We start from the raw sequence: 72,089 nt of genomic DNA, 5'->3' as shown, positions 1-72,089 counted from the left end.
TGGCAGTGTCATATTGGTTGCATCGTGCATTGATTTCTATGTTGTAATGCTTCTAATTCTTTTAAATGCCACTTATGACAAGACACTTTTAACTTGACAGAGTGATATTGGTTGCATCTTTCATATGGTGTCTAGCTAGCATTGCTTCTAATTTCTTGAAAATCCTTTTTCTTAGTTTACACATCGTAGGTGTGAATATGTCATGCCTTCCTATTGTGCTTACATATTCCATCCCCCTCATACGGTTGTCTTACATCAAAGTATTGCTTGTCTGTATCATGCATCAATGAGTTCTGAAGAGTGAATTTTATTCTTTTATGTTGTAGGTATGGCTTGACATGGCAAAGTCAAAAAAGAGCAAGGAAAAGAATATAGTAGGGAATGGTGTTACTCATCGGGTGCAATGGAAAAGGATCTTCCGTTGAGATTCTGCTAGAACTTATATTACAGTATAAGGTCCAAGTACACCGGCTAAATGTACAGACACAATATCCCCTGCTCCACTAGTTGTAGCACCCGCCTTCAATTGTACCGACATCTCAACGAGTTACTCGTTCGTTTGCTCCGCAAGTGGCATGTTCCCAAGCTGCCTTCACACCTAACACAACTTCTGGAGCACTACTGGCACTACAGGACTTGGCAAGATCAGATGAACCTCATGGGCACCAACACCAAGACGGTACCTGACCGAGTCAGTTTGGAGTTCCATGGTCCTTTATATGTACTCTCACAGCTTGATGTGCACTAACACTTTCCATATTTGTTGATGAACTAGCACCACGGCACAAGAGGAAACAGACATTAGGATAATGCTTGACAAATTGAAAAAATCTAGAGGGAGGATGGAGATCTATTTTGAGGAAATTTTAAAAATGCCATGTGATGCTACACAGTCAGCCAAGTTAGTATCAGAGGCAGCCGTTGCTGTTAGGTGTCATGCACGTATCCTCCCAACTTGGATCCAGTACAGGAATGGGAAACACGATACCGACTTTAACACCTTCCTTGACCATGTATCTGTAATTAATGTTATTTATCTCAATTTGTAATATTGTCTTGCAATGCCCCATACTTTCTAGCTTCCTGCTAATGAAACTCCCATTCTTCTTTCAACAGATGAGGTTCGAGTTGGATCCAAAAGATGCTCCAGCTAAACAAGCATGCACTCATGTTTTTCAGTCTGCTCTACAACAATATCATTATCACCTTAGAAAAACTCACTTTTAAGGCAAGGCTAACAATCAAATTGCCCAAACATCTCAAGTGGAATATATTATGGATGAAGACTGGACAACCCTTGTTAAACACTAGTCTGATCCAAAGTATCAGGTAGGGTATATGTATGTGATTAGATCACATATTGAACTCATATTTACGTATGTGCTATATAAGTATATCTTCTAGTCTAACTATTTGAAGAACAAGAACAACTGTTCTAAAGTCAAATTCCAACAAACAACAGGTTCTCGTAGCTATATTGTACAATGCGAGGCTCTTGTAAATAGCTTTTGGTTCCGTCTTTTTGCTGTGCCATATTATCGTATCTGTATTGACTTGTTCCAAATACAGAGGGAAGGCCGTGGGGACCAAAAGGAACCTGAACCAAATGCAGTGCAAACTTTCAAGGATTGTCACACCAGCAAGATGAAGGGCATGAGCACATTAGTTCAAGCCGCTGTTGTAGGTCCTTAGTGCTCATGCCTTTGAATTGCTTGTTATTGTGACGTGTTCATTTAACTACTTGGTTTGCAGCCAATCTTAGTTACTCTGTTCAGTTTTATACATAGTTGACTTAACATATCATTTCACCTTACATGGTTTAAAAGAGAGGAAGGATATTCTTTTGCTCTTGATGTGTAATCTAGTTGTTATGTTCACGTTCCCACACAATGATACAATAGCTTGTTTGTTTGATATCTGTTCGCCCATGATATGAATGATGTCATACTATGTTCATACTACTTTAAAATATGTGTCTTTATCCTTATATGTCGATGCGTGTGAGGAAATAGAGAAGACAATTGGCATGTTTCATAGACATATGTTACAGAAGTGATTTTATTATGTAGTTAGGACTAAATACATGCTAATGTATTACAATAGTTCACCAAAATAAGTTATGTATAAATGTGAAACCTATTTTGTTATTTTGTCTCACTAGTAACTTATCTGGTACACTAATCTACAAATTCTAACTTTTAGCAAGCTATGGAATAAATGATTGAACAACCACAACCACCTGAAGGTGATGAGGCTACAAAGGCACGGCGTTGCGAGATTCTCGGGGAGTGAACTACGATAGCAAGCTCCAAAGCATGAGCTGATTCTGCTACATACATGTGAACACGTTGTCCAAGACAAGCATGACCACATAGTAGTCTTACAACGAAACACTACCGAGTTCAGGTGGGGAACCATCATCGAGGATAACAAAGTCCTAACATAAGTCATGATTCTTAAGAAGGAACTTCTTCTCCTTGAACAAATCAATCAGTGGCTTGATGTGTAAGGAATTACACATGGAGTGGAGGTAGCGAGCCTATCAAACCATGGAATACTTCGCACATGCATGACTGACTTGGGATGATTCCAGAGAAAGCAAAAAACAATCTTTCTCAAATTCACGGCGGCAACTTGCACCTAATGCACGTGAACTTGGATAAAGTCACTTCTTACACCAAACATGTATTTCATGAACGGGACATGAAGATAATGCTTACAAAAGTTTTCAACACTAGCTTGATGTTCAACATGAATCATGGGGGAGACAAAATGCTGCTGATGGGCTCAACAGCAACTCATCGGAATTTCCATATCACTGGACTTCCACCATCATGTGAACACGGTGATAGCATTGGTCAGACCAAAAGATGTAATGGTGTATGCTCGAGGGATCAACCACGAGTAAGATAACATTACGAACATCATTGGTTCTGATTTGACTTGACAATAGCCCATACTCAAGTCAAAGTTTGGACAAGGCAATAGATCCAACAACTGATCACGAGGACCAATCGATGGAGATAACATCTTTCTTCAACACACACACACACACACACAAGGATATCCCTTAGTGATGAACTAAGTCGGACAAGATTTCATCTTCCAACCCACCAAGTTGTTGTTTAGCTTAACCAACTAGCTCGGGGTATCCAACACAGATTCTTGGAGAATGGATGGTTTAGAGAAAAACCAACATGATCACGAACTCAACATAGCGATCAGGGAACAACCTGGTAATACTTCCGAGAAGATATTCGGGAAATCACGAACCACCTATATGCTATTAAGCTCGAGAACAATCTTGCTTTTCAGGGCAAGACGATATGATCAAGGAGCGAGGGATTGTCACAATCCTAACTCGTTGGTCGATGAGTGCACCCGGAAATATGGACTAGGTAGCACGATCAATCTTAGGATGATGATTCAATAACCAACACGCTAAGAATGAGAGTATTGTCCATTAATTACCAAGCAACGGAGTTGCTAGGAGTATTGATTTCACACATCATAGTTCACTTGTCAGCATTCCGGTTGCAACAACACAGAGACCAAGGAATGAAGAACGATGGCGAGAAGTATCACTGCATCAAGAGTTCATAAGAGGTTGTGCAATTCCCATGACATACTTTGATATGAAAGAGAGTAACACTCCAAGGTAGAACAGAACAAAAGCTGGTTTAGCATTTGATCTGCGGATTACAACTACTTTGACCCAATCCTAGATATGGATGAGGTGCTAGAGTTTGCTTCTCCTAGTCATTCCGGAATAGAATGGCTTGACGGACCACAAGAATAATAGGCATCGATGAGCACGAATGCACACATACTCCTAACTATCAATTGATAGACGATGGTCGGAATACAAATGAAGAGGGACAACTCAAGGGGACATATATCTTTCTGAGTTGTGTATGCATAGATTAGTATGTCGAGCAAAGCTCGACATTTCTTCCGGATAACCCATGCGGAAATGTAGAACTGGCAGATTCACAATGTCGAATGGAGAACTCACCAAGAGCACTCTAGTTGTGATCTTTTGGTTCAAAAGAACTTCTACCATAAGAAGTTCATGGTATTTGGAAGAAGGAAATGCCATGGACCTCGAAGACTATCACAAGGTCACTGATATCCTAAAGGAACGAGCAACACTATCTACACAAATTAAGTAGAGTGAGTCTTGGGTTCAAGAACCCAGAAATAGAATGCCTACTAACTAAATGTCATCATGGGATGCTTTCGAGAATAATGGTTAGAATCATCACACTGGGAATACAAAGCATTGCTAGATTACTAGGTGACTCCCTAAGACACCTAGGGTCATAATAATAGCTCCAACATATATGTCGAGGCAATAGAGTACCTCAACTCACCGATTAGTGTGGTTGAATTGGCCCAAAGGGACATCGGGAATGGAAAGAAGGGATTTGCAAATGCATCAGACTATTTAGAAACCTGGGAAGACTCGGACAACATAACGGCTGTAAATGCTCAAAATGATTTGAGACATCCACAAGGATTTGCATAGTCACTTAACAACAACATATCAAGGTTCTGGTTCAACTGACAACATACTAAAAGTAGTAGAAACTGAACTGAGGCCTGGAACCAACAATCCTAAGATTCTACGGATTAGTAACACGTGATCCTGATAGAAAGGCGAGAAAGCCTAGTTCTTAATCCCCACAGAAAAGAAGAGGGTGACTCAGATCAGAAGGGCATAGGGTATAAGAAGTAAAAAGAGCCTTACGTTCCATCCCACAATCAATTCCCCTACATATAACTAAAGCATTTCTAGACTCAACTTCGACCAGTTTGGCTTGGTAATCCTACAGGCAGTCAGGCTCTGATACCAAAGCTGTCAGGACCCCGATTCCAAGTCACATCAATCTAGCCGGTAACACCTCACATCAGTTTGAGGCCTCACGCACGGTATTCCCACGGGTGTTGCCTTACCATGGCCCGGGACCGTTTGCCCCTTTTGGCTCACGTATATGATAGTGTCGCTAGCACCCATATGACAGAGAACCCGGGCCGACATGACTAGTCGTAAACCCAAAGTGGCACTAACTTACGGGGACAGGCATACATGAATCAACATCGAGCATGTCGGTCAGCAGCGTGCGAATCCGGGCTGTAGCACTGGGCTAATAGGACTCCGGTGAACCGGGCTGTAGCAGACTAGGCAGGACTCCGGATGTCACCGCGTGACATTTCCCCGAAGGGACAGACACAGGAACGAATTGAATCACATGCCGGCCAGTCAAGTGTTCCAGAGCAGCAGTGCTGGGCTAGCAGGACTCCGGTGAACCGGGCTGTAGCGGACTACTATGGCTCATGGAAGCACAAGACTACATTTCCCCATAAGAGAGGCTACCAAGGATAAACAACTAGGTTGTCGGATCCCACACATACCAAGCATTTCAATCATACACACAATATGCTCGATATGTGTAAATACAACATGGCATCACAACATAACTCTACGACTCAGGTACTTATTCATTAGGCTTCGAGGAGCCAAGTATTACAAACATGGGTCTCATGACCCCAACATACAGAGCATACAAGCAACAAGCACATGCGGAAGCTTGTCTGAGTACAGACAACTACAAATGAAGAAGGCTGAGAAGCCTGACTATCTACAAGACCCTGCCGAGGGCACAAGATCGTAGCTGAGGTAACAAGCTAAACGTCGAAGTCCACGCGGAACTACTAGTGAGACTGAAGTCTCTCTGCAAAACATAAATTAAGCAAACGTGAGTACAAATGTACCCAGCAAGACTTACATCAGAACTAACTACATATGCATCATTATCAACAAAGGGGATGGTGGGGTTTAACTGCAGCAAGCCAGCTTTGACTCGGTGGCTAACCTGAACTACAATTGCAAGTAACTCTTTTGAGGTGGCGCACACGAGTCCGCATATTCACCAAATCAATACACCACTATGGATCAGCTCCCATCTCCCTACGAGAACGCCATCCATAGCACTCACGCTTATCTTGCGCATTTTAGAGTATCCACTTTCACTTGTCTATGAACTGTTATAGGCAACCCAGAGGACCTTTACCGCGGACACGACTATTCGAATAGATCATTTATAACCCTGCAGGGGTGTACTTCTTCACACATGTTTCCACCACTTAGCGTCTGCACACGACATGTGCTCGGCAGACTTCAAGCGAAAGCCGACGTGGTGTAGACCATGACCTGACTAACCACACAAGTCTCTAGTCCAGGTTTATTGCCTATTCGGGTTCCATCCGCGAGGAGATCCGGCCGGGGTTTCGCTCACAGCCCCAAACAATGTGTGCAGGGTTCCCGAGACACCAAACGGGCGCCCGGTACACCGTGCCACGGTGTATCTACCGCATCATAGCCCACCCCTAGGGTCAGCGCTACGCACGGCCTCCAACACATATCCTACAAGCTCCCTCTTGAGTAACCGAAGAGCAGTTAAACAATCTTGTTAAAATGGGCGCTTTAGTAAAAAAAGATGTCATACACTGGATAGTCCCTGGCCCGGAAAATCTTCCTACACCCAAGGACGTTGAGGTAGTCGTGTTTGCTGATCATCTCAGACAAGGTTTTAGCCCTCCCGGTTCAAAAAATTTCCGGGATGTACTGGCCAGTTTTCAACTGCGCCCTCAAGACATCGGTCCCAATTCTATGACCAACATCTGCCACTTCCAAGTCTTTTGTGAGGTTTATCTGCAAGAGGAACCTATCGTCCAACTGTTTAGGGATTTCTTTCACTTAAACCGTCGCACAAAGTTCTCGGATGGACCCAATACGGAACTAGGCAGGATGGCGGTTCAGAAAAGGAAGGAAGTCACCTTCCCTTATCCCAAACTCCACAGCCATCCCAAAGAGTGGAACCAGACTTGGTTTTATTGCATGGATACATCTCCACCTGATGAAAACCCCCTGCCAGGTTACCGCCCTGAACGCCTGAGCAACACACATCCTTTTCCTTAGAGGTTGACTGCAAGAGAAAGGGCCAGCTATGCTCCTCAATTATGAAAACATAGAGCCTTCATGGCGAACGGTTTGACAGGAGTTGATCTCGCTCATTGTTGGATAAGCTCGAGTATTCTGCCCTTAAGCCAGCGCTCCGGTTTGATGTGTGAGTATACGGGGAGTTTGAAGGATGCTCAGCGGCACATTGACATTCAGCTTACAGATGCAGAAGTCACTGAGGCTGTAAAAAAGATACTGAACGAACCGGAGGCTGTGTGTGCCCAAACCGGACTACTCCCTTTCTGCACCTTCAACAAACCACCAGCTGTAAGAATCATATAATCTTTTTATCTCAAGTTGCCACTGTCCAAATATTCTCTGAAAGTGTGATTATTTTCTGACAGGGTGATGATCCGTTCTGGAACAAGAAACCATCACAAGACAAACCGGCGAAGCCGCAAGACAAACCGGTCAAGCCAGTTCGTCCAAAGACCAAGGTTGTTAAAAAACCTGCCAAGAGAAGGACCACTGCATCCTCCGATCTACCAGCTGATGACGATGTGGGTAATCCGGAACCAGAGGTAGAACTTGACTCTCTTGGTTCATTTTTCGTACACCTCATTGACAATGATTATTATCAGGACGACGCTGAAGGCAGCCATACTGATGACGTAGAGATAACCATTCTTTCCTCCTATTCAGATCCTCTGCCAACATCAAAAATCCATCAAGCAAACCGGAAAGTAAAATTTTCTCAACCCCTTGCTTACTTGGACCCAAACTTTCTTTTGAAGACGCAGCAGCACGAGGCTCGCCGCACAACCCGACACAGCGGCCAGGTAGTTACCTCCGCCGGTTTACCGAACAGTCTGGTTTGGAAACGCCTATCAGAGGTCTCTTATCCCATTGATACTTCATACCCCAAAGCAGGTTGTTTCCGCCAGCCTCTTAACCCGTCTGATTCAAATTATCAGGGTACTTCTCACTCATCTTCTAGCGAGTCATCGGCCACACAGCTTCCACCCCTCAAAACAGTTCCTGGGTGAGCTATGCACGTGTCTTTATTCTTGATGTTTTATCTTTACATACTATACTGATCCTCATGTCTATCTTTTCTCAGTGCCAAGCCAAGACCCAGCAAGAGGGCTCGGTTAAGCAAACCGGTCGATGATAATGTGGCTGTTGAACCGGAAAAAACTGCAGATCCAGAAGACATCGATGCTGACGCCATACTTAATGATCCGCCGCCTCAAGACCATGACTTCCTGTCAGGACCCCGATTCCAAGTCACATCGATCTAGCCGGTAACACCTCATATCACTTTGCGGCCTCACGCACGGTATTCCCATGGGTGTTGCCTTACCATGGCCCGGGACCGTTTGTGCCTTTTCGCTCACGTATATGATAGTGTCTCTAGCACCCATATAACAGAGAACCCCGGCCGACATGACTAGTCGTGAACCCAAAGTGGCACTAACTTACGGGGATAGGCATACATGAATCAACATCGAGCATGTCGGTCAGTAGCGTGCGAATCCGGGCTGTAGCACTGGGCTAACAGGACTCCGGTGAACCGGGCTGTAGCAGGCTAGGCAGGACTCCGGATGTCACCGTGTGACATTTCCTCGAAGGGACAGACACAGGAACGAAGTGAATCACATGCCGGCCAGTCAAGTGTTTCGGAGCAGCAGTTCTGGGCTAGCAGGACTCTGGTGAACCGGGCCGTAGCGGACTACTATGGCTCATGGAAGCACAAGACTACATTTCCCCATAAGAGAGGCTACCAAGGATAAACAACAAGGTTGTCGGATCCCACACATACAAAGCATTTCAATCATACACACAATATGCTCGATATGTGTAAACACAACAGGGCATCACAACATAACTCTACGACTCAAGTATTTATTCCTTAGGCTCCGAGGAGCCAAGTATTACAAAAATGGGTCTCATGACCCCAACATACAGAGCATACAAGCAACAAGCACATGCGGAAGCTTAACTTGTATGAGTACAGACAACTACAAATGAAGAAGGCTAACAAGCCTGACTATCTACAAGACCCTGCCGAGGGCACAAGATCGTAGCTGAGGTAACAAGCTAAACGTCGAAGTCCATGCGGAACTCCTAGTGAGACTGAAGTCTCTCTGCAAAACATAAATTAAGCAAAAGTGAGTACAAATGTACCCAGCAAGACTTACATCGGAACTAACTACATATGCATCATTATCAACAAAGGGGATGGTGGGGTTTAACTGCAGCAAGCCAGCTTTGACTCGGTGGCTAACCTGAACTACAATTGCAAGTAACTCTTTTGAGGTGGCGCACACGAGTCCACATATTCACCAAATCAATACACCACTATGGATCAGCTCCCGTCTCCCTACGAGAACGCCAGCCATAGCACTCACGCTTATCTTGCGCATTTTAAAGTATCCACTTTCACTTGTCTATGAACTGTTATAGGCAACCCAGAGGTCCTTTACCACGGACACGGCTATTCGAATAGATCATTTATAACCCTGCAGGGGTGTACTTCTTCACACATGTTTCCACCACTTAGCGTCTGCACACGACATGTGCTCGGCAGACTTCAAGCGAAAGGCGACGTGGGTGTAGACCACGACCTGACTAACCACACAAGTCTCTAGTCCAGGTTTATCGCCTATTCGGGTTCCATCCGCGAGGAGATCCGGCTGGGGTTTCGCTCACAGCCCCAAATGATGTGTGCAGGGTTCCCAAGACACCAAACGGGCGCCGGTACACCGTACCACGGTGTATCTAACGCATCATAGCCCACCCCTAGGGTCAGCGCTACGCACGGCCTCCAACACATATCCTACAAACACCAGAAACTAGTTGCAACTTCTGGACAGAGGACAGGGGCAGTTAATAAGTCGAGCGGGGTCATATTTCAGGGCCCAACGTGTGGTAGTAGCTGTTCATGGATCACAAACACAGAACTCAGTTCCTGAGGACGGTTTCAATGAGACAACTCACCATGTACTCCTACATGGCCTCTCACCGCTACCTTTACCAAATCGTGTTCACACACTTAGCTCTCAATAGTAGAACATGTTCACACACCTCCGATTCATCCCCGATGAATCAGACCTGACTCAACTCTAAGCAGTAGCAGGCATGACAAACAAGCATGAATGAGTAGGCACATCAGGGCTCAAACAACTCCTACGCATGCTAGTGGGTTTCATCTATTTACTGTGGCAATGACATGTCATGCAGAGAAAAGGGGTTCAACTACCGCATCATGTAAAAGTTGAATAGTTGTTGTCCTCATGCAGTAAAAGAGAGCAGGAGCGAGAGAGTGGGATTGTATCGGAATGAACAAGGGGGTTTTGCTTGCTTGGCACTTCTGAAGATAGTATAGTTCTTCATCGGTGTCATCGATCACGTCGTCGAAAACATCGTCGACTGAGAGGGGCCGGTTACCGGCAAACAGAGAAGGACACAATCAATGCAATCCAACAATATGATGCATGAATGTGACATGGCAATATGAGTGTGTTGGCCTAATGCAACTATAACCAAATGGGTTTGGGTCATTTTGAAGCAAAGGTTCAATCCCAAACTCAATTTATGAATTTAAATAGTGTCTTGTCATGTTTTGCACTGAACAGCAAGGTTAAGTTGCTTTATCATGCATGAAACTAGTACAGATGGATAGATTGGATTTTTCTGATCATTTTTCATATATAACTTATTTCATTCTGAGCTACGGTTGAATTTCTATGATTTTTAGAAGTTTTAACTATTTTCTGGAATTTTCTGAATTATTTAAAAATCCAGAAAATCAGTTACTGCGTCAGCATGACATCGGTGTGACGTCAGCAGGTCAACTGGGTTGGCCAGGTCAAACCTGACCTATGGGACCCATATGTCAGTGTCTCGGGCTTGTTTGGGTGGATGACAAGTGGGACCGGTCAATGTTGACTTGACCAAAGTCAAAGCTGACATGTGGGGTACACAGGATTAGCACTAATCTAACAGGAAATTTAGACTAACCTGATTAGGCTCAGGGACCCACACGTCAGTGGCTCTAGAGGGGTAATTAGCGGGCTCATTAGCAGCTAATGGCGTTGCCACGTCAGCTCGCCGGCGTCGTTCAAACACGGCGGCGCACCGGTGGTGTCGTAAACGACGACGGCGAGCTTCGGGAAAAGGCTATGGGGCTCGGTTTTGAGCGCGGTTTGCGGCTATGGAAAGCTGGCAGTGCGCCGCATCCATTGCGGCAAGCCGCAGCAGCTGGGGTCGGCGATGAGGTTTGGCGGCGGCCGGAGATCACGGCTAGGTCGGGTTCGATGCTAGGGTGCGCGGGAGGGGGAGCTGGTGGGAGCTACTGCCTCCTGGGAACATGCGGAGCACGCAGGCGTTCTCGGACGAGAGCCACTACGGCTGTGGTCACGGCTACACCATGGCCGGCGGCGAGAAGCTTTCGGCCTCGATGGTTAACCCAGCTACATCACGCGAACGGCAAGGATAATAGGAGAAACGGGCATGAGCTCACTGCGGTTCTGGTGGTGCAGCTGGCGAGCTTGGGGACGGGCTATGGACGACGAATCCGCGACGGCAATCGGCGACGCCCGAGGTTGAAGGCGATGGTGTGGAGGCGATGCAGAGCATCCTGGCTCTCGTGGCTCGGAAAGAAGGATGGGGGCATCATGGTGGTTCTTCCAGATGCGTCGAGTGGTCGAGGGGGGCAAGGCGTTGGCTACGCGAATGGCGGCGGCGGTCGGCGGCTGCGCTCGGATGCGAGCGAGGGAGCAGAGGGGGAGCCAGAGAGCGAGGGGAAAGTGACCAGGGATTGCGAGGGGGTCTCCAGGCGCGGATAGGCTCGAAGGGGAGGCCGCGAGCACGAAGCAGGAGGTGGAAACCTCAAGTGCGTGCGCGGGCTACACGGGGTCGTCCTCCTGGCAGGAGCTGGGAGATGACTGGCAACATGGGCTGGGCTGCCTGGCTGCCAGGTAAGTGGCCCAGGTAAGCCTGCTCTCTTTTAATTTTGTTCTGTTTTCTTTTTATTTATTTATTTGCCACTATTTTGAATTTAACAAATTCAAACAATGCCAAATATCCTCTCAATAATTTTATGTTGCTAGATGGACTTTTCCAACAGCACATAAAACATTTCAAAGTTATTTGAAAATATATCCTATATATTATGAATATAATTCCAAATTCAAATACAATAATGATTTAAATTCAGTGCCAAAAATAATTCCTTAAAAATGTTCCAGAATTTTGGTTTGATATATAAATCTTGCCAAAATTCTTAAAACTATTTTTAGGGCATTTTGGATTCACTGAATGCAATTTTTAAGGGTGCTTGCCCTTCTTTTAAGATAATTCTATTGAGGCTTTGGGAATTCCCTCAATTCCAATTTCATTGAAATTTAAACATGATGCATGGATGCTGATGCAACGAATTACAAACAATTCTGGGGCTGTGGCACTTCCTTGCCAAACAAGTGCAAGTTGACACTACAAGCCATACCGACCGGCCAACCAGCCCTGTCCGAACTAATGACAAACCGGTCAGTCCCGTTAAGGATACTGACAATCCGCCAACTCCAGTGACGGCTGCTGATGACAAAGATGATGACGTTATGATTACTGGCACTGGCCACACCACTCCTGGCAATCCTGTCGGTTTGTCAAAGCATATTGCCAAGGATGAGCTCTCTGCTATCGGCAAAGGCAAATGGAATGCCGATTTATCAAGCTACGCTCATCTCAATGCTCAAGACATTCACTCTGGCTTCTTGAACCGTCTGTATACCAACCGTGAATATGAAGCTAGTTTGGTAAATTTGATGAAGGAGCGATATGAGGTAACTACTATTTTTCTCTTTTGTCCGATTGCAATTTATCAACTCCTAGTAGCCCCCAAGTGACGTTTATGATACCAATATAAACCGGGACTTTTGTCATAATTCAACTTTGCATATTTAGCCTCCAGGGACCGGATTACCTCTTCAAGATGAACCGGTTCCTTAAAATTTGCCATACTGCTCTTTCACCAGTATAGCTCCCAAGGGCCGGTTTAACTTTATAAAGATGAACCGGGACTGTAGAAGAATTCCCATACCAACAGTTTTTGAACAAACACACATTAGCCCCCAAGTGCCAAGATTAATACTTGTATTGTGCTTGGGACTTGTAGAAATTTTTGATAAGGAGCAAATATGCATTAGCCCCCAAGTATCAAGGGCATAACTTGTTATGTGCATGGTACTTCGAATATATAATGTCAACTCATTATACATCTGTCCCTTTATAGGCTGACCTGAGCAAGAAGGAAAGCCAAACCGCTGATCTGCAAGAGAACATCAAAACCCAACAAGCTGAAGCCTCCAAAGCGAAGGAAGAATTAACCCGCGATCTAGGCGCTATGGAGAAACTGAAAGAGGGCTTCAACAAAGAGCGGGCGGATTGGGAGACTGAAAAATCCGCTTTGATAAAGTGGGCTGAAAACGCAGAAGCCGCTCTTAAACCGGTGGTTGATGAACTGACCAGCATAAAGCGGCAGATTCATGCCATGACTGCTGCTGTGTTCGGTAAACATCTTTTCCTTAATACTTTCAACATATCTTTCTCATGTGTTGTCGGTTTACTAATGTGTACAATGGTGAAGGAACTCGCATTAGCCATCTGGGCTCTGATGTTCAGAAGAAGCTGAAGGCTGCCTACACTCTGATAGAACAACTGTATACTGGCGCACAACGAATTATCTGCAGCGCTTCTCACAATAAGCCGCCCCCGACGTTAATCAAGGATACCTTAGACATGCTACCTATGCAGCCTGCCCGGGTAGAAGAGCTAAAGAGGTCTGCTGCAAGGGTTGGCGCTCTAACCGCACTAACCCGGGCAAAAGCATGGGTGCCTGACCTTGATCCGACGGACGTGGCTAAAGGCTAGCCAAGCTTAAAAGAAGACGGATCAGAATTTGGCACTGAAGATCTCTGCGCCATAAACCGGGAAGTACGTCCACTGGCTTGTCAACTTGCTGAAGAGGCTGATCTTTCATTTTACCAGGCGAGTTATGAAACTAATAACAAACGGGTTGCTGGACCAACTCCTGAGGCTCAAAACCTGATCCCTCCAATCCGTAAGCACACTTACGCCCCTGATATTGAACCGTCCACTGTTATAAGCGATGAAGCTGTGTTCCAAGCTTGAACTGGGATCGACTGGACAACTGTTGACTTCCAGCCGCTGGGTAGAGACGAAGAAGATGAACTGGTGCATGATGATCCGCAGCCGTCAGGTCAAGCTGATAAGCAATGATAATCCGGGGGCCGGTTTAGTCTTCCACGTGCTGCAATGCTTATTGAGAAACAATTATCCCTTTGGGCACTGAAACGCCTTGTAATAGGCTAGTTAAAACACTTGGTCTGTTATGCCTTCGTGCATATTTATCCGCAACTGATGCATGTTAATCCGCCATGCTTTAAGATATGATGTTCATAATCCATAGCTATTTATTCAAGTTGTTCCTCCAGATAAGAAGCTTAAAGCGCCCTGGCGGTTTACCACCGGTCAGGTCATGATACCCGAATATATATATGACCAAGGTTTATAACCAATGTTTTAAAAGATAACCAAATATGGAAATATATGATACCTGTGACCGTTAGGCATAATGTTGGTTGACCAACTTTGTAATGAGGGTAATAACCCTAATCTGGAGTAGAAGTAACTCCTGTTATATGATACTGGTTTACAATAAAACCGTTCTGGGTTGTGATAAACAACAGCTTGTTCCATACTGGTGACTTTGAGTTAAAACTAGACCGGGCTGATAGTCTCCGGATTATAATTTGATCGTGTACTGACAACTTGTAGTTGACAGCCTAACCGGGTTGACAAACACCGGTTTAAAAACATCACAAATCTTATGAAAACAAAGAAAACTTAGTACAAGGCAAATGAAAACCGTTGTAGTCGAGGCTTTTCTCGGGCAGCCAGGCCCTAAATTCGACAGCAAAGAAATCCCAAGCAACATTGTGAGCTGTGCTCAGTGGGTGCCTATGTTTGAGCTCTTGTTTTACAACACTCTGTTTGGCCCCGTATTGACGTGGCTTTGAGCCGATCAAGAGGTGTGACTGTGGTTCGGATACGACCAAGCCCCCAAGTGATGTTGTGGCATTGCATCGATCAAGGGGTGTAGCTATGGTTCGGGTTCGACCAAGCCCCCAAGTGATGTTGTGGCATTGCGTCGATCAAGAGGTGTAGCTATGTTTCGGATACGACCAAGCCCCCAAGTGATGCTGTGGCATTGCACCGATCAAGAGGTGTAGCTATGGTTCGGATACGACCAAGCCCCCAAGTGATGCTGTGGCATTGCACCGATCAAGAGGTGTAGCTATGGTTCGGATACGACCAAGCCCCCAAGTGATGCTGTGGCATTGCGCCGATCAAGAGGTGTAGCTATGGTTCGGGTTCGACCAAGGCCCCATGTGATGTTGTGGCATTGCACCGATCAAGAGGTGTAGCTATGGTTCGGATACGACCAAGCCCCCAAGTGATGCTGTGGCATTGCACCGATCAAGAGGTGTAGCTATGGTTCGGATACGACCAAGCCCCCAAGTGATGCTGTGGCATTGCGCCGATCAAGAGGTGTAGCTATGGTTCGGGTTCGACCAAGGCCCCATGTGATGTTGTGGCATTGCACCGATCAAGAGGTGTAGCTATGGTTCGGATACGACCAAGCCCCCAAGTGATGCTGTGGCATTGCACCGATCAAGAGGTGTAGCTATGGTTCGGATACGACCATGCCCCCAAGTGATCTAATATGAAGCTTTGAGAAGCTAAATCAAGGGGTAAACCGGACGCCGCTTTGTAAGCTCCATGTAACCACACATGATGTAAGGAAAACAATAGATACCCCGCTTTAGCTGAGATTCCGGTTTATTATATTGATCATAATATGTACATCAGCAGAGCCTGTAGCTCAAGTATAGTAGGGCCGAAGATGAGCAATATTCCATGGCCGGTTGGTCTCCTCCTCCGATTTACGTGAATCTTTGCGCTCTCGATCATCGATTAGGTAGTATGACCCATTGTGCAGATTCTTGCTCACCACAAAGGGTCCTTCCCAAGGAGGGGATAGCTTGTGCATGACCGTCTAATCCTGGATGAGTCGAAGCACCAAATCGCCTTCTTGAAAGGTTCTGGTTCTAACCCGACGGCTATGATAACGATGCAGATCTTGCTGATAAATCGCCGAACGGGCTACCGCCATGTCACGCTCCTCATCTAACAGGTCAAGAGATTCCTGCCGTGCCTTCTCGTTGTTAGCTTCAACATATGCCGCTACACGAGGTGGGTCATGACGGATGTCACTAGGAAGATCCGCTTCCGCTCCATAAACCATGAATAACGGTGTGTATCCCGTTGATCTGTTGGGTGTGGTATTGATGCTCCATAACACAGAAGGTAATTCCTCAACCCAACAACCCGGCGTCCGTTGCAAAGGAACCATAAGCCGGGGTTTGATGAATCTCAAGATCTCTTGATTGGCCCTCTCCGCTTGACCATTAGACTGTGGGTGAGCCACTGATGACACGTCAAGCCGGATGTGCTCACGTTGATAGAACTCCTTCATGGCACCTTTTGACAGATTGGTACCATTGTCTGTTATAATGCTGTGTGGAAAGCCGAACCGGAAGATCACCTTTTTGATGAATTGAACCGCCGTGGCTGCGTCACACTTACTAACTGGCTCTGCCTGCACCCACTTTGTGAACTTATCAACCGCCACCAAAAGGTGGGTATTCTTGTCCTTGGATCTCTTGAAAGGCCCAACCATATCCAGCCCCCAAGTGGCAAACGGCCAGGTGATTGGAATCATCCTCAATTCTTGAGCCGGTACATCACATCTTTTGACCAAGTCCTCGGCATCAGCATGAGCTGTCAACCAATAAAAACCGTGACTAAATGCCTTGGCCACCAAAGATTTTGAACCAGCGTGGTGACCACAATCTCCTTCGTGGATCTCACTCAAAATTTCACGGCCTTCCTCAGGAGACACAGAGCGTTGAAACGCCCCTGTCACACTGCAATGATGTAACACTCCATTGATAATAGTCATGGATTTGGACCGCCGGATTATCTGCCTGGCCAGAGTTTCATCCTCTGGTAACTCGCCCTAGTTCATATACGCCAAATATGGAACCGTCCAATCCGGGATAACATGAAGGGCCGCCACCAACTGAGCCTCCGGATCAGGAACAGCCAAATCCTCTCCACCGGGGAGCTTGACGGACGGATTATGCAAAACATCCAGGAAGACATTAGGTGGAACCGGTTTACGTTGGGAACCCAGGCGGCTTAAAGCGTCTGCCGCTTCATTCTTTCGCCAGTCCACATGATCCACCTGATAACCTTTAAAGTGACCTGCAACAATATCCACCTCACGACGATATGCTGCCATTAGTGGGTCCTTGGAATCCCAAGTGCCGGACACTTGTTGAGCCACCAGATCCGAGTCACCGAAGCACTTAACTCGGCTTAGATTCATCTCCTTAGCCATTCGAAGACCATGGAGTAAAGCCTCATATTCAGCTGCATTGTTAGTGCAAGGGAACATTAAACGGAGAACATAACAAAACTTATCACCTCGTGGGGAAGTTAATACGACTCCAGCCCCCGAGCCCTCCAATTGCCTGGACCCATCAAAATGAATAGTCCAATAAGTATGATCCGGCTTCTCCAATGGCACTTGTAATTCTGTCCAATCATTGATGAAATCCACAAGTGCCTGAGATTTGATCGCCGTTCGAGGTATGTATTTCAACCCGTGAGGCCCGAGCTCGATAGCCCACTTGGCAATCCGGCCAGTAGCTTCCCTGTTCTGGATTATATCCCCCAAAGGAGCAGAGCTGAACACCGTGATGGGATGACCTTGGAAATACTGCTTAAGCTTCCGGCTTGCCATAAAAACCCCATACACCAATTTTTGCCAATGCGGGTACCTCTGCTTGGACTCAATAAGTACCTCACTGATATAGTAAACCGGCTGCTGAACCAGATATTCCTTTCCTGCCTCCTTGTGCTCCACCACAATAGCCACACTAACCGCCCGAGCATTAGCTGCCACATATAGCAACATGGTTCCTTGTCAACCGGAGCAGCGAGAATCGGCGGATTAGCTAGCTGCCGCTTTAAGTCCTCAAATGCTTCATTGGCGGCGTCACTCCAGACGAAGTTATCCGTTTTCTTCAGCATCTGATACAAAGGGATGGCCTTCTCGCCAAGGCGACTGACAAACCGGCTCAACGCGGCAATCTGGCCTGCCAGGCGTTGAACATCATTGATACACTTCGGTTTAGCCAAGGAGGTGATGGCTTTGATCTTTTCTGGATTAGCTTCAATGCCCCTGTTAGACACCAAAAAGCCCAAGAGCTTGCCTGTAGGTACACCAAAGACACACTTGGCCGGATTAAGCATCATTTTATAAACCCGCAGGTTATCAAAGGTTTCCTTCAAGTCATCAACTTTAACACCCCGGATGTGACTTTCCATATTTGTAACTCCAACTCTTGCCATTTTCGGCTAGGTGTTATGATATTCCCTTCGTGGTCGGGTTTTGTCTCTCATTTTGCATTTTGTTCATGTCATGCATTTCATATCATGTCATCATTTGCATCTCATTTTCATACGTGTTCGTCTCATGCATCCGAGCATTTTCCCTGTTGTCCGTTTTGCAATCCGACACTCCCACATGCACCGGCGCACCGCTCTTGTCTCTTTTTGTGAGCGGGTGTTAAACGTTCTCGGAATGGACCGAGGTTTTCCAAGTGGCCTTGGTACACCACCGGTAGACCACCTGTCAAGTTTCGTTCCATTTGGAGGTCGTTTGATGCTCCAACGGTTAACCGGGTAACCGCAAAGGCCGCTTGTGTGTTGCAGCACAACACCCCTCCAAAACAGCCCAATAACCCAACTAAACCCCCTCCATGCTCTCCGCCGTTCGATCACGATCGTGTGGGCGAAAACTACACCCCATTTGGAGTCTTCTAGCTCCCTCTAGCTATAAATATGTGCACCCCTCCGAAATTCCGGGTCCCGAAACCCTAGCCCCGCTCCCTCTCCGCCGCCGGACATGTCTGGTCCGCGCTGGACAGAAGCCGCCGCCGCCGCCCCGAGCCAACCAGAGGGCGACACATGGCGCACCGCCGCTTCCCGCCGCCGCCGGCCCGCAAGCCCGCGCGCGGCCCTCCGGGCCCGGTCGCCGCCGTCCGCCGCCTCCGCCTCAACCCCGCCTCCTCCGCCCGCCGCCGCCCGACGTCTCCCGCGGGTCGCAGCCGCCGCGCGCCACTAGATCCGGGCCGGCGCCGCCCGGATCCGGCGCCCCCTTCCCTCCGGCGACCTTCCCCGTCCCTCCGGCGACCTCCCTCCTCCAGCTCCGGTGAGAGCTCGCACCGGCCAACCTCGGTTCGCGTGCAAACCCTAGATCTGGAGGTCCAATTTTCTCTAAGTCCCGAAATCCCTGATATTATGTTGCCCTGTTCATCACATCATATCTACTTGCATACTGCTCTATTTCATGCGCACGATATATCAAAATGTTCATCACGAGATGCTCTTCATTTTGTTCCATTGTGCCATGCTCGTTTGAGTTCATCTGGGTGATCAAATCTCTGATGCAAGAGTGCTATATGATGTTTACTACTATTACTTATCAGAACTTGATGTTTTGTTATTTTTGTTGCATTTGATGTGTGCATCTTATGAGCATGAGCTCTGCACGTGTTTTGATCTATGCCATGACATCTTTACAGAGGTGCTTGCCATGTATTTTTGTGATCTATGTGGTGACTAGCACAAGCATGCAAACTAGGCTTCGTGATGTTTCTGTTTTCAGGGACTTAGGATTTTGCCAAGTCCTTTACCTGCTGTTATTTTTATGCCATGTAAACTTGATGCTTCAGTGAGATCCATCCTTCTTTTGAGTATGTTCAGTAAAGATGTTTTGGACATATGGATGTGCTCTATCCATACATGCCCCTGCTTGCAATTATGGAGTGTCCTAGCATGTCTCAATCTTGCTCTACTTTTGCTATAAAATGTTCCTGGCAGAATGTTAATATGCTATTCAATTTCGCCATGGATGTTGCTAGTGATCCATGCATGCTATGAACTTGCTCTTGCCATGGTTAGCTTCATGCACCTTTCATCTTGCTGTTGGTATGCTTATTTTGTCATGCTATTCCTTGTGATGAGTGAATCGAGCTCGCAAAGATGCCATCATAATTCTGGTTATGCCATGCTCTGTTTTTCTGCCAAGTCTGAAACTGTTAATAAAACTTGCTATATTTACATGGGTGCCATCATATCTTCTGATCCTTTTTGGCTCATGGTCATTAAGGGACTTTTGTTCTATGCATGTAGTAGATTTATTCCATGCCTTGTTTGCTATTATAAGTTCCTGTAGCATGTTGATTGCTTGCCCTGAACATTGCTACCTGATGCTGTTTAAGCCATGTTCAGTATTTTCACAGAGTCTGTGAAGCTGATATCTTTTGCACTTTTTCCATGCTTGTTTGAACCTGTTATACTGTGATCTAGCCGTAGCTCATTGTTCATCGTTTGTAAAGCATCTCTTGTAGATCACTACCATATGCTTTGTTGATATGGTGGGATGCTGTAGCATGGTTACTTGATGTATTCTAAGTGCTATCATGTTGTTAATCGCAGAATTGTGTCATTCTTGTTTTGCTTGCCATTTGCAAACCGTGCATCCGTTTCCGGTGATCTTTATATCGATTTCGACCGAAATCATCTCATCTTTCCAGTGGCATACTTGGTTTGCCAAGTTGATGCCTTGTTAATATTTTCCCTTCCGGAGAACGCATATGCATTGCATATCACATCTCGCACATCATGCCATGTATTGCATCATGTTGCTTGTGCATTTCCTGTGATTGATTGTTGGTCCTTTGCTTGTGTTCTTGCTTTGGGTAGAGCCGTGAGACGAGTACGCTTACGAGGAACCTGTTGAGAACGCTTACGAGGATCAAGCTTTCGACAACTCTGAGAACCTTGCAGGCAAGATGACCATACCCTCGAAATCACTTCTATCTTTGCTTTGCTAGTTGTTCGCTCTATCGCTATGCTGCGCTACCTACCACTTGCTATATCATGCCTCCCATACTGCCATGTCAAGCCTCTAACCATCTTTTCCTAGCAAACCGTTGTTTGGCTAAGTTACCGCTTTTGCTCAGCCCTTCTTATAGCGTTGCTAGTTGCAGGTGAAGTTGATGTTGGTTACATGTTGGAACATGGGTATTTTGGCATATCACAATATCTCTTGCTTAATTAATGCATCTATATATTTGGTAAAGGGTGGAAGGCTCGGCCTTATGCCTGGTGTTTTCTTCCACTGTTGTCGCCCTAGTTTCCGTCATACCGGTGTTATGTTCCTTGATTTTTGCGTCCCTTACGCGGTTGGGTGATTTATGGGACCCCCTTGGCAGTTCGCCTTGAATAAAACTCCTCCAGCAAGGCCCAACCTTGGTTTTACATTTGCCTACCTAAGCCTTTTTCCCTTGGGTTTTCGCGAGCCCGAGGGTCATCTTTATTTTAACCCCCCCGGGCCAGTGCTCCTCTGAGTGTTGGTCCAAACTAGAGCACCGTGCGGGACCGTCCCTTTGCAACTTGGGTTACGTTGGTACCTGTACGCTTCGCTTATCCGGTGTGCCCTGTGTGATAGCCTGGCTTATTAGGGATGATAGACTACTCATATCAGTAAGGAATTCCTTCTTTTCCGGGAGCCCATTCGGACAGAACTCCAATGTTAAGCGTGCTCAGCTTGGAGTAGTTTCACGATGGGTGACCGACCGGGAAGTTGCTCCCGGGTGCGCACGAGTGAGGACAAAGTGTGCAGAAAAGACTAGTATTGATCTGTGAGGCCAGTCTAGATCCCGACAGGAGTAATGACCACCGGCGGGTGTGTCCGGGGCGTTACAAGTTGGTATCAGAGCCGACCCTCACGGTTACACGGATGTTTGCGGACAGGTGCACGGTCATGTTGTTCATGACGTTTGTGACCCGTCGTGGCACACGGCATGGCACATGTACTGGAATGGATGCACAGACGTATGTGCCAAGAGGGAACGTTCCTGTGGCCCGACGAGGACGTCGGTTCCTCTGAGTGTGGGTGTATGTGATAGCCTGGCTTATTAGGGATGATAGACTACTCATATCAATAAGGAATTCCTTCTTTTCCGGGAGCCCATTCGGACAGAACTCCAAAGTTAAGCGTGCTCAGCTTGGAGTAGTTTCACGATGTGTGACCGACCGGGAAGTTGCTCCCGGGTGCGCACGAGTGAGGACAAAGTGTGCAGAAAAGACTAGTATTGATCTGTGAGGCCAGTCTAGATCCCGACAGGAGTAACGACCACCGGCGGGTCTGTCCGGGGCGTTACACCCTGAGAATGAGATATGTGCAGCTCCTATCGGGATTTGTCGGCACAGTCGGGTGGTCTTGCTGGTCTTGTTTTACCATTGTCGAAATGTCTTGTAAACCGGGATTCCGAGACTGATCGGATCTTCCCGGGAGAAGGTTTATCCTTCGTTTACCGTGAGAGCTTATAATGGGCTAAGTTGGGATACCCCTGTAGGGTATTATCTTTCGAAAGTTGTGCCCGCGGTTACGAGGCAGATGGGAATTTGTTAATGTTCGGTTGTAGAGAACTTGACACTTGACTTAATTAAAATACATCAACCGCGTGTGTGGCCGTGATGGTCTCTTTTCAGCGGAGTCCGGGAAGTGAACACGGTTTGGGTTATGTATGAGCGTAAGCAGTTTCAGGATCACTTCTTGATCATTTCTAGCTTCGCGACCGTTGCGTAGCTCCTCTTCTCGCTCTTATTTGCGTATGTTAGCCACCATATATGCTTAGTGCTTGCTGCAGCTCCACCTCATTACCCCATCCTTCCTATAAGCTTAAATAGTCTTCATCTCGTGGGTGTGAGATTGCTGAGTCCTCGTGACTCATAGATTCTACCAAAACAGTTGCAGGTGCCGAGGATACCAGTGCAGGTGACGCAACCGAGCTCAAGTGGGAGTTCGACGAGGAACTTGGTCGTTACAATGTTTCGTTTCCTGATGATCAGTAGTGGAGCCCAGTTGGGACGATCGGGGAACTAGCATTTGGGGTTATCTTCTTTTCTTTTGGATTTGACCGTAGTCGGTCTATGTATGTGTATTTTGGACGATGTATGAATTTATTTATGTATTGTGTGCAGTGGCGATTGTAAGCCAACTCTCTTTATCCCTTTCTTGTTCATTACATGGGATTGTGTGAAGATGACCCTTCTTGCGACAATACCTATAATGCGGTTATGCCTCTAAGTCGTGCCTCGACACGTGGGAGATATAGCCGCATCATGGGCGTTACATCAATCATGTCTCCTTCTTCCTTGATTTTACCACAATATCATCCACATATGCGTGTACATTGCGGCCGATCTGTTTATGAATACAATTCTTTACACACCGTTGATAAGTCGCCTGGGCACTCTTGAGCCCAAAGGGCATGGACACATAGCAGAAGGCTCCAAAGGGAGTTATGAACGTTGTCTTCTCCTGGTCCTTAACTGCCATTTTGATATGATGATAACCAGAATATGCATCCAAAAAACTTAAACGCTCACAACCCGCCGTAGCATCAATAATTTGATCAATACGAGGGAGGGCAAAAGGATCTGCTGGACAAGCTTTGTTGAGATCTATATAGTCCACACACATACACCTAGTGCCACTCTTCTTGAGGACTAGCACCGGATTAGCCAACCACTCAGGATGGAATACTTCAACGATATATCCAGCTGCCAAGAGCTGGCTACTTCTTCTCCAATAGCTTTGCGTCTTTCTTCATTGAACCGGCAGAGAAACTGCTTGACCGGTTTATACTTAGGATCAACATTGAGAGTGTGCTCAGCGAGTTCTCTCGGTACACCAGGTATGTCAGAAGGCTTCCATGCAAAGATGTCCCGATTCTCATGGATGAACTCGATGAGCGCGCTTTCCTATTTCGGATCCAACTTAGCGCTGATGCTAAACTGCTTGGACGAATCGCCAGGCACGAAGTCAACAAGCTTAGTCTCATCAGCCGATTTAAATTTCAGGGCCGGATCATGCTCTGTAGTTGGTTTATTCAACGAAGTCATATCTGCAGGATCAACATTGTCTTTGTAAAAATTCAACTCTTCTGTTGCACAAACCGACTCAGCATAAGCCGCATCACCTTCTTCACACTCCAGAGCAATCTTGCGGCTCCCATGCATGGTTATAGTTCCCTTGTGACCCGGCATCTTGAGCTGTAGATAGACATAACAAGGCCATGCCATAAACTTAGCATAAGTTGGCCATCCAAATAGGGCATGATACGGGCTTCTGATTTTCACGACTTCAAAGGTCAAGGTTTCTGATCTCGAGTCATGCTCATCTCCAAAAGCCACCTCCAGAGCTATCTTACCAACAAGATACGCCGATTTACCAGGCACCACACCATGGAACACCGTGTTGGACGGTTTAAGATTTTTATCTGTTAACCCCACGCGACGGAAAGTTTCATGATAAAGGATATTGATACTACTCCCTCCATCCATGAGTACCTTAGTGAACTTATAAACTCCCACCTGAGGTGCCACCACCAGAGCCAGATGACCTGGATTGTCAAGCCGGGGTGGATGATCTTCTCTACTCCACACAATCGGCTGCTCGGACCAGCGCAAATAACGGGGCACCGCCGGTTCAATGGCATTCACCACCCTTTTATGAAGCTTCTGATCGCGCTTGTCCAAGCTAGTGGTGAAGACATGATACTGTCCGCCATTCAACTGCTTCGGGTTACTCTGGTAACCCGAGTGCTGCGGCTGCTGCTGATTGCCCTGATTATGATAGCCACCTTGGTTACCCTGATTACTTTGATTGCTATGTCCACCCTGATTGCCGTGGAAGCCTGAACCGGAATTTCCTCGTCCATAACCCGGCCCATGAGACCCGGGGCCCGAACCGCCTCCTGGTCCATGATCATACTGGGAAGAATCAGAACTTTTGAACTCGATGTAACAATCTTTCTAGAGGTGCGTGAATGGGTCCTGCTTCGTCCCATGCTTTGGACAGGGCTAGTTCAATAGATAAGACAAATGGTCCAGATTAGGACTTTGCCTTCCACCGCGCTGGGGCGGTTTACCCTTTTGCCGCTGGCCCTTGTCATGTGTATTAGTGTTAGCCACAAAGTATAAACCATCGTCCGCTTTACGCTTGCCGCCGTTTCCATGACCCGTCGGGTTGTGGAGCTGCCCCTTGGCATTGCTGCTCTTCTTTCCCTTCCCTGTCTTCTCATCGTCATTCTCGGGATCCTTTGTACTATCAGAGTCGGCATACTTCACCAGTGCATCCATGAGGGTTCCCATGTCATTACAATGACGTTTGAGCCGTCCCAACTTCAACTTCAGGGGTTCAAACCGGCAATTGCCTTCCAATGTTAAAACTGCGGTGTCAGCGTTGATGCGATCTGATGAATGCAAAATCTCCGAAACCCGATGCACCCAATGGGTTGTTGACTCTCCTTCCTCCTGGACACAGGCAGCTAAGTCCACAATTGACATGGGCTGCTTGCATGTATCCTTGAAATTCTGAATAAACCGGGCTCTCAACTCGGCCCATGACCTGATAGAATTAGTTGGTAAGCTCTTTAACCAAGTGCGGGCTGTCCCTTCTAACATCATGGTGAAGTATTTCGCACATGCCGCATCATCCACATCCAGCATCTCCATGGCCATCTCATAGCTTTCGACCCATGTTTCAGGGGATAAATCAGCGGTGTAATTCGGCACCTTGCGCGGGCCCTTGAAATCCTTGGGCAGGCGCACATTGCGCAACGCCGGGACAAGACATGGCACTCCCAAAGAACTAGAGGTAACTCCTGGCTCCACCGATGTGGTTGGACGAACCGGTGTAAGCTGACGGGCTTCATGATGTGCCGCTAACTCGGCCTCTCTGCGTGCTCGAGCCCGGTCTACCACCTCCTGAGCATCACCAGCACCACCCGCCGGGTTATTGCCACGGGGCGGATCACGGTTCCGCGCATTGCTTGACACTGCCGGTTCATCCATACGCCTGCTGTAACTCCGGCTTGGACGGGGAGTGGAGTGAATCCGATCGCGACTATATGAATAAGCCTCCTGTTGAACCAAGGCTGTATGAAGAAGCTCCTTAACCCGACGCGCCTCGACCGCCGCCGAAGAATCGCCTTCGATCGGGATGGCCGCCCGCAGTGAAGCGGCAGCGACAATGTTGTCCATTGAGTTAGAATAATGACCCGGCGGCGTGGGGACATGCGGTGCTACAATGTTGTTCTGACGAGGCAGATCCACCAAACGTGGTTGAACCGGCGCTCCTGCTCCAAGTGCCTCCGCCCGGTTTACCACCGGCGGATTACAGGTCCCTGCTCCTGGGGTGTTAAAGAGATTTCTAGCTTCACAAACTGGTGGCAGGCGAGATCGGTGCCTCCGCTTCAGGACTTCGTTCGATGCACTCTGATCCAGCACAATCCGGTAAGCTTGTGCATCCAAAGCGGCCCGCTCCGTGGCTATCCTGGTATCCTCAGCTGCTAAGTCGGCTTTGGCCTGGGTGATCTGATCTTTCACTTTCGCGATTTCCGCATTGTGCGCATCCTGATCCGCCGGGTTAACCTCCGCCATCAGCGTTGCCAACGCGTCAAACAGATCAGATAGAACCTGAGCTGGCGGTCGCATAGGCCTCCTGCCCCGGCCGCCGCCGCCGTTGCCGATCCGGAAATCATCGCCGCTGCGGTCGAAGAGTGGAGCGCCGGTTGCGTGCCGGCCATGAAGATCGCAACCCGGTTTGGCAGATCAAAGGGGTCCGGAATACTGTCGCCATCGGAACAGCCCCCAATCCAGCCACCTTCTAACTGATATAACGACTCGGTCTCTCCGGTCGATGACTCGTCGCCGGAATAAACGACGGTCTCACCACCAGATTCCGATCTATCCTCAGATTCCCCTCCATGGATAACTCCCACGAAGGCACGCTTCATGACAGGCTTGACCCGGGCAGATCTCGCACACTGAGCAGTTTCGACAAGGTCGGTGCAGATGTCCGGCTCAGGGCCTGGTTCACCGATCTTGCCAATGAAAACGTGTATGCCACCAAAGGGGACCCAGTACCCGTACTCGATTGAGCCGGCCTCGGGGCCCCAGCCAGCATCGTCGATGTAGAGCTTGCCGCGATGACTCTTGGTCATCCGGCCCACAGCGTAACCCTTGAGACCTTCGAAGTCGCCCTCCAAGAACTTGAAACCATCGTGCGATAGCCCCAGGGTGGGCACCAACTGTCGTGGTTTTGTCACGGCAGATGTCCTAGAGAAAGGACTTAGTCGTGGAGCCATCGCTACGGGTTAGCTTAAAGGGGTTAAAGCGGACAAGGGACGCAAGAGAGTTTTATACTACTTCGGCCCCTTACGATGAAGGTAAAAGCCTATGTCTAGTTGTGATGGAATTGATGGGGTTTCGATGACCAGGGAGCGAATACGCTTTGCCTGAGTCTCGAGTTGTTGTCTGTTGTCCCTGAACCGCCGCTGGGTCGTCCCCTTATATACATGGGTTGACGCCCGTCGGTTTACAGAATCCCGAGGCCGGCTCATAATCTGCTGCTTCTATCTTACAGGCCTTAAACCGGCTTATGTATCAATGTCGGTTTATGTCTATAGGCCTTAAACCGGCTTTGGGCCCTGGGCCTTCATGAAGCGTCACCGTCTGTCTTCATGGACTTCAGATACAGATGAACTACTTATGGGGTTAACCCGGCCTCTCCTGGCCGGTTTACGCCCAGCGGTAATATCCCCAACAGATGGTCTTCTGCATTGGGATTTCTCCCCCGGCCTTGCGGTCGTGGATTAGGTGCATCGACGCTTTCATTCTACGGTTCATTTCTCCCCTTCTAGTGGTGGCAAGGAATTCTTTCTGGTGGTTAGCTTTTCTTCGGCCTCCTTCACTCTTAATGAAGAATCTGTGGCATTGGCTCTGCAATGCTCCATTGGAGGTCTTCCTTCGGGTTTGCATGTTAAGCATTTGGATGGACGTCATTTCCGCTTCTCGGTGGCCTCAAACCGTGTTGGTCATTTCATCTATGCTCTCAAGGATCGAGTCTGGCTGGACTTTGTATGTCATTTTAGTCTCTTTCGACCAGGAGTGCATTCTCGTTTGCATAATCCTCTCTCTTGGCATTTGGATCAGCCGAACCCTAAGATCAGCGCCAGGTCACCTATTGCATACAAGTCCTCACATCGCTTCACGTCTGACTTGGGTCATGTGGTTGAGGCTTCATCTCTGGAGGTTCTCGCGAAAGCTGGTTTTTCAGTTGAGATTAATGGTGTGGATAGTCATTCATGCTCGCCGCCGGCGTCGTCCCGGCAGCCTCCGGTTAGCCGACAGGATCCTCTTGGTAAGGAAATTGCAATACCTAGTAATGAGACTTTAATGGCCAATTGCTTGATCTTTGGACACATTAATGTGGATTTGTCTGACCGGTCGGTGGACAATGGTGCTATCATTCACCAGCGATTTGCGGGGCATAATTTTCAATCTGAGTCTGGGCACCAAATTCCTGGATTTATCTTGCGTCACATTCTGGATCATTACCGAATGGGAGTCTCGGTGGAAAAAATTGCTTCTTTATGGTAGTTAGCTTCGGTCCCACCCCCGGATTTACTTTACAATAAATTGGGCATTTCTAGTAATTGCAATGGCATTGATCACCGGGTTACAAATTGCCCGAATCTGGGTTGCCAGGTTTGTACCCACAGCCCTTGTCTGTGCTCGACTCATTGCCTAGATTCTAGCCCACATGCTTTAACCTCTCCAGCCTGCATCGTTTGTGCCTCTACGGCCCACGCCTTCTTTGAGTGCCCGACTAAATCCTGCTGTGGGGCGTGTTAGCTTTTGGACCATCTAAAACATCAATGTGGTGCCCCGAGGACTCGATACTTATTTTGGAGACCGGTTTTACGTGCACAAAATTCTCGCAAATTAGTAATTGATACATTTCCTATGTTCAAAGATTCTATTGCTGGGGTTCATGGAAAGTATCGTTGGAATGATAATGATCACATCTTGTCTGGGATTTTACCTTAGTAATTAAATGCTACTTCCTATCAACACCTACCTGCCACCCGGTGTCTCTCAGCCGTGCGATGCTCATCCCGCGGTCTCGCTGGCCACTTGGTAGACGCATGCCAGAAACTTTTGCACAAGTGCCAAGGGGTCTGGGTACCCAAACCGATACCCAAGGCGGACGATACGCATTCTTCCTTGCAGTCTGCGCACGCCTCTGCTCCTGCTCCCCCCACCGCTCCAATGGCGAACTATCCCATCAATGTTGTCCCCTACCTTCCGCCATGCATGACCATCGAGCTTGGTCCGGCTGATCGCAGGGTGCGTGCGGACATGGACGTCGGACCAATCCCTCTTTTGCGCCATGATTTCTTGGCCATTGCCGAGGCCAACCGATTCATCCCCTTTCATCAGAAGGCCGATCTGTGCAACATCATTGAAGGTTTGCTTCATGAATCACATTACTTCCCTTCTGAAGTATCGGATCATCCACTAGGCGTTGGTTTATTTGGGTTTGCTTCTTCTGTCATCCGTGATACAGTCGTGGGTACCACCTTTGAGCTTGACGAAAATGAAGTTGAGGAGCACACTGTTGTTTCATTTGTCCCTCATGATGCTGCCCTCAACATGCGCCTGACCACTTTTGGCCCGGAGGTGTGGATTCTTTATGTGGGTTTTCCTTATGATTATCAGACACAACATTATATGCACAAATCAGTTGATTCCTTTGGTGCTTTGGTTGATTGGAACAATCCTAGAAGAGATAGGAGGCTGGTGCTTGTTAAGGTCAGAGTCATTCATTTGCGCTTAGTGCCCAAAAGCCTGGTTGTTCGTCAGATAGGAGGAGCAAGGCAATGCTGGACTGTTGCTGTCACTATGCTGAGGAGTAACGACTAGAACGCTCACTTGCCTGAAGTTCCACCAGCTAGGGAGGATCCACCACCCCCTGATGTTATTCCTCATCCACTGCATGGGGAAGGTCTGAATGCTGAGCAGCTATATTAGCAGTAACTTCATAACTGGATGGCTCAGAATGTAGTGGCAGATGCTGCAGCCAATGAAGGAGAAAATGTGGTAGTTCATGAAGGTAATGACATTGATATCCACCCTGAGTGGGGTGTGTGGCTGCCTCCTCCTCCACAGGCACCTCCTGTACTCTATTATTTCCAACAATGGTTGGCTGGGGAGGGGTTACAGGTTGATCATGGCATTGTGCCACCACAGAATCTGCATGACAGCCAAGGGCTGCCTGGAATGACTCAATTTTTGTACCATCTAGTTCAGACTCCAGTGCAACCATTTCTGATTCCTATGTGCTAGTGCCTGTTAATCTCATGAACCAGTACTGGCCACAGGATGTTACTGGTGCTCCTTAAGTTAACCATGAGGTTTCTCCTTTGGTCAGTCCTTCAGTCAATGCTACTGGTGCTACTGGTGCTGCTTCAGTTAACCATGAGGTTTCTGCTTTGGTCAGTCCTGGGAACAACCCAATAGTTCAACCACTCAGCTCTGAATCTACTACTCTGCCAAACAATGTACTGGAACTATCCTGAATATATCTGCTGCTGGCCTGCACTTGGATATGTCTGCTCAAGGAGAGTTCATACCTGTTATGGTCATTATGGACTGCATTCCCATGATCAGGTTAAACACTTACCTTGCTGCTGCTATCAAGCCCATTGTGGCTTCTTTTGGACCTTGGAGAGATCACTATGGCTTTCAGCAGGACTCAGTCACTTTTAAGCTTACAATCACTGAAAATGAAGGCCTTCTGTCAGTGGTTTCTGCCTCCAAAACCATTGCACATGCTTCTTCCTCTAATGTTATTATTGAAGAACTCTCTGAAGCTGTCAATTGGGAACTTAATCCACCTCCTACTGATGTTGTGGATGTGGCTGGTCAGGTTCATGTTTCTGAAGATGTTTTACCTGATCCAATGGACATGCAGCAGATGGTTTCAGTGGACCAAGTGCAGCAGCCTCCTACCTCAGTTTCAGACTATGCTGGTTCCTCCACTATCCTCACCCGCAAATGCAAGAGAGTGGTGCCTGAATGTGCTATTGCTCTGCGTCGAAGTGCACGCACCAACAAATACGATGGCTTCAAGGTCCATCAGGTTTCTGATAGTAAGATGAAAATATCTAAAGTTAAACCCAGGGTTGTGCCGACGGCACTCACTATCAGGGAGGTGAATGATGAGCAGATCCCGCCGCCTACACCTATCCGGGTCATCCAGCAGATTGGCACGGTGCTATGCGCGATCCCTACTGAAGAGCTCATTGACGAAGCTCTGCTGGCTTCACAGGAGGAGGAGCCCTCGGCCTCGACTTAATTTCTTCTTTGTAGATCTTTTACTTTATTTCCTCAATGCATCTTTTGGTGAACTGGAATGTCTTATGATGGAACGTACGTGGGTTAAATTCAAGGGACAAACAGTTAGCGCTATCCAACGCGATTACTTCTAGTGGTTGTGCGGTGGTATGTTTGCAAGAAACCAAGAAATCCTTGTTTGCTTTGTCTTTCATTAAATCTTGCTGCCCCCGCCACTTTGATCAATTTGCGTTTGTACCTTCTCGTGGGGCATCTGGGGGCATTACCACCATTTGGAACATCACTATTTTCTCTGCTGATGTGCTCTTCTCCGAAGATTTTGCACTGGTCACACGCTTCAAATCAACTCAATCGGCACAAAGTTGGACATTGGTTAATGTATATGGACCATGTCAAGGCGAGCAGAGGGATCAGTTCATCCATTGGTTGGGCTCTCTTAATATTCCTTCTAATGAAGATTGGCTCTTTGTGGGTGGTTTTAACTTTATACGTGCACCAGACAATCGTAATAAACCTGGAGGAAGCATTAATGACATGAATACATTTAATGATTTCATTCGCTCTCAAAGCCTCATTGAATTGCCTATCAAGGGGTGTTCTTTCACTTGGAGCAATATGCAGCTTAACCCTCTTCTTGAACAACTGGATTGGTTTTTTACGAGCACAAATTGGACCACTTCTTACCCCAAAACTTTGGTTAAACCACTTGGTAAGCCCGTCTCCGATCATATTCCCTGTGTGGTTACTATTGAAACAAATATCCAAAGATTGAAATTGTTCCGCTTTGAATCCTTCTGGGTCCAACACCCGGGCTTTATGCAAATTGTTGAATCTTCTTGGACCAAACAGTGCACTCCACAAATACTGCCACTATTCTGTGCCGCAAATTCAAAACGCTGCAACGTGATCTTAAACATTGGAGCAAAGGCATATCTAAACTCTCTGTGGCCATTGAGAACTCAAACAAAGCCCTTTGTGAGATTGATGAGCTCGAAAATAAACGGACTTTATCTGTACCTGAAGCTAATTTTCGAAGAATTCTCAAGGCGCACATTCTAAGATTACTAAGGTATCAACAAGCTTATTGGAAAAAGCGTTGTACCATTAGATGCGTACAGTTCGGGGATGAACCATCAAAATTATTCCAGGCCTGGGCCTCTGAAAGGTATAGGAGGAACAATATTGCCTCTCTAACAACTTCAGACGACACTTTGGTGGAGGATCATGCGGCAAAAGAATCTATAATCTTTCAACGTTCAAAGAAAGGATGGGATCGTCACGGCCGTGCAATATCAAATTCAACCTCTCTTGAATAATCAAGAAATGTGATGGACTTGATGATCTGACCATTCCCTTTACGCATGAGGAGATCAACAAAGTTGTTAGAGAAATGCCCGCTGACAGAGCCCCAGAGCCCCTGGTCCGGACGGCTTCAATGGTTTATTCTTAAAATGGTGCTGGCCAATCATCAAGGAAGACTTTTATAACTTGTGCAGTCAATTCCAAAATGGGGAGCTTAATTTGGAAAGTATTAATGATGGTTTCATCACGCTTATCCCCAGAGTTGGCTCTCTAGAGTCTATCAATGACTATAGACCGATCAAGCTTCTCAATTGTTGCCTCAAAGTGGTCACAATTTTTTTGGCTAATAGACTCCAAAAAATCATCCTCAAAATCGTGCACAGGAACCAATATGGATTTCTCAAAGGACGGACTATACAAGATTGTCTTGCATGGGCTTATGAGTACATATATCAATGCCAATCATCCAAAAAAGAAATCATGCTTCTAAAATTAGATTTTGCAAAAGCTTTTGACACGATCGAGCATGAGGCAATGATTGAAATTATAAAAAGCATGGGATTCAATGATAAATGGCTAGGCTGGATTCGGTGCATCTTCTCCTTAGGCAAATCTTCGGTCCTTCTTAATGGCACTCCTGGACGTCAATTTCATTGCAAATGCGGGGTGAGACAGGGGGATCCTCTCTCCCCCCTCATTTTTGTTCTAGCGGCCGACCTCTTGCAAGAGGCTATAAATGATGCTTTTGCACGCAATTTGATCCAGCTTCCGTTCCCATCCTCGCGCCAAAATGATTATCCTGTAATTCAATACGCCGACTACACCATCTTGGTAGTGCCTGCATGCAACCAACAGGCTACAACTATCAGGGATATATTAAATGACTATGCAACGCCCATTGGGTTGAGAATAAACTTTCATAAATCAACTCTAATCCCAATGAACTGTGACCCGACAAAGACTCAGGAAATAGCCAATATATTTGGACGCGCCATAGGCAAGTTACCGTTTACCTATCTGGGCCTTCCACTTGGCACTACCCGACCAACGGTCATTGAGCTCATGCCGCTCGTTCGCTCTGTTGAAAGAAGATTAACAGCCACTCTTAATATGACATCCTACGGCGGAAAGCTATCACTGCTCAATTCGGTAATTACCTCTTTGATCATATTTGCTCTATGTACACTCAGATTGCCAACCAAGATCATTGAACTTCTGGATAAGATCAGACGGAAATGCTTGTGGACTAAAAAAACTTAACAAGGAGATAACTGCAATTCCCTACCCTCCTAGAACATGGTATGCCAACCTAAGGAATGTGGAGCGCTAGGTGTGATTGATCTAAGAACACAAGGAGATGCCCTCTTACTCAAATACCTACACAAATTCTATAATGGCTGGGACGTGCCCTAGGTTCTGCTCATTTGGGAAACATATTAGTCAAACCACATACCACATGCTTCGGACACGTGTGACTCCTTTTGGTGGCGGGATGTCGCAAAGTTAATGCCCATTTACAAAGGAATGTTCTGTTCTGGAAAGACTCATGGACCGACAACATAATTGCTGACAAATACCCTCGAGCATTCTCTTACACCATCAATGACGACATCTCTGTCAAAGATTTCTTGTCCATCACGACACACCGCGAGGCATTCCACCTACCACTCTTGGAACAAGCGCACGCTGAAATTCGTCAACTTCAATCTGACTTGGCCACGACTGTCTTATCCGATGAGCAGGATGTTTGGTCATATGCGTGGGGATCAGCACAATTCATGGTGCACAAGTACTACACATTCTACTTCAGAGATATTAGGGCGCATGAGGCCTTTGGATGGATTTGGAAATCAATATCCACCATGAAAATTAAGGTTTTCGGTTGGCTGTTATTGTCAGATTGCCTCAACACTAGGAATATGCTTAAACAGCGACATTACAACATTGGTGAGGATCACAACTGTATTCTTTCTGGGTTACAAATTGAGGAAACCTTGGAGCACTTGTTCTTTGAGTGTCACTTCAGCTCTGATTGCTGGACCAGCCTTGGTCTTTCCTGGCCACAAGGAAATTCACGTCTACAGAATGCTACCTTGGCCAAAAAAAATTGGTATCGACCTCTTTTTATGGAGATGTTCTTACTTGCAGCATGGAGTTTATGGAAGGAACGCAATAATAAACCTTTTAGAGGGATTGTACCAACAAAAAATTCTTGGGTGGACAGATTTAAGAAGGATTTCTCTCTCCTTACCTATAGGGTCAAGGAAAAGCATAAACATCTCATCCCTATCATTCTTTCCTCAGTAGCCTAGCAACCCTCCCACCCCCCCCCCCCGAAAATGGGGGGTTGACATATGTAAAGATACCATGTAATCTGTACATCATCATATTAATACAATCATAATAGTAGGAGGTTCTCCTACTGTTCAAGGTTCAAAAAAACAGGCACGTTGTCCTTTATAACCTGATCATGCTAAAAAATACCAAGCTCATATTAATGTTGAGTGGTGCAATAAAACGCATGTTATTAGGTATCTTTATAAGTATGTTACAAAGAGCCCTGATTTCTCAAAAACTCTGTTTGAAAGCATTAAAAACAAAAATGGTGGTGAGGTCGATGAGATTATGGAATATAGAGGATGCCGCTATATATGTGATAAAGATGGTTGTTGGAGAATATATGTCTTTGATATACACAGTAAAATGCCTTCTGTTGAAAGACTGCCAATTCATCTACTGAATAAACACATTGTGCATTTCAACGTAAAAGCAAATCTAAAGTCGGTTGTTGATAACGCATGGCTGCAGAAAACAATGTTGACAAAGTTTTTTATAGATAACAAATCTCATTCGAGTGCTAGATCTCTTACTTATTGCGACTTGCCAACCAAATGGACTTGGCTACCAGATAGGAAACAGTGGATTCCTAAGACCTCAAGTAATAGGATTAGTAGGATTTATTATGTGCATCCTACAACTAGAGAGCTTTACTATCTTAGAATTCTATTAATGGTTGTTAAAGGTGCAATGTCTTATGCTGATATTAGGACCTACAATGGCATTGTATATGAAACCTTCAAAGAAGCATGTGCTTCTAGAGGTTTACTTGGAGATGATCTTGAATGGTATAGTGCGTTTAATGAGGCCTTACCCTGGGGTATGGGGGATCAGCTGTGTAGGCTTTTTGTTACAATACTTGTCCATTGTGGAGTTAATGATGAAAATGCTTTTTTTGAAAAGTACTCGTTGAGCTTGGCTGAGCATATTGAGTACAATATAAAGCATTCCTATCATGATGATTATCATGTTGTGCCTCCTGATGAGTTGAGAGACATGTTGCGTGATACATTGACTGTTCTGTTTGCTAAAATGGATCTAATATTCTAGACCACAATCTACCATTAAAAATTGTTGTCGGAGTAAATGACCACGGGTAGCCTCATCTGCTCCCCATGGTATTTCAAGACATCGGGGCCGGATGCAACCCTCGAGCCTTAAAGACAAAGAGCCGCCTTCTTAGGGTCGGTTGGTCCGAGCGACCGGCTGCTAGAAGGCGGCAGAGCCCAGAGGGAGGCCATGAGGTGGGCCGACTCCTAGCAGGCGGCCTCTAGGGAGGCCGGCTCCTAGCAGGCAGCCCCTCACTCCCTTGAAGTTAGCACCTCATTACAACGACAAGACGGGCGTGACTACAGTGCAGCCTGCCACCGCTGAATCCAGGGTAGAACGTGGCCACAGCGCAGCGTACTAGCCGGGCATCCCTCGCCTAGTGGAGCACTGTCGTCATGCAGCCCATGACATCATCCATGGCAGAGGAAGCCATGCTCCCACAACGGGCTGTCGGTACGGCCCGCAGGCGGCGGGCCCTACCTGTCCGTGATAAGCCAGAAGGCGGCGAGCCCTGACCAGTCGGCACAGGGGGAGGCCGACTCCCAGCAGGCGGCCCTCCCCCTCCCTCGGAGTCTATGCGCCATTAACAAGAAGAGACGGGGAATGGCTACAGTGAACGCCCACCAGGCGGCGGGACTATAGCCATGCTCTCCCCGACATAGCACACATCATCAGTGGCATGGCCACCGTATTAAGCAGCCGGCAGGACCGGCAAGTGGCGGGCACGGCCTGTCGGCCAAGTACAAGACTGTCGGTGGGACCCACCAGGCGGCGGGCCCCAGCGGCCAGTGGAGAAGCCGGCAACCAGAGACACTGACAGCCGGGTCCTACACTCGGCCGGATTACCATTGTACCCCTAGGGGTAGGCCTATATAAACCCCCCCAGGCCACCCATGCAAAGGGTTCAGGACTTCAGCACACACACAGCCCACATAGAGAGAGTGAAGTAAGGGCTAACCTTGTTCTTCTTCCTCCTCTAGCCAAAACAGCTCAAGGATCAAGTTTGTAGCTACCCTTGTTGATTTAGTGATTATGCGGAGACCCCGCATAGCAGGACTAGGGGTGTTATCTCCTAGGAGAGCCCCAAACCTGGGTAAGATGCGTCGGCGTACATGTTTACGCCTCATCCCGTACCAGCGATGTACTTTTGTCCCCCATCATGATAAGCCATCCCTTGGCATATGTCGCAGGAAACCCACGACATTTGGCGCCCACCTTGGGGCTAAGGGCACCGTCATCCGGAGATCTGTTCTGGACGGGAACCCTTTTCCTTCCTAGCGAGCGCAGCCAGCCCGGCACGCCCGATGGCGTTTGCGCCGACGCACTACATGGCACAGAAGTCGCCTGCGCGGCGAGCACCCTCGCCGATCTCGTCGGCGGGATCCACCTCTCTGACGAGCCCGCGCCCGACGTGGGAGTAGCCAACTCCGAGAGCAGCCTCGTCGACCTCCTTGGCAAGCTCCACATCGCCAACGGAGAACAATGAGGATAATTCTTCTGTGCAGCAATGAGGATAATCCTCAGATCACGGAGCTAGTCCGCATCATTGATACTAACATCTTTCAACTTATTTTTCTCTAGGAACATATCTAAATATAAACGGGGAACTACATCGCGAGCTATTAATCTACAACATAGATATGCAAATACTATCAGGACTAAGTTCATGATAAATTTAAGTTCAGTTAATCATATTACTTAAGAACTCCCACTTAGATAGACATCCCTCTAGTCATCTAAATGACCACGTGATCCATATCAACTAAACCATGTCCGATCATCATGTGAGATGGAGTACTTTTCAATGGTGAATATCACTATGTTTATAATATTTACTATATGATTCACGCTCGACCTTTCGGTCTCAGTGTTCCGAGGCCATATCTGCATATGCTAGGCTCGTCAAGTTTAACCCGAGTATTCTGCGTGTGCAAAACTGGCTTGCACCCATCGTATGTGAACGTAGAGCTTATCACACCCAATCATCACATGGTGTCTCGGCATGACTAACTATCGCAACGATGCATACTCAGGGAGAACACTTATACCTTCAAATTTAGTGAGAGATCATCTTATAATGCTACCGCCATACAAAGCAAAATAAGATGCATAAAAGATAAAAATCACATGCAATCAAAATATGTGACTTGATATGGCCATCATCATCTTGTGCCTTTGATCTCTATCTCCAAAGTACCGTCATGATCTCCATCGTCACCGGCATGACACCATGATCTCCATCATCTTGATCTTTATCAATGTGTCGTCACATGGTCGTCTCGCCAACTATTGCGTTTGCAACTATTGCTATCGCATAGCGATAAAGTAAAGCAATTATATGGCACTTGCATCTTTTGCAATAAAGAGACAACCATAAGGCTCCTGCCAGTTGCCGATAACTTTAACAAAACATGATCATCTCATACAACAATTTATATATCATCATGTCTTGACCATATCACATCACACCAAGCCCTACAAAAACAAGTTAGACATCCTCTACTTTGTTATTGCAAATTTTATGTGGCTGCTACGGGCTTAGCAAGAATTGTTCTTACCTACGCATCAAAACCACAACGATTTTTTGTCAAGTGTGCTGTTTTAATCTTCAACAAGGACCGGGTGTAGTCACACTCGATTCAACTATAGTTGGAGAAACAGACACCCACTAGCCACCTATGTGTGAAGCACATCGGTAGAACCAGTCTCATGAACGCGGTCATGTAATGTCGGTCTGGGCCGCTTCAACCAATAACACCGAATCAAAGTATGACATGCTTGTAAGAAGTATGACTATTATCGCCCACAACTCTTTGTGTTCTACTCGTGCATATAACATCTACGCATAGACCTAGCACGGATGCCACTGTTGGGGAACGTAGTATTTCAATTTTTTTGCCTACGATCACGCAAGATCTATCTACGAGAAGCATAGCAATGAGCGGGGAGAGTGTGTCCACGTACCCAAGTAGACCGAAAGTGGAAGTGTTTTATCAACGCGATTGATGTAGTCATACGTCTTCACGATCCGACCGATCTTAGCACCGAACGTACGGCACCTCGGCGATCTGCACACGTTCAGCTCGGTGACGTCCCTTGAACTCTTCATCCAGTTGAGGCCGAGGGAGAGTTCCGTTAGCACGACGGTGTGGTGACGGTGACGATGAAGTTACCGGCGCAGTGCTTCGCCTAAGCACTACGACAATATGACCGAGGTGTGTAACTGTGGAAGGGGGCACCACACACAGCTAATAAAAATCTTGGGGTGCCTTTGGGGTGCTCCCCTCCCCCGTATATAAAGGAGGGAGGGAGGAGGCGGCCTGCCTAGGGGGCGCGCCAAGCATAGGGAGTCCTACTAGGACTCCTAAGTCCTAGTAGGATTCCCTTTCCTATTCGGAGTAGGAGAGAAGGAAAGAGAGGGAGAGGGAGAAGGAAAAGGGGGGGCACCCCTTGTCCAATTCGGTTTGGGCAGGGGGGAGGCGTGCGCAACCTCTTGGCCCTTCTCCCCTCTCTCCACTAAAGCCCAATAAGGCCCATAAATTCTCCCGGTGAATTCCCGTAACTCCCCGGTACTCCGAAAAATACCCGAATCACTTGGAACCTTTCCGATGTCCGAATATAGCCTACCAATATATGAATCTTTACCTCTCGACCATTTCGAGACTCCTCTTCATGTCCGTCATCTCATCTGGGACTCAGAACAAACTTCGGTCATCAAATCACATAACTCGTAATACAAATCATCATCGAACGTTAAGCGTGCGGACCCTACGGGTTCGAGAACTATGTAGACATGACCGAGACACATCTCCGATCAATAACCAATAGCGGAACTTGGATGCTCATATTGGCTCCTACATAATCTACGGAGATCTTTATCGGTCAAACCGCATAACAACATACGTTGTTCCCTTTGTCATCGGTATGTTACTTGCCCGAGATACGCTCGTCGGTATCATCATACCTAGTTCAGTCTCGTTACCGGCAAGTCTCTTTACTCGTTCTATAATGCATCATCCCACAACTAAGTCATTAGTCAAATTTCTTGCAAGGCTTATAGTGATGTGCATTACCGAGAGGGCCCAAAGATACCTCTCCGATACACGGAGTGACAAATCCTAATCTCAATCTATGCCAACCCAACGAACACCTTTGGAGACACCTGTAGAGCATCTTTATAATCACCCAGTTACGTTGTGACGTTTGATAGCACACAAGGTGTTCCTCTAGTATTCGGGAGTTGCATAATCTCATAGTTAGAGGAACATGTATAAGTCATGAAGAAAGCAATAGCAATAAAACTCAACGGTCATAATGCTAAGCTAACGGATGGGTCTTGTCCATCACATCATTCTCTAATGATGTGATCCCATTCATCAAATAACAAGACATGTCTATGGCTAGGAAACTTAACCATCTTTGATTAACGAGCTAGTCTAGTAGAGGCATACTAGGGACACTCTGTTTGTCTATGTATTCACACATGTACTAAGATTCCGGTTAATACAATTCTAGCATGAATAATAAAAATTTATCAAGATATAAGGAAATATAAATAACAACTTTTATTATTGCCTCTTGGGCATATTTCCTTCAGACGTGCCCCCGTGAGAGAGAAAAGATGGAGTGCTTACTCCGTCTCTCGGCCAAATCAGTGGTCCGCTTGGCCAGCTCCTGGACCTGGGAGTTGAAGGCGGCCGCATGGATGTTGTGGTAATCCTACAACGAAGACAACAGAAGAAAAGAAAAAAGTCAGCACTCGGAACATACCTTTAAGTTCCGAGCCGCCTGCTCAGCAGGCGGCCCGGAACTCGGGGGCTACACCCAGTGGGTGCGCTGGCGCGCCCCCACAGAAGACTACAAGAATAAAAAAACAAAGCACAAGGAACATACCCGGATGGGTGTTCGCGTCGCCAGGAACGCCTTCATGTACTGCTGGAGGGCGGCTCATTGGGCCTGGAACTGGGCCTGAACGTCCTGCGTGGCTCTGTTGAAAACACCCGTCCTGCCCCCAAGAGTCCACTCCGGAGGAGCAGCGCTGGTGGCCTCGGCATCAGGAGGCGATGAGCGGGCGGCCCTAGTCTCTAGCGGCCGTGGCGTTGAGCTTGCTTACCCCGCACAACGGTGCACCGGAGTACGGACCACGGGAGTCGAGCCCACCACCAACTCGCCACCGACTGGCGGCACTTGCGGTGCGTCAGGCCGACCGGTCTGGGCGTCGACAGTCGGCGTGGGCACTTCTTCCCCCAAGACGATGGGGTCGCCCCCTCCCCTCTCCAGGACCGGCTGGTCGTCGCCGACTTCTCCAGTCGGCGCCTGGCTCTCCGGCGCTGGTGGCACGGCGCGCAGCAGGATGATGAGTTGTGGAGCCCGGCTGCGGGCCGCTTCCGCCTCCTGCCCCTTGGCGGCCGCGTCCGCCTACTCCTTGTCCATGGTGTCGGCTTGAACCTTGGTCGCCGCATCGGCCTCCGCCTGTGCCGCATTGGCCGCGTCCGCCTTCTCCCGCTCCTCGCGCGCTGTCGGTGTCAAAACCGGCAGATCGCGGGTAGGGGGTCCCAAGCTGTGTGTTATGGATCGATGGGTTACAGGAGATAGGGGACATGATGTTTACCCAGGTTCGGGCCCTCTTAATGGAGGTAATACCCTACTTCATGCTTGATTGATCTTGATGAATATAGAGATTACAAGAGTTGATCTACCCCGAGATCATATATTGTGGTCTAAACCCTAGGGGTATGATGATTAATGTCATAATGATCTATCGACTAGCCTGGCCTTGGCTTATATAATGTACCAGAGGCCTAGGATAACAAGAGTCCTAGCCAAATACGTTGTTGGTGAGGAGTCCTCGTCTTGATCACCAAGTCTTGCAGAATACTCCTTGTATGCGGCATGGGCTACCCGAAGTGGCCCATGAGTGAACCGCCATGGGGGTCCTCGGCCCGATCCACCTAGTCGGGAGATGATGTGGTGAGTACCCCCTAGTCCAGGACACCGTTAGTAGCCCCCTGAACCGGTCTTCAAGTTTGGGACGCTCCTCGATCCTTCCGAACTGTTCTTCATCTTTGGTCGTCGGTCTTGAAAACTGGTTTAACAAATCTTCTTATCTTCGATCTTGAGGATCGCCGAAGTAAACCCGAAGAGTTACATGTCGGGTATCCGAGGAGCCCCTTTAAGTTATCGGCTTTTATCAATGCCTTGTTATTTTTACGCCCACCTCGGGTTTGAAGTTGTTTCCGGGCGACGGTGTCCTCTTGCATCCGAGCTCCAACGCTGGACTGCATTCGAGGTATCTTTTGCAGCCGAGCACCAACGCCGGACCGCTTCTGAGCTCCAACACCGGAATGTATCCAAGCTCCAACGCCGTACTATGTCCAAGCTCCAACGCCGGACAGTATCCGAGCTCCAACGCGGGACTATATCTGAGGTGTCATAGATCACGTTGGTTCAAAAAATTTGAAGGAGTTTAGCTGAGCTTAATGTCGGAAATGCCCTCTATGGAGCCAGCCACTTGCATCCTAGCTATATCCGGAAATGCTTTCGAGGTGGTTCACCACCTCGGTCATAGGCTGATTGTTTGCAGATTTTATTTCCGATCCGTGTAAATTTATTTGCCATCAATATGTATAACTGGTAGCCCTCAAGGTGTGTGTCGGTCTAAAACCCGAGATGCACCTAAAGGAAAACATGAAACCGCTGATCCTAGTAGCCCCTGAGACTCAGGTCGATGCGCGAAATCGGCCTGAGGATCAACTCCTAGCTCGGCAGCATACGTAGGAATAGAAACACAGTGTAATATATTAGAGATAATAGTGATCCGCGAACGGGCCCTTGAGAGAGGGTCTTGAGAAGTTGCCGTAATATATTAGCTTGATGCCAGATAGGTCTAGATGGTACCTGTTGTTGTCCGAAGACGTGTTTGCCTATAGTTCGGTCAAGCCGAACACTAAGCACTTTGAATTTTCTGCATTGAACAGGCAATGCAATAGCCCCCGAGACACTGGTCGGGTGGCAACACCAGATCAGGGGATCGATGTCCCTTTAATATTTGTAAATAATAAGCCCGAAGCCCAGTAGCCCCCGAGCCTTAATGCGGGCACGGGTGGCCGAATTAAGGATCGATATCCATAGTAAAATCACAAATTATGGGTAATGACTCTATGTATCCAAGTACTTTACGTCATTAATGCTCGGATCCGCATTGTACAAATCTTTGTTGCCGACCATCGGCTTCAACCTCTTCAGCCAGTAGCCGAGAAGTGTTTTCCTACTGAATAAAGCCATTATTAGGGCAAAGATTTATGGAAAACAAGGCAATCCGGCCATACGGTTTTATAAACAAAGGTAGACGGAGAGATATGTTATATTACGTTTTAACGTAAGAAACATATTCCAAAGAAAATAGTCCCACTATTGGTTCCTTTCTTTGGGTCGTCATGCTTATCATGATCATGAAACCTCACCTCTGATCAATGTGGGAGGAAAATATTGAGGATTTATTTTGCGGAAAGTTCTCGAACTCTATGGTATTAATGAACCAAAATTTTCACTTCCGTGCCGACCAATGTGATATTTTTAGATTGCTAGCTTTCGGCTTCACCCTGTCTGAGGTACTTACTCGGATGACCCGGTAGTAACAATCACAGAGGTGCTCCTTTTACCACCTAGCCGAACAATCGGAAACATAGGGGTAAGCACAGGAGCCAGGCAACCCAGCTTGGCCAAAATCTTAAGTCAAATTGATGCATATTTATGGCTTTATAATGGTGACTGCGGAAGGAGGCCCTCCTATATGAAATACAAACACCTATGATATGTTTATTTTGACTCCGTTGCGACCGTTTATCATTTGAAAGTGGCCCATCGTTGGCTTCCACCCCCTTGTAGATGCTACGCAGGGTGTTTTCGCAATAACAAAACAACCCTTAGCCAATGTCTCGGTGCCCGAAGGCGGTTGTGTTAGAGGAAACGAGGCAATCAGATATGCGAGCTTTATAACTTTCACTTAGTCATAGGAGCTTAAAGTTGGGAGGCCAGTTACTTGCCCCCAGTTAGTGTTCGGCGACAGTCAAGGTCAAGCCGTAAATACTTCGGCCAATGTTATGAATGGACTGTCATTAAACATGGGGTGACCTCTATCGATCTTATAATTTAACGCAGTCATCGGATCGCTGTCCAGTTTACACTTATTATGACAGTCAGTTTTCGGCTTTCTCCACTAAGGCACTTAACCATGCTAGCTGGAAGCATAATCGCAGTGGTTCTCCCTTTGCACACCTAGCCAAACAAAGCGGAATGTAGGAGGCAAGCACAGGAGTCGGGCAACCAAACAATTGACCAAAGACACAATTCAAAACCGATGCATATAAAGCAATACCCGAGAATGTTTTGTCGTATCTCTAAAGGTGTCCGGCATTGCACTGCGAGACTTATGACGGAAACACACAAATAGTTTAAAAGTGCCATAGGCTTAAAAACCAAAAGACTTATGCTGAAACTCCACGTCTGAACTAAATCAAGTCGATTGGTGCCAATCCGAAAATTGGTCTAAAAAAATTTGTGCTTCTGTCATGCCTTATCATGACACATCCGATCTCAAGACTGCAAGTGGGTCAATATCGGACCCAGGCTATCCGGCTAGTGACCACACACTCGAGTTGAGGAAGCAGTGATAGAAAAAGACTTTGCAACGAACAAGAAGAAAACACACTTATTATAAAACGGCTCATGTAAATTTAAGAGCCCCCCCCAGCTAACATGGTAAAGGGAGTTTCTTTTAACAAACAACTCACGTGAGCACGGTCGAACCGAACACATTAAAAATTTAAAACTTTGAGCATGAAAGTGACTTAGCTGGTTAATGTGCTCGGCATTGATGACACGGTCCGAGTTTACGGCAGGACGAGGTCCCAGCCCCTAAGCCGGTCCCGAGATGGAGGAGCGAAGAGCTCGGCAGTCTGAAGTGGCGACACAGCACGGCCAATGTGGCGAGGTGGAACCCCCTGTTTGTCCGAGGTGATGGAGCAGGCCGACGGTATGACGCCGAAGTTCCCAACGTGGGTTAATAAAGTGATGACGAAGCCCCTGATCCAGCCGAGGTGACAGCACTGCCCAATCCGGATCATTTACCTATGCACAGAAGATAGTGCAAGCTGGAGATAACAGTAATAAAAAAGGTTGCATGACTAATAATTCATGCAAAGTGAGTAATAAAAGAAATATGGCCCATGCGCCAAACACCCGACGAGGTAGGACCCTCTTGATGATGCCGAAATCCCCGAGGCAACCGAACATGTCGGTATGGCAATTCAATCAACAAGATGATCATGCTAGCCGATTTATGCCAATTGGGACGACGAGGTTGGCTTGCCGAAGTGACCGCGTGACGCAGTCGAAGTCGATCACCTACACACATAAAATATTGCGGTCCAAAAAGAATAATATAAATATATATAAAATTCATGCATAATTGCTTTTCGCAAAAATAATTTATTTAAAGAGATGTGGTCTCGTGCCGAAGTCAATGTCGATGCAGGGTGTCGGCGTGATGCGGTAAAGGCATGGCAAAGCCCGAATTCATAGGTCGGTCCGAGTTTCGGATGCGGCGTCAGCTGAACTATGTACGGAAACTGACCGAACCACCACGCGACCGTCGTTAATGCGGCCGCCATTTGATAGACCTGTGTACAGATTATGGGACAAACCAGAGTAATAATTCCGTGGGAAAAATAAACCCAAACAAGCAAAAATTGCTTGGATTAATAGCACCTGGTTTATTTGTTGTAGTAGTCCGAAGAAAGGTTACTCCCAAAAGTGGGACTCGATCCACACACCCATTGTCTGATGGGTGATGAAGCGACGGCATGGCGATGCTGGCAAAGATTGTCTCATCGAGGCAAAGCCCCCGGTCCAGCTAACGTAACGAAGCTGGTCGGCTGGTGACGCCGAAGTCTCTGCAGTAGGTTGATGAAGCTAACGGCGTGGGTTGCCAACACAGGGCAACATGCCAAGGAGATGACACAACTATGTCGACGGAGGTGGGACGACGAAGTTGGCACGCCGAGGTGACAGCGCGGCCTGGTCTGAACCAATCGCCTGCACACATAAAATAGTGCAAGCCAGAAATAATAACAATAATATGCTTACAAATTCTTCTACTTAATTAATTTAAGTGAAGTAAATAATTAAAGAAATATGGCCTGAATGCCGAGGTGATGGAGCAGGTCGGTATGGTGACGTTGCAGCCACCATGCCAGCCGAAGTATCGATGCTGGTCGGCCGGTGACTGCGAAGTCACCGGAGCATGTTGATGAAGAAATATCGGAGCCCTCGGTCCAGCCGAGGTGTCGAAGTAGGTCGGCGTGATGGACATCGGCTTGAAGAAGCAACAGTGCAGCCATGCCGATGCAGGTCGTAGCTCGTGACATGGTCAATGCCGGCTTGATGAAGTGACCATGCGACGATGCCGGTGTGCCCGCTCCGTGTAATCCGTGGGGTGGCGATGTTGGTGATGATTTATCCTTCGCGATGCCGAAATCTTGTTCAGCTCGCAGAGATGATGATCCGAAGAAGTTGAGCTCGGCTCAACAAAGCGACGACGTGTCTAGCGCAGGTCGGCAGCCGTGCAACAATATTGCCGGACAGGTTTGACACCAGCTTGATGGTGAAGAGTGCCTCAGAGAAGGCTTAAAATGTTATGGGCACATGTTTAAGAACAACGCGCAATACCCTAGAAGAAAATTCCTTTAAAAAGGTTGTCCAATACCCCGTTCATGAAGAAAAATGAATTCAGGTCAGATTCGTATTCGCGCAGAAAACAGATCCGAAAAGTGATGCACTAATCGGAAGGTTCCCGGAGTTTGGACGGTCGGATCGAGCTGAAATTTTGAGAGGTGGTAGATATAGGAATTCCGCAGCCGATTGACAGTTGGATCTTCCAAAGGACGTCCAAGCTAGATGTTGGACACCAGGCTCCAAACTCGTCCAGATTCCCGTCCAGATTCAACAGGGCTCTGGTATATCGGAGATCGGCGGAGATTGCTCCATCGGAACGCGACGAAATTTTACAGTGTTGTTGTAGACTCAATTCCGCACAATTCCACCAAAGGAATCGTCAAAACAATGATCGAGGAGGTGGTGGTAGCGGATACAAATTCACTGTTCGGGAAAACAGCATGATCGCCCAAGGGCAATGTTGACGTTGAGCCCCCGAGCTCCATGGATGATTCCTCCACGATCATGATAGAGATCAGAGTTGATGTTGATGAAGGCTCTCGTCTGAACATGATGATTGGAGGCATGGCACAGTCCTTGGTCAAGCCAAGGTGACCAGTCAAGCTGGCGACGAAGACGCCGACGTCGTAGGCGAGCCATTGATCTTTTGCCGATCACACAGTGGAACTCTCAATGAAAGCACCATTGTCGGTGTCAAAACCGGCAGCTCGGCTAGCGGGTCCCAAACTGTGTGTTATGGATCGATGGGTAACAGGAGACAGGGGACACGATGTTTACCCAGGTTCGGGCCCTCTTAATGGAGGTAATACCCTACTTCCTTCTTGATTGATCTTGATGAATATAGAGATTACAAGAGTTGATCTACCCCGAGATCATATGTTGTGGTCTAAACCCTAGGGGTATGATGATTAATGTAATAATGATCTATCGACTAGCCTGGCCTTAGCTTATATAATGTGCCAGAGGCCTAGGATAACAAGAGTCCTACTCGAATACCTTGGTGGAGAGGAGTCCTTGTCTTGATCACCAAGTCTTGTGGAATACTCCTTGTATGCGGCATGGACTGCCTGAGGTGGCCCATGAGTGAACCTCCATGGGGGTCCTCAGCCCGATCCACCTGGTCGGGAGACGATGTGGTGAGTACCCCCTAGTCTAGGACACCGTCACGTGCCTCCCGCGCGTTCCGCTCCGTCGCCTCCTGGAGGTTGGCAAGCGGGTCCACACGGCTGGGCTCTCCGGAGCCGTCCGGTGCCCCAATCACTGAGGCTGACGGGGCCCGCGAAAGAGAGAGCAGGGCCCTATGAAGACATGATGATGAGAAGCTGGTAAGAAGACTAGAAGAAAGAAGAAAAGCAAACGCAAAAAGAACAATGGAAAAATCAAAGTACTCACCCGGACGCCAACGGGAGCCGCTTCGGGGCCCTCTGGAATTGGGCCGCCTTCGCAGCGGCCTCCTGCCATTTGGTCATGCCGGCCGTGTTCTTGGCCTTCTTCGGCCGGCTGTCGAACAGCCCGCCTTTGGCCCGGCGCTTCGGTGCACCGCCTGGTGCAGTCGGCGCGGCTGAAGAGCTCGCGCCCGCCTTGCCGGTGCCGTGAGCGCGGCGCGGCTCGTTCTCCTCCTCATCATCGTTCGGCCAGTCCTCGACGCCACCTCCTGAGGAGCCACCTGCTCCACATCCACCTCCCGCGGCGTCGTCCACCTCCATGGCGGCGGCCCCCAAGTCGGGGTCATCCATGTCGCTTCTCGTTTGGTCCGGCATGTACACGTGGCCCGGCTCCAGAGCGTCGGTGGCCGACTGGGTAGAGAAGACCTGTATCATTGCCGAGTGATCAGACGGCAAAGCAAGAACTCGGACAAGTAAAGAAGAAAAAGAATTACAAGAGTCACCGCGGGCGGCGGGTGTGCACGGTCGTACGTCTGCTTGGCGAACTGCCAATCCTTCTCCGACAACTTGCAGTTGGAGATGTAGTTGACCAGCCGGGCCGCCTCCATGTCCGGCAGTTCCCATGTGCACATTCGGCACGGGTCCCGGTGCATGCTCATGATGCTGATGGGGGGCCGGGCTTGGTGGGGAAGCACTCGGCACACCACATAGGCGGCCAGAAGGTCCAAGCCCTTGAGGCCCTCTGACTCCGTCATCACCTTAAGTCAGGCGAGTAGTGGAGGAGGCGGCCGATAAGGAGCTCGGCTTATACTACCAGTTGCCGTGCGGCTCAGCAGGCGGGCCGGCTACGTAGGCCGACAAGTTGATGTAGTCCCTCATCGGATGAATTATCTTGATGTAGAAGTAGGACTTCTGCCACAGTTTGGCCGACTGAAGCAGAGAGACGGGCGGGAAGCGGCTCCCGGCACCCGGACACTGCACCGCCACGCAGGCTCCACACTGGGCCGCCGTGCCCTTGGTGGCGGTGCTGAGCTTGAGGTAGAAGCACTCTCCCTAGAGCTCGAGGGTGGGGAGAGTACCGAGATAACCTTCGCAGAGAGTGACGAAGGGGGCCAGCAGCACCACCGTGTTTGGTGTTAGGTGGTATGCCTGTACTCGATACAAGTTGAGGAAGGAGCGCAAGATGCCGCTCGCCGGAAGGCCTAAGCCGCGAAGGAAATGGGACCGAAAGATGGCGCGTTCGTCGTCCTCCGGCACCGGCGAGATTTCTGCCTCGGGGGGGGGGGGGACACGCACCTTCACGTTCGTCTCCCGGGGCAGCCGCAGTGTCTGATGAAGAAAGGAGAGGTGGTCCTCATGGACGATGGAACCGTCCCAGTCGCCGGCCCGTGCGGGCACCATGGGCTTGGGTGCTTGTCGGAGGCGCGGCGCAATGACGAACGGGCAAAACCGCGGCAGAGCAAGAAAGCCGCGGCAGGGAGAAGCCCGGCGATGGTGAGCTACGGCAGCGCTTCGGCAAGAGGAATAGGCGCTGCGGCAGCAGAGAAGAAAAGAGGAAGAATGGCGAAGGGAGAGGAGGGCGCGCGTGCGTCTACCACCCCCCTCCTCCCCCTACTTATAGCCCCAGGCGGCGGAGCCGAAGGAGCGAGAACGTGGGGTGTCGTGGGATTAACTATGCCCACTCCCCCACGATCCCACGATTACCACGCCCATAAAGGCGTGTATTAACTGCTGCAGAAGCCCAACCGCCCGCCTCGGCCACAACGGATCCGCGCGTGTGCCGAGGCCCTATAGTGGCGGGCCCCGGTCTGCGGCGACGTCCCGTCGCGCGCGTGGGCTGCCAGGCCGGCCTAGCCTGCTAGCGCCGCGTGGCAGGTGGGCAACGGGCAGCAAGTTTGACGTCTGGCTGGCCTGCCATCTGGCCCCCACCACGACGTTTCGAAATCACCAGGCGGCCTGCCTGGTCACGGCCGGCTCGTAGCAGTCGGCACTTCGGAAGACGGACGAAGCAAAACCACCAGACCACTCGGAGTAGGAAGTTGTTGAGGCTTCTCGTCTTTTCAGCCGCGGCGCCCGACAAGCTTCGCGGACTATTGTCCGAGTGAATGACCATGCGTATCCTCATCTGCTCCCCATGGTATTTCAAGACATCGAGGCCTGCTGCGCCCCTCGAGCCTCAAAGGCAAAGAGCCGCCTTCTTAGGGACGGCTGGTCCAAGCGGCCGGCTGCTAGAAGGCGGCACAGCCCAGAGGGCGGCCATGAGGTGGGCCAACTCCTAGCAGGCGGCCTCTAGTGAGGCCGGCTCCTAGCAGGCGGCCCCTCACTCCCTCGAAGTTAGCACCTCATTACAATGACGAGATGGGGCGTGACTATAGTGCAGCCTACCACCCCCAAATCCAGGGCAGAACGTGGCCATAGTGCTGCATACTAGGCAGGCATCCCTCGCCCGGCGGAGCACTGTCGCCTCGCAGCCCGTGACATCATCCATGGCAGAGGAAGCCATGCTCCCATGACGGGTTGTCGGTACGACCCACGGGCAGTGGGCCCTACCTGTCCATGAGAAGCCAGAAGGCGGCGAGCCCTGACCAGTCGGCACAGGAGGAGGCCGAATCCCAGCAGGTGGCCCTCCCCTTCCTCGGAGTCTGTGCGCCATTAACCAGAAGACACGAGGAATGGCTACAGTGAACGCCCACCATGCGGCGGGACTATAGCCATGGCAGGACCCGCAAGCGGCGGGTGTGGCCTGTCGGCCAAGTACAAGACAGTCGGCGGGACCCACCAGGCGGCGGGACCCAGCGGCCGGCGGAGAAGCCGACAACCAGAGACACTGACAGCCGGGTCCTACACCCGACTGGATTACCATTGTACCCCTGGGGGGTAGGCCTATATAAACCCCTGAGGCCACCCATTCAAAGGGTTCAGGACTTCAGCACACACACACCACATAGAGAGAGTGAAGTAAGGGCTAGCCTTGTTCTTCTTCCTCCTCTAGTCAAAACAGCTCAAGGAGCAAGCTTGTAGCTACCCTTGTTGATTTAGTGATCACGCGGAGAACCCGCAGAGTAGGACTAGGGTTGGTATCTCATAGGAGAGCCCCGAACCTGGGTAAGATGCGTCGGCGTACATGTTTACGTCTCATCCCGCTTCCAGGCACCGGCGAAGTACTATTGTCCCCCACCATGATAAGCCATCCCTTGGCATATGTCGCACGAAACCCCCGACAACCGTATACGATGATGACCTGCATGATAGTGACATGATAAATGATGAACTCTGTAGTGATCCAAAAGGTGAGCTTATAAAGGTAGAGGCCATGTATATAAAATTATATCTGGATCAGCTCCTAACTTACAAGAGTGTCATCGATAGGGTTGTATCTGTAAAGCCTAGCTTTTTCTTTATGTCTGGGTATGGTGGGACTGGGAAAACTTATCTTTGGAATGCTATAGTTGCTTATCTTAGAGGTAAAGAGAGGGTTGTTCTCACAGTTGCGTCTTCTAGGGTTGCAGCACTTATTTTACCTGGAGGTAGAACTGCTCCTTCTAGGTTTAAAATACCAATTTGTCTTGAAACTACTGGAACGTGTGATATAAAAAGATCTAGCAAATTAGCAGAGATGACCAATCAGCCTCACTGATAATTTGGGAAGAAGCCCTGATGACTCATCGTAGGTGCTTTGAGGCGCTGGATCATAGTTTGTATGCTGTTTTGTCTGCTGATGAGCCTTCCCTCGCTGAAATGCCTTTTGGAGGTAAGGTTGTGGTCTTGGGTGGAGACCTGAGGCAGATTTTACCGGTTATTGAGGGTGGGACTCGCTCGCAGGTTATTAATGCTGCTCTAACAAATTCACCTATGTGGCGCTTTATAGAGGTACTTCACCTTAAGATAAACATGTGTTTGGCTGTTCAAATATCAGATCCTATTTTACAGGCCGAGGTCGCTTCTTTTGCTAGCTGGATCTTAAGTATTGGTGATGGCACGACACCTTGTGTGGCTCGCCAAGGGGAATGTGAACCAAGATGGATAACTATTCCTGATGATATGTTGGTCCATTCTGAAGATAGTAGGATAGATGCTATTGTTCGTGCTGTTTATACAGACTTTGCTAAAAACTGTTTTAATCCAACATACTTATGCCAGAGAGCTATTAGTGACAACGAATGATGTAGCTCAGGAGGTTAATGATCATGTGCTGACCTTAATGCCTTCTGGTGGGATCTAATATTTAAGTTACGATTCTATAGGAAATGATGCGGATTCAATGCGTAACATGGACGTGTTTTATCCTGTTGAAAACCTGAATACAATTAAAGTTAACAATTTCCCACAGCATAGCCTGGTTTTGAAAAAAGGTGTCCCCATCATGCTGCTTAGAAATTTAAGCCAGGCTACTGGTCTTTGTAATGGTACCCGTCTTATTGTTTCTCATCTTGGTGAAAAGGTCAGAGAGGTTGTTATTATGTCTGGTTCGAATATTAAGATATTGCATACATTCCAAAGATTTGCCTCACTACCAAGGATTCGAAGTGACCATTTACTCGGCATCGTTGCGAATTTCCAGTTAGGGTTTCTTATGCCATGACCATCAACAAAAGCCAGGGACAGACTCTATCAGCTGTGCGATTATATCTGAAGAGCCATGTTTTCACTCATGGCCAATTTTATGTGGCGGTCTCGCGTGTCACTTCGAAGAAAAACTTGAAAATACTTTGAAAATGAAGATGGCACACTTGGATCTCAGACTAGAAACATTGTTTTCTCTGAGATTTTCTAGTCTCTACAATAGCATCTATGTTACATCTTATTTTGCGATCTGCTTTTGGTCTCACTATTTTTTACTCTTTCTTCATGCCTATGATCATAGTTAAATTTTTTTGTTAATAACCTTAGATTCCCCGTTATCTCAGCTAGTATTTATGTAGTGTATAGTTTTGCAAATTGCTTTTGGTATTCCTGTGGTCTGTTCTCTCTAAACCCCTTTCTTAATGTATTTGAGTTGTTTTGGTGCTTCTTCTTCCCTTGCTTTGGTTAGGTATGCTGTTATATTACCATGCTCTGTGCAACGCTCATCTCTTCCTGTCTAAATATAGTTGTCTTTGTAGATGGAGTATAAGCCGCTTTCCGAGATACACAGCCAGAGTAGGAAGTGGGTTGTTTCTGTCCTTGTTTCTCGCCTATGTTTTTATCGTGGAGGAACTGACAATGGACCCATCAAACACATGGAACTGATTGTTCTTAATAGTCAGGTATGTCCTGCACATAACCGATTAGATGCCATGTATCCATGTTCAAACCAGAATGGTTTTATAGTTGTTGCTTTTGGTAAAAGGGAAACCATATGTATGTCCAAATACCTCCCCAGGCAGCAGAGCATCTGCAACATGAACTGGAGGAAGGAAAGGTCTACAAGATGATTAAGTTTATCTGCAATGACTCGAAGCCCACTTTCAGGGCCGTTGACAGCCGCTGCATGATCCAATTTACTAGATTCAGTGAAGCCGTACTGCGCCCTGGCCTGGAGGCAGACTACCCATTCTGTACCTACAATTTGGTTCCATTCCAGGACATCCAAGACCATCTGGACCACCTATTCATTTCCTTGGTTAGTTGTCATGTTGTGTGCCTAAGCATTTAAACCATGTTCTTCTGAATTTTTCATGTCCTCATGCTTTTGTGGGTTCTTTGATTTTGAAGATGTCATTGGAAGGATGACTGTTGTTTCTGATGTGATTCCCATCCAGTCAATGCACTAGCCAGAACCATCAAACACAAGAACGATAATCCTTACTGAGTTACAGTGAGAGTTGTTGTTTTTTACTTTACTTAAACCCATTTAAAATGCCAGTCCTTTGTTAATTTGCTAAGCTGTGCATACTATGAAACCTATAGGGGATAGGAAGTAAAGCTGGTCCTCTGGGGTAATCAAGCTGTTGAGTTTGAAGAAGAGGCGGTCCAGGCTAGGAATGAGAAGGAAGCTGTCATTGCAATTTTCGTGGGAACATTGCCTAAGATGAACCAAGGTAACTTTTTTACATGCATGCTTGGGCTACAATTTCTTAAATCGCATTGTGTTAAATAGTACGCAGCCTGCTGATCCTTTGCTTATTGTGCCCTCTCGTTCCTCTGGTGCTTAATGACTATGTAGGTGTTAAAGGACTTAGCGGCAGTTTTGCTTGCCGCTGGTACATTGATCAGGACCTGCCTGTCGTGAATGACTTCCGGAACAGGTAACTTATATGCATCTGCTACTTTGCTTCTTACTTCTCTACCTATATGCCGATGAGACCGCTTATCTTGGTATACTGCTGGCTGACATACTTGTTTCAAGCTAAAACAGGCTTGGCACTAAGTTTAATCCTATTGATGTCAATGCTGCTTTGGATGGGGGCGCACTTCCTGCACGTATCTATGCTGATCCAGTTGAAATGGCTCTGCCACAGCTCCTTCAGCTCGACCCTTTTGAGAACCAGGTACGTTTCTTGTCTTCCCATGCTTTTCTGCCATCCCTTTTGCAATTATTATTCATATGCTCAATGCCAGATTACCTTGTTTCCACAGGAAAAGCGGTTCATATGCACTGTCACTATCCAGAGGCTCAATGATGATCAGCGCTAGTGGTTCTTTTCTTGCTCCACCTGACACAAAACTTCATCAATCAATGGATCACAGTACCGATGCACTAATCCTGGCTGTACAACCATAACAGCGCAGGAAATGTATGTACCATGCTTATCCTCCGCTTACTACCTTTCTCATTTGCAACCATTTATTTTCTCTGGATTGCTGGTTGGTTTAGCTTTACATGCTTTGGAGCTAATAGAGATATATCTCTTCTCTCTTTTGATTATCCTTTGCTACTATACTTAGTCAACTGATATCATCTTTAGGTACTGTATTTCTCTCTTCGCACATGATGACAAGGTTGAGGCTGAGTTCACTATGTTTGATAAAGTTGGAAAAGCTGCTGTGGGAAAACCGCTTCTCACCTTGCTGAAGTCAAGAAACCCAGTGGTTTCCACCATCAAGGAGATAGCTCGTGTGCCAATGATTGACAGGATTGCTCCACCAGAGCTTACCCGACTCATTGGACAAAAGTACAAGCTCCTTGTGTCCATTGCAAGTAGAAGCTTTAATGTCAACAGTGAGCAGTTGTCGTTCCAAGTTGCGAGGATTATAGAGACATACAAACCTGAGTTAAGCTCGTCCGCATTTGACCATATCCCTGGGACATTTGGAGCATAGGCGTCCACTTCACTGGTTGGCAGTCCAGTGTCTTCTAGGATGTTTACACCAAACACACTGAACATCTATAATGCACAACCTGGTAGCTCATCAGGTAGCCTTACTATAGGCTATAAAACGATAAACGAAAATTGGTTTGAGGGAAGATGCCTCTCAAGGGGCGATCGGCTCATATATTTATAACAAGATTACAAGTCTTGGAGACCAAGAAAGGAACCTATACGCGTATATGTACAACCGTATGCAAACGGGAATATGCGATGTTAGCTATACAAAGTCATACTTTAACATCCCCCCGCAGTTTGTGCGTCGGTCGAACGCATAAACTATACCGAAAATCCTCGAAGAGGTGTGACGGCAAACCCTTCGTCATGAAATCGGCAAACTGCTGTGAAGACGGCACGTGAAGAACCCGAATCTGACCGAGAGACACCTTCTCACGAACGAAGTGGATGTCGATCTCGATGTGCTTCGTGCGGCGATGTTGGACCGGGTTACAAGCCATGTAAACAGCACTGACGTTATCACAGAAGACAACGGTCACTGATGGAAGGGGACGATGAAGCTCAAGAAGAAGCTGGCGAAGCCAACAGCACTCGGCCACGGCATGCGCTACCGCTCTGTACTCCGCCTCGGCACTGGAGCGAGACACTGTGGCCTGGCGTTTGGAGGACCAAGACACCAGGTTGTCGCCCAGATAGACACAGTACCCAGATGTTGAGCGCATGTGTCGGGGCAGCCGGCCCAATCCGCATCGGAGTAGGCAGTGAGCGAGGTGGCCGGCGTGGAGTGGAGCTGAAGACCGAGGTCTAGGGTGCCACGAACATAGCGGAGGATCCGCTTGACGAGGTTGCGATGGGGCTCCCGAGGGGCGTGCATGTAGAGGCACGCCTGCTAGACGACATGATCAATGTCGGCACGGGTGAGCGTCAGGTACTGAAGCGCCCCGGAAAAGCTCCGGTACTGAGTAGCATCGGTGACGAGTGGTCCCTCATCGGCAGAGAGCTTGCAACGTGTGTCGATGGGCGTCACACACGGGTTGCAGTCCATCATACCGGCGCGCTGAAGAAGGTCGATGGCGTACTGGTGCTGCGAGAGAAGCATTCCTGAAGTTGAGCGGGAAACCCAGATCCCGAGGAAGTAGGACAAGTCCCCGAGATCGGTCATGGAGAACTCATGGTGGACCTGATCGGTGATGTGTTGGAGAAGCCCGGCGCTGAAGGCGGTGAGGATGGTGTCGTCAATGTAGAGGAGCAGGTAGGCCATCTCTGTACCGCGCCGAAGCACGAAGAGAGACACGTCACTCTGGGACGCCACGAACCCAAGGCGATGAGCATGATGAGCGAACCGCTGGTACCATGCGCGGGGCGCCTGCTTAAGTCCATAGGGGACTTGTGAAGCAGGCAGACGTGCTGGGGGCGCGTAGGGTCGATGAAGCCAGGTGGCTGCTCACAATGAACCACCTCATCAAGATCACCATGAAGGAAGGCGTTCTTGACATCTAGCTAATGAACCGGCCATGCGTGGGAGACGGCAATGCTGAGTACAACGCGGATCATAGTTGGTTTGACAACAGGACTAAAAGTCTCATCGTAGTCAATACCAGGCTGCTGGGAGAATCCACGTACGACCCACCTGGCCTTGTACCGAGCAAGACCGCCATCAGCACCAAACTTGTGCTTGAAGATCCACTTGCCTGAAACAACATTAGCACCAACCGGGCAAGGAACCAGAGACCAAGTGTGGTTTTGAATGATGGCACCGTACTCCTCGGACATGGCGGCACACCAAAGAGGGTCCTGAAGAGCGGAGCGATAGGTTTTGGGAATGGGAGAGATGTGGGAGTGTTCGGCCGAGAGATTAAGTTTTTCAATCGGCTGGACGATGCCATGCTTGGCGCGCCTGAGCATGGTGTGGGTGTTGGTGGCGGGAGTGGTGCTGCTACGAGAGCGACGAGGAGGGGGAGGGGGTGGCGGTGGTGGTGGCGAAGGAGAAGGGGACCGGCCGGGAGACGCGGGTGGAGTCGGCGCAGGTGAGGCGAGTGCGTCGCGGATGGGCATGGGCGGCGCGGAGGCAGTGCCATGCATAGCGGGCTGGGCCGATGAGGCCGGCACCATGCTGGGCTGGCCTGCCAAGGGTGTGATGACCGCGGGAGCCGGGTGCGTGGCGGCCAGGCCGAGGAGGAAGTCGAGGTCATCCGGAGAAGAATCAGTGCGATTCGTGGCGAAGGGAAAGGTGTGTCCGTCAAAGATGACGTGGCGAGAGATGATGACACGGCGGGTGGATAAGTCGAGGCATCTATAGCCGTGATGCGAGGTGGGGTAGCCGAGGAACACGCACGCGGTGGAGCGTGGAGCGAGTTTGTGAGGTGCCGTGGCGGATTGATTTGGGTAGCACAAACACCCGAAGACATGAAGGTCGGAGAAGGAGGGTTTTTGTTGGTAGAGAAGGGTATATGGGATACTGTAACGCCCCGAGACCAACGCTCCAGATGCCTTCCTTGTTTTGCGAGTCAGTTGTGTTTTTTTATTTGTTTGTTGCATTCATCATTGCATCATTTGCATTGCATCGGCACTTCGTTGCCGTCATGTTTTAAAACTTGCATCCCCTCGTAGTTGCCGCGCCCCCCTTGCTTCCGTTGACCCTTCCGAGACAAACCTTGTTCTTCGTTTTCCCTCTTGCCTAAACCGGAGTCTCTTTGCACAGTGCATCGCCCCCTCGCCCGTGTCCGAAACTTCCCCGAACCAGAACCGGGCTATCGTTACCTTTGGGTCCGGATCATCCCCTAACATCTACAAAACATCTCCGTTTTCTTATTTGGACTCCCTACCTATTATTTTCTCGATCATCCGATTACGATCGGAGGGACGAGATAGTCTAACCCTAACCCACCTACTATATATAGTCGGTGCATTTCTAGACCAAACCCTATTTTCTAGGGATCCCCCCTGTCCAATCGCCACCGCCGCTAGTCAACCACCCCTCTTCCCCCTCGGGATCTCCCCTATCCCATCCACCATTCCATCCCCATCCCGCAGCCGCCACTCCTCTCCTCCTCGATCTGCATGCTCGGCCAGCCAGAACTCCCTCGATCCAACTCCACCTCACCTGTTGCCTCCTTGCAGGCTTCCTCGATCCTCTCCCGAGCAGGTGCTCGCCCGGAGCCCCGCGTCCCCGCAAACCTCCACGCCGGCGAGCGAACCAGCAGCCAACCAGATGAGCGCCGACCCCGTTCTTCTTCACCTTCCCGTTCTCCTCCCGTTTCCCCCTCTCTCGCATCCCTCCTAATCTCTCTCTTTCTGTCAGCAGGAAGCCATGAGGAGCTGCGCTCGTCCCTTTTCTTATGGAGCCGGCCAGCCCAAGGCAAGCTGCTGGCTTGCCTCTGCTCTGCCTCGTCGGTGCCGCCTCTCCGGTGAGACCCTGCGCCGCCCCGTCGTGCCACCTCTTCCTTCCCTTCTGTTTCGTCCCTGCCTTTCCCCTCTCTCAACCATCTCTTTTACTCTCTGCACCCAGGACGAAGCTCCGTCGCCATGGAGCTCCAACATCGCCGGCCACCTTCGGATCCGGCTATTGGGACCCGAGCCGCGCCAGATCCTCGTCGTGGCTCCCGCCAACCTTCATCCTTGCCCTGTTCGTCCGTTGCTGTCCCTACAGACCTCCCCGGCGTCGTCAACCACCGCCTCTTCCTCTGCTTCAAGCAGGAGGACGAGACGTGCCCGATCCGCCTCGTTTGCTTGTCAATGCCCGCGTTGACCCTCTGAATCGACCGTGCCAGCGCACACGTCGAACCGTTTCCCTGGGCGTGGCCCAAATCCACAGCACGCCCAGCGCGCCCAGTCAGCCTCGGCGGCCTGCTCCACCGCGCCCACCCGCGGGCTGCCTTCTCGTCTGGTCCGAGCCCATGGGTGAGCAGCCCCTCCAGTTCCCCTGTTCCTGTTGGCCCAAGTGCAGTTTCCGCCCATGTAGTTTTTTTTTCAGATCTGCGATTTTATGCATTATCCGGAGAACTGTAGTTTTACAGAAAACCCCTTGAGTTCATGCATATAATAACAAATTAATCATGCATCAGATTTAAATAACCTATATATGAAAAGTGCTTAGAATTTCATCTAGTTTCATAATATGCCACTTTCATCCCATGTTAAAATGTTTAAAAATGTTGTTTGTTTAAATTTTCTTAAATGCCATGTTAAAATGATTTATTCCATAACTAAATAACCGTAGGTCGGATTTAAATAAACTTTATATGTAAATGGGGTAGAAAAATGCCTAGTTTAACATGGTGCACTTCATTTTGCTGTTTAACAACATTAAAATTGTGTTTAGGGGAGAACAGTACCAAATTCAAAATATGCATATGGGGATTTTCCGGAATTGTTGTTTGTTGTTCCGGCCTCATTTAAACTTGCCTAGATAGGTAGTCGTTCCATGCTTCTCCTCTTGCCATGTTAATCAACATTTAATACTGTTGGGTACATAACTTAGAGAGAACTAAATAACTTGGATGTGGTGTTTCGTTAATATGCAATTCGTTGCATATTGAGCTCCACTTAATTTGTAGTGTTGTTTGTTGCACTTTGCCATGCCATGCCTCATTAAACCGGACATGCATCATATTTGTTTTTGCATCATGCCATGTGTATGTGGTGGTTGTTTACTATGTTGTTTGTTTCTTTCCGGGTTGCTTCTCTCGTTACCTTCGGTTTCGTTCCGGAGTTGTGAGGATTCGTTCGACTACGTCCGCTTGTCTTCTTCATGGACTCGTTCTTCTTCCTTGCGGGATTTCAGGCAAGATGACCATACCCTCGAAATCACTTCTATCTTTGCTTGATAGTTGTTTGTTCTATTGCTATGCTGCCACTTGCTTATCAAGCCTCCCAAATTGCCATGAACCTCTAACCTTTGTCACCCTTCCTAGCAAACCGTTGTTTGGCTATGTTACCGCTTTTGCTCAGCCCCTCTTATAGCGTTGCTAGTTGCAGGTGAAGATGAAGTTTGTTCCATGTTGGAACATGGATATGTTGGGATATCACAATATCTCTTATATTATTAATGCATCTATATACTTGGTAAAGGGTGGAAGGCTCGGCCTTATGCCTGGTGTTTTGTTCCACTCTTGCCACCCTAGTTTCCGTCATACAGGTGTTATGTTCCTTTATTTTGCGTTCCTTACGCGGTTGGGTGATTTATGGGACACCCTTGACAGTTTGCTTTGAATAAAACTCCTCCAGCAAGGCCCAACCTTGGTTTTACCATTTGCCTACCTAAGCCTTTTTCCCTTGGATTCTGCAGACTCAAGGGTCATCTTTATTTTAACCCCCGGGCCAGTTCTCCTTCGAGTGCTAGCCCAAACCGAGCGATGTCCGGCGCCTCCTGGGCAACCAGGGTCTATGCCAACCCGACGTCTTGCTCATCCGGTGTGCCCTGAGAACGAGATATGTGCAGCTCCTATCGGGATTTGTCGGCACGTCGGGCGGCTTTGCTGGTCTTGTTTTACCATTGTCGAAATGTCTTGTAAACCGGGATTCCGAGACTGATCGGGTCTTCCCGGGAGAAGGAATATCCTTCGTTGACCGTGAGAGCTATAATGGGCTAAGTTGGGACACCCCTGCAAGGTATAAACTTTCTAGAGCCGTGCCCGCGGTTATGTGGCAGATGGGAATTTGTTAATATCCGGTTGTAGAGAACTTGACACTCGACTTAATTAAAACGCATCAACCGCGTGTGTAGCCGTGATGGTCTCTTCTCAACGGAGTCCGGGAAGTGAACACGGTTTCTGGGTTATGTTTGACGTAAGTAGGAGTTCAGGATCACTTCTTGATCATTGCTAGCTTCACGACCGTTCCGTTGCTTCTCTTCTCGCTCTCATTTACGTATGTTAGCCACCTTACATGCTAGTGCTTGCTGCAGCTTCACCACCTTACCTTTTCCTACCCATAAGCTTAAATAGTCTTGATCTCGCGGGTGTGAGATTGTTGAGTCCTTGTGACTCACAGATACTCCCAAACAGTTGCAGGTGCCGATGATACCAGTGCAGGTGACGCAACCGAGTTCAAGTGGGAGCTCGATGAAGATCTTGTTCATTGTGTTGTTTCTTTTCATGTTGATCAGTAGTGGAGCCTATTTGGGACGATCGGGGATCTAGCAGTTGGGTTGTCTTCTTTTCTTTTGGCATTGAGCGTAGTCGGTCTATGTGTGTATCTTGTATGATTTATGAATTCATTTATGTATTGTGTGAAGTGGCGATTGTAAGCCAACTCTTTATCCCATTCTTGTTCATTACATGGGATTGTGTGAAGATGACCCTTCTTGCGACAAAACCACAATGCGCTTATGCCTCTAAGTCGTGCCTTGACACGTGGGAGATATAGCCACATCGTGGGTGTTACAAGTTGGTATCAGAGCCAGCCCCGACTTAGGAGCCCCCTACTTGATCGAATCGCTGGCGGTGTTGAGTCTAGAACAAAAATCTTTTGAGTCTTATGATTATATATATCGGATAGTAGGATTCTTTTTACTCCTCAGTCCCTTCGTCGCTCTGGTGAGGACTCCTGACGTAGAAGTTTTGACTTTCCTCTCCTCAAATTTCACTAAAAATTTTTAGGATCACGCGGGTATCTTGGAATCGTTCCGATGGTTTTGTGACGAGAACAATGTTCTTGGTGCCTCCTGACATTTAGGGGTTGTGGCAGTGTCCCGGGGAGTTGAGCTCCGAGGTGTTGTCGTCATAATTTTATCGTTGCAGTTCTGGAATACCTGAGTTTCGCCGACATCGAAAATCTCTTTTATGCAGTTGTTGGTGAGATCACCTCGACGCCACCCAGTACTGGGGCGGGAGTTTGGGAGTATTGCCATAACTCGTATAACGGATGCTTTTCGAAGGTTGAGGTAAATGATTTCCGAAGGTTTTCTTGGTTATGTGTTGACGGATGGATACAGCTGGATCTAGGGATTGTTAGTTTGGGTGATATATTTTGTGTCCCCTGTATCCCCAACACCTGATTGCCTAACCAGAAATTTTCGGGAGTTTATAAGTGGGAATTCAAGTAGCTCCTAGGATATCTTTCCGACAGATGCATGATATGAGATTGGGGTTCGACGTCTAGTGGTCCGCCTTTCCACGGTTGGTTTTACAGTGGTCTCGTAGTGTCTTAAAGAGTCCTTGGCTATGCCGACTCGGGGACGCTTCGTATGTCATGTGCACTGCCTTGTACATGATGGTGCTGTACGATCGAGCCCGTGTGGGCCCCACCACAAAAACTTTGGACGAAATCTCTATCATATGTTTGTTCCGGCTTATTCTGCAAGCCAAATCCTTTGTTTTGTTTTATTTGTGGTATTCGAGTTGCTTTGAAGTCAAATATTGAATCCATACCTTCCCTAAACGGTGTTCTCATATTTCTATGTGAATACTAATCCTTCTTGATCATCGAGGTTGCCATGTTAATTCCTTTCCAACCGGTGTGCTTCTTTTCAAGTGCATCCAGTCATTCCAACATTCGCAAGATCATTTCTAAGTTTTTCTCAACGGTGTTCGTTTCATCCGACCCAAGTTGCCTTTCTTTTCCCACCCGCCCACCCTTTTCTCAAGGACTCAGATTTCTTAATCAAGTATCCTTTTTATTGATGTGAAGTCTCTCCATTCTTTTCCATCAATGTTCTTACCCGGTGGTTCTCATGAAGATGTTCTTGAAGTTTATCATTCTTCATTCTTTTCTTCTCCGGTGGACTTAATTCAAGCTTTCAGTGTTGGTCACATTCCTTTCCTTGTTTCAAATGTTTTTCTCATGCCGGTGTACCTCTTAATCATCCACTTCTCGCTATTCATTTGTTCTGGAGTGCCGAAGATATCTCATAAGATTTGTGTCTCCATTATTAATCCTTTCTAACTATTTCGAGGTTGTTACCTCATTCAAGCCATTTAATTCAACCGGTGCTATCTCCTTTTCAAGTAATCTTTTCAACGGTGTTTCTTTCGAGTGGGCCCTAACCCACAAGTCTTTTCCCAGGATCTTACCTGACTCTTCTAATTTTCCCGGAGCTATTCCCAAATTCATTTCAAAGTTTGACGTAAGAATGAGTCATCATCTGTCAAATGTCTTTCTCCAAGATCTTCCAAATTCTTTTCATCGTTGGTTCAACCGTTTCTAATTTTCATTCTGGAGTGCCTCAACAATTCATGGTGGGGTTTCTCGTCGTCATTCTCGGATTTTGAAGACCGAAGAAGAGTTTCTTTTAAATCTTGCTCCATTCTCTTCAAGATTCATGGTTCTAGCTTGATGCCATCCTCTCATAATTGTTTTTGATTGTGACAATTCGTTTCTTACCATCCGGAGCAATTCAGGAGTCTTTTCAGTTTGATTCTCTGGAACTCATCATTTCAGAAGATTTATTCTTTCTCAGCTCTCAGCTCTCGTTCTCCAAATCTTACCGGTGCATCATTCAAGTATACCCTAGTCAGCTCGTGATCTCTTCATTCTCTTGTACCTAAAGTTTCCCAAGTATCTTCGTTCGTTTTCAAATTCTTACCGATGATTCATCCCTTTACTTCATTCGTTTTAAATTCTTACGGTGGTTCGCTCAAGATTTTCTCTTCCGTTGTTATCATATCAATTCATTCGTTCTTTCCAAATCCTACCGGCGGATCGTTGAAGACTTTTCTCAAGTTTGCGCTATATCTCTCTTAATCCTTTCTATGAGAATAAGCAGTTTGTCAGATCCGTTGCTTGTCATCAATTTAATTGATGAAGGATAATCATAATGTAATTCTTATTCTTGTTTCATCGAGTAAAATTCAATTCCTTATTCCGGAGGTTCATCAAAATTCTCGGTTCCAAGTTGTTCATTTTTCTTTCCGGAGCTCCAAGTTATTTCAATTATATCATTTCAAAGCTTCATCTAATCATTGCAAGGCTTCTCCCGGAGTTCTTTTCAACTTTCCCTTTTGTTTGATCATTCTTTTATTACGGGAGTTCTCACGAAGGCTCTACATGGTGCTTCGTCAAAGATTCTTTTCATTCTTCAATTGTTCTTCAAGATTTTCTCGAAGTTAAGATCCGTCAAGCTATACTCTAAAATAAACATGGTGCTCAACACATGTTTGACTTGAGGAGTTCAAGCATTCTTCATCTCGCATTCCGAAGTGCAATTCTTTCTTCCTGATCTTTTGAGGTGGTGTTATGTCCTTCTTGATAATTTCCTTCAGGTTTCATGATTCACAAGTTGTCAGGAATGAGAAAATTAAATCCATCATTTTCCCTTCGTTCAAGAGATCTTTTCAACCAATAAATCTCTTTGATGGAATTATCTTGGGTTATATTTCACCTACAGCCGTCCCTAAGGAATGTTGCTAATTGTGGTGTCTAACAATGATCCAAGTTTTTCTCCTATCCTCTCGGCGAGAGAAGTTTTCATCTCTTCATTGATCTCAAGAAAGAAATTGTTTCCGCTAGTGGCGGGTTGTCACCTCATAATTTTGAGATGTGTTCCATAAGCCCTCAACAAGTTTGTTCTTTTTCGTTGTTGATTTTCCCAACAACTCCGTTCTAACCTTCTCCGAAGGGTGCTTTCCAAGTTCATTTGTGGCAGAAGTTTGCATTTTCTTCTCCATTCTTATTTCAAGGATCTGTCTTCTATTATTTATTTCTTCCGGACGCATTGTGATGTTGCTCTCTTCACTCATCTTCTCGGTTTGTGAGGACCGTGTTCTTTTCATGCTTATCCATTTCCAGCCGGAGTGTCGTGCCCTCTTTTCAAGTTTTTCCCATTCTGTCAAGTTTTGCCTCCCTTCTCAACCGGAGTGCTGTCGGAAATCTTTCTTACCCCTTGAGCCATTCTTTCATTAGTTCCGGAGGCAACGTGTTGTTAATTTCATCGAGTATCCTCTCATCTTGTCAAGATCATGTTAAATTCCTTCCATTTACAGTCGGAGTGCTGTCCAAATTATATCACTCTTATTCCCTCTCTATCTTGTTTTAACCGGAGTGTTGTCGTAATTGATCTTTATCGTTCCTTATACATCTCGTTACAACCGGAGTGCTCGCATGTACTTCTTGTCCATCGTAACCATTTTTGTTTGCTTTTCAACCTACAAGGTTCTTGTATTGTTCCTTGTTCCTCTTTCCTAACGGATTGTTTTCAACTTTGTTCATCTTCGTTGTATTATTTTCTCGAAATTGTTCAACTTCCAAGGTTCTTTGGTTTCACTCGTTTCTCAAGAAGCAATTTGTTTTACCTCTTCCCCTTCCGTTCTTCTCCGGTGCCATCCTAGATCTCGGGACGAGATCCTCTTGTAGTGGTGGAGTGTTGTAACGCCCCGACACCGACGCTCCAGATGCCTTCCTTGTTTTGCGAGTCAGTTGTGTTTTTTTATTTGTTTGTTGCATTCATCACCGCATCACTTGCATTGCATCGGCACTTCGTTGCCGTCATGTTTTAAAACTTGCATACCCTCGTAGTTGCCGCGCCCCCCTTGCTTCCGCTGACCCTTCCGAGACCAACCTTGTTCTTCGTTTTCCCTCTTGCCTAAACCGGAGTCTCTTTGCATAGTGCATCGCCCCCTTGCCCGTGTCCGAAACTTCCCCGAACCCGAACCGGGCTATCGTTACCTTTGGGTCCGGATCATCCCCTAACATCTACAAAACATCTCCGTTTTCTTATTTGGACTCCCTACCTATTATTTTCTCGATCATCCGATTACGATCGGAGGGACGAGATAGTCTAACCCTAACCCACCTACTATATATAGTCGGTGCATTTCTAGACCAAACCCTATTTTCTAGGGATCCCCCCTGTCCAATCGCCGCCGCCGCTAGTCAACCACCCCTCTTCCCCCTCGGGATCTCCCCTATCCCATCCACCATTCCATCCCCATCCCGCAGCCGCCACTCCTCTCCTCCTTGATCTGCATGCTCGGCCAGCCAGAACTCCCCTCGATCCAACTCCACCTCACCTGTTGCCTCCTTGCAGGCTTCCTCGATCCTCTCCCGAGCAGGTGCTCGCCCGGAGCCCCGCGTCCCCGCCAACCTCCACGCCGGCGAGCGAACCAGCAGCCAACCAGATGAGCGCCGACCCCGTTCTTCTTCACCGTCCCGTTCTCCTCCCGTTTCCCCCTCTCTCGCATCCCTCCTAATCTCTCTCTTTCTGTCAGCAGGAAGCCATGAGGAGCTGCGCTCGTCCCTTTTATTATGGAGCCGGCCATCCCAAGGCAAGCTGCTGGCTTGCCTCTGCTCTGCCTCGTCACCGCCGCCTCTCAGGTGAGACCCCGCGCCGCCCCGTCGTGCCACCTCTTCCTTCCCTTCTGTTTCGTCCCTGCCTTTCCTCTCTCTCAACCATCTCTTTTACTCTCTGCACCCAGGACGAAGCTCCATCGCCATGGAGCTCCAACATCGCCAGCCACCTTCGGATCCAGCTATTCGGACCCGAGCCGCGCCAGATCCTCGTCGTGGCTCCCGCCGACCCTCATCCTTGCCCTGTTCGCCCGTTGCTGTCCCTACAGACGTCCCCGGCGTCGTCAACCACCGCCTCCTCCTCTGCTTCGAGCAGGAGGACGAGACGCGCCCGATCCGCCTCGTTTGCTCGTCAATGCCCGCGTTGACCCTCTGAATCGACCGTGCCAATGCACGCGTCGAACCGTTTCCCTGTGCGTGGCCCAGATCCATAGCAGGCCCAGCTTACCCAGCCAGCCTCGCCGGCCTGCTCCACCGCGCCCTCCCGTGGGCCGCCTTCTTGTCTGGGCCGAGCCCATGGGTGAGCAGCCCCTCCAGCTCCCCTGTTCCTGTTGGCCCAAGTGCAGTTTCGGCCCGTGTAGTTTGTTTCCAGATCTGCAATTTATGCATTATCCGGAGAACTGCAGTTTTACAGAAAACCCCTTGAGTTCATGCATATAATAACAAATTAATCATGTATCAGATTTAAATAACCTATATATGAAAAGTGCTTAGAATGTCATCTAGTTTCATAATATGCCACTTTCATCCCATGTTAAAATGTTTAAAAATGTTGTTTGTTTAAATTTGCTTAAATGCCATGTTAAAATGATTTATTCCATAACTAAATAACCGTAGCTCGGATTTAAATAAACTTTATATGTAAATGGGGTAGAAAAATGCCTAGTTTAACATGGTGCACTTCATTTTGCTGTTTACCAACATTAAAATTGTGTTTAGGGCAGAACAGTACCAAATTCAAAATATGCATATGGGGATTTTCCGGAATTGTTGTTTGTTGTTCCGGCCTCATTTAAACTTGCCATGTTAATCAACATTTAATACTGTTGGGTACATAACCGAGAGAGAACTAAATAATTGATGTGGTGTTTCGTCAATATGCAACTCGTTGCATATTGAGCTCCACTTAATTTGTAGTGTTGTTTGTTGCACTTTGCCATGCCATGCCTCATTAAACCGGACATGCATCATATTTGTTTTGCATCATGCCATGTGTATGTGGTGGTTGTTTACTATGTTGTTTGTTTCTTTCCGGGTTGCTTCTCTCGTTAGCTTCGGTTTCGTTCCGGAGTTGTGAGGATTCGTTCGACTACGTCCGTTTGTCTTCTTCATGGACTCGTTCTTCTTCCTAGCGGGATTTCAGCAAGATGACCATACCCTCGAAATCACTTCTATCTTTGCTTGCTAGTTGTTCGTTCTATTGCTATGCTGCGCTACCTTCCACTTGCTTATCAAGCCTCCCAAATTGCCATGTCAAGCCTCTAACCTTTTCACCCTTCCTAGCAAACCGTTGTTTGGCTATGTTACCGCTTTTGCTCAGCCCCTCTTATACCGTTGCTAGTTGGCAGGTGAAGATGAAGTTTGTTCCATGTTGGAAAATGGATATGTTGGGATATCACAATATCTCTTATTTATTAATGCATCTATATACTTGGTAAAGGGTGGAAGGCTCGGCCTTATGCCTGGTGTTTTGTTCCACTCTTGCCGCCCTAGTTTCCGTCATACCGGTGTTATGTTCCTTGATTTTGCGTTCCTTACGCGGTTGGGTGATTTATGGGACCCCCTTGACAGTTCGCTTTGAATAAAACTCCTCCAGCAAGGCCCAACCTTGGTTTTACCATTTGCGTACCTAAACCTTTTTCCCTTGGATTCTGCAGACTCAAGGGTCATCTTTATTTTAACCCCCGGGCCAGTTCTCCTTCGAGTGCTGGCCAAACCGAGCGATGTCCGGCGCCCCCTGGGCAACCAGGGTCTATGCCAACCCGACGTCTTGCTCATCCGGTGTGCCCTGAGAACGAGATATGTGCAGCTCCTATCGGGATTTGTCGGCACATCGGGCGGCTTTGCTGGTCTTGTTTTACCATTGTCGAAATGTCTTGTAAACCGGGATTCCGAGACTGATCGGGTCTTCCCGGGAGAAGGAATATCCTTCGTTGACCGTGAGAGCTTATAATGGGCTAAGTTGGGACACCCCTGCAGGGTATAAACTTTCGAGAGCCGTGCCCGCGGTTATGTGGCAGATGGGAATTTGTTAATATCCGGTTGTAGAGAACTTGACACTTGACTTAATTAAAACGCATCAACCGCGTGTGTAGCCGTGATGGTCTCTTCTCGGCGGAGTCCGGGAAGTGAACACGGTTTCTGGGTTATGTTTGACGTAAGTAGGAGTTCAGGATCACTTCTTGATCATTGCTAGCTTCACGACCGTTCCGTTGCTTCTCTTCTCGCTCTCATTTGCGTATGTTAGCCACCATATATGCTAGTGCTTGCTGCAGCTCCACCACTTACCCTTTCCTTCCTATAAGCTTAAATAGTCTTGATCTCGCGGGTGTGAGATTGCTGAGTCCTCGTGACTCACAGATACTTCCAAAACAGTTGCAGGTGCCGATGATACCAGTGCAGGTGACGCAACCGAGCTCAAGTGGGAGCTCGATGAAGATCTTGTTCGTTGTGTTGTTTCTTTTCATGTTGATCAGTAGTGGAGCCCAGTTGGGACGATCGGGGATCTAGCAGTTGGGTTGTCTTCTTTTCTTTTGGCTTTCCGTAGTCGGACCTATGTGTGTACTTGAATGATGTATGAATTCATTTATGTATTGTGTGAAGTGGCGATTGTAAGCCAACTCTTTATCCCATTCTTGTTCATTACATGGGATTGTGTGAAGATGACCCTTCTTGCGACAAAACCACAATGCGGTTATGCCTCTAAGTCGTGCCTCGACACGTGGGAGATATAGCCGCATCGTGGGTGTTACGGATACGGAAGTGCAAAGCTTGGCTGGGGCGGCAATTTAGTAAGAAGGTGGCGACAGCGAGAGCCTCGGCCCAGTAGGGAGGAGGCATGTAAGCCTGGCAAAGGAGGGTGCGAGTGATGTCGTTAAGTGTGCGAAGAGCACGCTCAGCCTTGCTGTTTTGAGAAGTGTACGGGCAAGACATACGTAGGTGAATGCCGTGGCGGGCAAGGAACTCAACAAAGGTGGAGTTAACAAACTCGGTGCCATTGTCGGTTTGGAAGGACACGACCGAGAGATTGAATTGTGTGCGTGCGTATGCTACAAAGTTAACGAGGATATCACATGTCTCGGATTTCCGACGGAGTGGGAAGGTCCACATAAAATGAGAGAAATCATCGACAATGACCAAGTAATATTTGAAGCCAGAGTTACTAGCAACAGGTGATGTCCACAAATCACAATGAAGCAATTGGAACGGAACGACACAAACTGTGGATGAGATCTAGAAAATGGTAGACGCACGTGCTTGCCAAGTTGGCATGCATGACACACTTGAGTGCTTTTATTACATGGAATAGCAAATTCTGAAGATAAATGTGACATAGAGTCACGACCCGGATGTCCTAAGCGATGATTCCATAGCTCCGATTCGGTGGTGGTGGCGTCGAGTCCAAACGGCGAGGTGGTGGTGTTGGTGTTGGCGAAGAACTCGTAGAGTGGACCGGGGCTACTGCAGCGAATAATCTCATGCCGAGTGTGAAGATCCTTAATAGAAAAGCCACATGGGTCATATTCAACAGAAACTCAATTATCAATGGTAAACTGATGAGTAGAAAGAAGATTTTTGATGATATCTGGAACAACTAGAACATTGTTAAGGTGGAAAGTGTGGCTAGGTGTGCGGAGAGTAACGTGGCCGGTGGCGGTGATGGGAAGTGGACCGCCATTGCCAACAGTGACACGAAGGGAAGGGGGAGGATGGGAGGGAGTGGAGAGTATACCAGGGTCGGAGACCATGTGCGAGGTTGCGCCGGAGTCCATGACCCATGCGCCCGGTGTGGAAGGGCCGGCGGCTGGAGGGCCGACAGTGGCATTTAGGGCGGCGACGAGGGCGGAGCAGTCCCATGCCGGACCGGGAGTGTAGGGCAACGCGGGTGGGGGCGGGTTAGTGCCCCAGGCCTGGCCGTGCAGCGGTGCCAGTTGGGTTGTGTAGGCGAGCTGACCTGGGGGCACCCAGGTAGACTGACGGGGCGGCGGCGATGGAGAGGCAGACCGCAGGGCCGGCCCGAGGAGACCAGCGCCCCCGGCAGGAGGAACCGGCGCGGCGTAAGGGTGCCAGGCGGGCTGCATCTGCTGGGTCTGGCCGGTGTACGGGTTGAAGAAAATCCACGGGCCGGGTGCCGCGGCGGGGGGGTGAGTGGTGTTGGAGTTGGCTGCACCCCCGCCGGCGTTCTTCTTCTTCTTCGACCAGCGGCCGCCGTTGCCGCCCGAGTTGCCGTGGCCGCCCGGGTTGCCGCCGGTGGAGGACTCGGCGGTGTTGCCATAGAGAACGACTTGAGACGATAGGGAGCCACCGGGAGCGGCGTTGGTGAGCTGGTTCTCGTGCAGAAGGAGGATGGAGCGCGTCTGCACGAAGATGGGAGCCGGAACTTGCATCGTGACGAGGGTCGTGATGTCGGAGAAGCGCGGGTTCAGGCCCCGAAGGCAGGTGAGGACCAAGGTCTGGTCGGTCACGGGCTACCCCACATCCGCCAGCGCGTCGGAGAGGGCCTTCAGGCGGTGGCAGTAGGCAGTGATGGTGACGTCACCCTGGACGAGGGCCCGGAACTGTGCCTCGAGGTAGACGGCCCGGGTGAGCTGATTGTCGAGGAAGAGGTTCCGGATCAGCGCGTAGGCGTCATACGCGGTCTGATCTTGGGCCATGATGGTGTCCAGGATGTCTTCGCTGATGGAGCCGTAGTGCCACGAGCGGACGACGTAGTCCTGGAGCTGCCACTCGGCCGTGCGAGCGTCCGGCGGCATGACGGCGGAGATGTGATCCATGAGCTCATACTTGCCGAGGAGGACGGTGATGAGCATGCGCCACTTGGCGTAGTTGGACTGCTGCAGGTCGAGGACGAGGGGGACGTGCGTCTTGACGCTAGCCATGTGGACGGCCTGAGAGGCCGACGACGTGAGGGCGGGTGATGCGGCGGTGGCGGTGGAGTTGGAGAGGGCTCCAGACGTCTGCGCCCCGAGCATGGACGACGAGAATGCGAAGGTGGACATGGCGGCGATCTGGGAGGGGAGGCGGAACCGCGGCGGCGCCTAGGGTTTGGGGCGGCGGCGGATGGGGTTGGAGCGGCGGAAGCTAGGGTTTTAGGAAAGGAGGGCTGATACCATATAAACGATAATTGGTTTG

The 72,089-nt window shown here is 48.3% G+C and overlaps 1 pseudogene; it reads left to right on the top strand.

Annotated features, from left to right (window-relative positions):
* Positions 1-29,371: 29,371 nt before the first annotated feature.
* On the top strand, positions 29,372-35,073 carry LOC123096877 (uncharacterized; annotated as a pseudogene).
* The last annotated feature ends 37,016 nt before the right edge of the window (positions 35,074-72,089 follow it).

Source organism: Triticum aestivum, chromosome 4D (assembly GCF_018294505.1).
Source record: "Triticum aestivum cultivar Chinese Spring chromosome 4D, IWGSC CS RefSeq v2.1, whole genome shotgun sequence".
NCBI lineage: Eukaryota > Viridiplantae > Streptophyta > Magnoliopsida > Poales > Poaceae > Triticum > Triticum aestivum.
Note: the sequence above shows the minus strand (reverse complement) of the source record. Positions and strands in the feature narration are given on the sequence as shown.